Consider the following 72,089-nt stretch of genomic DNA (forward strand, 5'->3'; position numbering starts at 1 on the left):
TTTCAAAATACTTTCATCAATACGATAAACACACCCATGATGCTGCAACAGCGGCATATATAATTTAAACTTGGCTTAGCAAGTAAAGTAAACATTTCAACTGTTAAAAATACTCATAATGAAAATTTTACCTGAAAAGCAATGAACATAGCTTTCTGTGCATGTTCAACTGAACATGCTCCACATGCCATGGTCTGCACTTCAGAGAGACCAGGTGGTGCAACCTATGTAAACATTTGAATGCATAAGTACCATGCTTACACTGCTATATAAAAGCACTTTTACATAATTATTTTATATCAAACTTCCTACAATACTATATATTACATACTACATTATTACAGAGTGTTGACTGCTGTACCCCTTATTTTTGACTTTTTAACCTATTACGTCTGTTTGTTTTGTTCACCCATCGTTGTCAATATAATAGAATTATATACGACTGTTATACAAGTGAGAGGTTAAGTTAGCTAAACCGAAGGTGTAATGAACATAATTCACGAACAGACAAGATCACCACTCTTTATCATGTGAAAGTATATATGGAAGAGTAGTTTAACGTAACATCTTAAGTGTGCAAAACCGACGATTACGTATAAATCATTAAGTGAACGATGGATTTATTTATACAGTTCAAATGATCTGAAACAGAGCTACCAAGTAATTTGTGTTAAGTGTTTCATACGCTTCATACTCTATACAGTTACTTTTGTGCCCGTTGATTTTGACATTTTCACTGTGTTCTTGTTCCCGTTCTGTTATTTGTATGATTTATGTATATATTGGTTGAGAGTAAATTCCTACCGCTAACAGTGATGTTTGTAATCTAGTTATCCAATCTCGGGGTGGGTAACATCCTAGTGCCGGTCGGTTTACAAAAGTCGACTGAAAAAATAAACAATCATGTGCATGCAGTGGAATTCGAAGAATTGCGGGGAAAAAAAGATTTTTTTATCAAAATATATTTCGGTTATTTGTAAGTAAGTTATCAATGTCTGCAAAAGGAAAGTTACGAAAAAACATACAACGTCAATCATTGACCCGTTCATAACTTAAAATTTTCAAACAAGAAAAGATATTTTTTTCGAACATGACGCCGAAAGTCCTTGACAATTGATTGAATTCATAGTCTATACATGAAATTAGCGAAAGGACATTTATTGCCAGGTGTACATGTTATTAAATTTTTTAAAAGAATCTTATACGTTTTCAATAAGAAAGTTACAGACAGTGATGAACATAACTGCTGTTCTGTGTATTCTCAATTATGTAGAGCCAACTGTATTGGAATACGATAACTCTGTCATTTCACAAATATATTCTATTGAGTTAAAGTTTTCTTTTTTTCTCTTGTTTTTTATTGGTACTATAAGCTGTGAAAAAAATGTTTCTTTGTCTAATAAATTTACTAAGTAACACGAAAATTAACTTTTTGATAAACTCGTATATTTTTTGGAGAATATAATACTATTCCAATTTTATAAAACTGCATTAGTAGCTGATATTTTAGAATTGACCTCATAAAATGTTTCATCTTTTTTTTAAATTATACAGTGAATGATATCCAATTACATGAAAATACACACAAAAAAAAATATCGAGAAATTTTACAGATTCCAAACTAAATTATTTATTTTTGTGAGTTGCACATATTCCTTAGACTGACATTATGCAACAGAGAATCAGTGAAGTAAAACAAAACAATCACCGATCATACCAAAAAATAAAATCTCTCCGATGTATGTTATTTAAATTATAGACCCTCATCATAAGATGAAGGTTTCAACATGGGACAATGCAAGATGCACAACCATTATTTATTTCCGTAAACTGGAGAGATAGAAGAAAGCAACAACCATTAAATTAAATAATCATGAATTTGGACTGAAACATTAAAATAAAGTGAAGTTAATAATTGAGAGGAAACAGAAAGCAGTTAACTGGTGTTCGATTTTGCTTAATAAAACAGAATATACAAACCGAGAGGGGAAACAACTGAAGGAATCACATGGAATACTAAAGGAGTACAACCGAGTACAACAACAGGAAAAGCGTCTTTTGCTACGTATGCATCATCGTTCACCATATAACACGAAAATTCCTTGTATTACCTTTATAAAGTACAGCATAAAACAAGTAATAAAAAGCAGTTCGAGTCTGAAGTGCACTGTTTTATAATACAAACATACCACATACCAAATTGTTTTCGTTCTTCACCGCATCAATTAAACTCTGATGGTTATAGCCTGCGAAAAAAAAGAAAATACAAATTGATGCCTAGGTTTCATGATTTATGATAAAACTAATTGTATATGGTTTATATGACTTAAAAAGAAGAGAAAGATACTAAAAATGTTTAGGCTGACGTCTGACTTACTGTCACCGTCAGACGTTAAGCAATTTAGAACTACTCCTTGTGGAGAATAGTGGCATATCTATTGAAATAGATTGAAACATGGATGTATTATATTGTCAATATAATACTTTATGATTGCACATAGTCATTCATAAAAATTTCAAATTATACATGAAAATAAAGATTGATTCTTAAATTTTCACATTATGATAGAGAAAGAATAAAAATATAATATTCATAGGCTTAGGAAGACACAGATTATCCGAAAAAACGTTTACTTAGCGTTGTCCCATGTAACAAACTCGAAACATAAAACTCGAACAATTCGCGAAATGTTCACGCAACTCTTCGAAATTTTGCATGAACATTCTATGACGTGATATATTTCAGTATTGGTTAACATGGCTGTCACCATTTGAATTTTGCATACATATTTTCAAAAGAAAATGATGTACGGAAATGTCCCATCGGAAATTTAATTTGGAAACTTGAAACATTTCAGTTCAAAAATAAAATTTTGACAGATAATTCATTAAATTGTAAGCACGATCGTTTTGTACTAAGTGTTAGCTCCCAAAATTCGAATTGAAAAATAAATTGAGTAACATATTCAATTCAAAACAATAGATTTGCAATGTCTTGCGGAAATGTCCGAGTTAAACTGTCATGCCTTCGCAAAACTTTTACGGCCAAAAAAACAGAGATTTGATTTCGTGAAGATTATTTTTCGGCTTTGATATCTATATCAATAAAAAGTACTTTAAAAGTTGAAGTTGGTACACCAAATAGCATTAAGATTACAGGGTTATCTATAAAAAAAATACGGATTAATGAAAATGTCTTGCAAGTTTGTCCGTTATCATAATTTGACGTCGCCAAAAGCGTAATATGCTAGGGACGGCATGAACTGCATTCGCGTGTTCCTTCCTCCACTAAATATAAATGTACTGCTTTCAACAAAACGAATTGATGCACACATTACAAAAATACACATCTATAAGACGATCAAAAAGTAAGAAAACTTCAGTATTATAAGTATAAGCTATTCTATATCACTGCTTGAATAAAATCATACTCGGGCTGAATATATAATGCAGCAATATTCCTCCAAAAACACATAATTACTTGCAGTAAAATTGAATATCCTATGCTGATTATAAATCATATTGGATTGGATTCTCACGGCATTAATACTTGTGTGTTATACTTTACATTTACCCAAAAAGGAAAGCAGGAAGAATTAGATAAAGCGCGTTTCCAATTTAACGTCATTTTTCTGTTACACTAAATGGTAGCAATATCTGACTTTGCGTCTCCCCTTTTGTGTAGAATAGTACTTACCTATGGGGATAGAAGCAATCTGTGTGTATAGATCCAACATACAGTTATCATCTACGTCAACAAGGTAGTTCCCATAACTCTTATCATAGTCAGCAAAGAACTGAACCGCTCCTGTATTCTGTAATGGTAATTATTCACAAGTCTAAATAATATAAAAATCTGTGAAATTTAATATGATAATATCTATGTGCCTATTTTTGTTCACGTGTATTGCAAGGTTGGTGTCTCAAACGACCTTTTTTTATTTTCTGTCAGCCGTTTACTTAGAAATGATGTTATATATATATTCCCCAACTTTTTGAAATAGAACATTAAAAAATATATCATATTCTAATTATGTTAAGCACACTTTCTTAGCTGCTGAGACAGCGCCTCATTGGTACCTTTTGTTATCTATTTGTGTGTTTCTATGTCCTATATGTTCCCCCATTTATTTGTATCGTAGTGCTGTCATGTAATGTTGTCATTTTAATGTTATACTAGAACACACCCGTGATATCGCGGGTCCGTGACTGATATATAACTATGCGTATGCCTTATTTTAGTATTGGTATTGTCATCTGATAAAGTCATGCCGATTATAACATGTATAAGGTGCACAGTTTTCTTTGCTTTCAAAATCTTTCTGTTTGAACCCGTCGACCTGGAACCTATCAATTATTGGTAATATTAATAATTTGGAAAACAAAAGGGCCTGGAATGGAATATTTTTTACTCAACAGTATACAGCAAAATTCTAAATACACTATTTGGTGGTGCGCCTGTCTGATGCGGAACGTACTGATAAGGTAATAGGTAACAGGTGAATATACTATTGGTATCGGTGTCGGACTCGATCCGGAACTTCATAATTATCGGCAATATTAATTACGTGGAAAACAATCGGGCCTAGAGTGGTGTAATTTTTAATCAACACCATTGTACTATATTAGTTATATATAAAGTTGAATTCTTTGATTCATCGTTTTTATGTAATGACGGCTGACAAATTGGATCTCGTAATTTTAGTATTATAGATTTAACATTGCCTAAAAAGCGGGAGGTTTGGCTAGCCACAAATCCAGGTTCAACCCACCATTTTTTTTCTATCAAAATGTCCTGTGCCAAGTCAGAAAAAAATGCGATTGTTATCGTATAGTTTTTTTCTGTGTGTGTTCCAATGTCGTTTGTTTTTTGTTCACTTCAATGTTTCTGTTGTTTCGTTCCGAAATGTACTATATTGTATTGTTTATTTGCGTAATTCTGTGTCTTGAATGATCTTGCATTTATTTGTGCTGTATTCCTGTCATGTACTGGTGTCATTTTAGTGTTATATTTAACATTGCCATAAAAGTGCGAACTTTGGCTAGCCACAAAACCAGGTTCAACCCACCATTTTTTCTTAAAATGTCCTGTACTAAGTCAGGCAAACGGCTATTGTTATATTATAGTTCGTTTCTGTGTTGTTACATTTTAATGTTGTGTTTCTGTTGTGTCGTAGTTCTCCTCTTATATTTGATGTTTCCCTCAGTTTTAGTTTGTAATTTGTTTTTTTTTTCTGAATCGATTTATGAATTTCGAACAGCGGTATACTACTGTTGTATTTATTTAATGTCATGAACGCATGCTTATTCGTTGACAAAGGCTTATAAATATGACCTTTCTTTGGACAACGTTCGTTTGGCAGTAAAGCCATCGATCAAGTCAGGTGTCCGTTCGGCTAAGCGGGATGTATCTTCGTCCGCTCAGAATAAAAAACGTTGTATGGAGACAGTGTCAAAATGTCTGCGTGCACGTTAAAGAGCCCTTGCAAGACCACTGTTTGGTCTATAGGTAGCCTGATACAGGCATAATTTAAGCCAAAATCTAATACACCATAATTTTCAGTGTCAGTCAAAAAATAGCAATGCAGCCATATAGAATAGTCTCATTTTGTCTTCTTGTGTGTTGGAAGCAACGGATTGGATTGTCCCCTTATCGGATTAGTGATTTTTCACCATATAAGATCTTACATCCATGTTTTACATAATTTCATTAAAATCATATCTCCGTGTTTGCTCTTATGCTTCGTCAAAGTACGCTTCCACACAGCGATCAAGTATAAAGATGACTAATTCGGTGATATTTTTTTCTTCTTATTATATTGCATATTTAACAAGAGATTGTAGAACATGATGCAGTGTAAATATTTATCTAATTGGTGAGGTTTTATTAACAAATCTTGACTTGAAACAAATTATAAAACAAGTAGTTTATTTACATGAGGTTTTAAAATTTGAAAATGCTATTCGAGGCACCAAAACCTGTTACGGAGAATAACGGACCATATTTTGAAGCCAAGAAATATAAATCCTAGAACAAACCTGAATACGGTCCAGTTCTTTTAACAGCTGTCGAGACTTTGGTCCAGGAATTTCCGTTCGAACATTAGGAGAAGATGGCTCAGTTGTTGCAATTTTCTGTGAACAATAGGCTAGTCTATGAAATGCTGAAAAAAGGTTTGTACGAAGATCATGGTTTACACTCCAACATATATAGTATATACGTACAACTCTTCTGTGATACTTATGCACTATCACGAAAAAGTACCGTGCAGCGAATGCCATGCCATAATGTCTCTGATAGGGTCACTGTTAAGAGTATGACTGTGTACTTTCTGTTTTTAGTAACTGTTGTATGTAAGCTTTTCGGACGAAAGAGATTACTATGTTATTCTCGTTTTAAAACGAAGCTATTGTATAATTATATCATTAAGGAGATGTCTCACACGGTTTATTGTAGTTTTCCCCGCATTCAATGTGAAGTGAAGATAATGCGACCGAAATTACATATATTATACATGTACATGTAAAATGTGTACTTTTAATCGTAAGAGTGTTTTTGAAAAGGAACTTAATTTCTTTCACATTCCATGCCAAAAGTGATTATACATTTTACATTGATTGAAAATAATATCTTCAAGATTGACGGAACACATTATCATATAATACTGTTTACACAGTAGCCATTTGTTTTCTTCTCTACGGGTCGACATCGATCAACGATGAATCAATAAACGAATGAATATAAATTGAAAATATCACTCACCTCGTGAATTTTTAAGTGCATCTTTCCAAACGAGCGAAAGGCATTGTTTACTACAGCAATGCATCTTTTAAAATGATTTCAGTTTATGTGTACACATCAATGCCTGTTTAAGCAGTACACGTATCCTTTTATCAGGTCATTTACACGAATAGATAGTTGATAAAATATTTCTTACGTTTTAGTCGCGCAGAACTAAGATATAGCTTTGATTGATTGATTTAATGTTTGCCTAACGTACAGTGGCAAATATGTCATGCATGTTCAGATAGAGAACAAATAAACAATGAGTACGATACCGGTATATAGTTCATCATGTTCATATATAGATGCAGTCGGGGATAAAAGTTGGAGAAATTAGATTGCAAAAGGAATTTGATGGCATATTGGATATGAACAGAAATTTTACCTTGCAACAGGCTACCTAGGGACCCAAAGAGTTGTTGCAAGGGTTCTCAACGTGAAGCTATCACTGTGGTACTCTCTCTACAAACACGATACTTCGGGTTTAAGGTCTCCATTATGACTGGACGTGGCTGTGTACTTATACCATCCAGACTGAGTACGTTCATTATATCTATCATATATCTATAATTCCCAGTCCCCCTTGGGATAAAATAGCTTAGAAGCAAAACACTTTAAGGGTTACATTCCTGTATTTGTTACATATAAGTAATAAAAAACCTTAGGTATTTTATTGGTGTTTTACAGAATAAACTTCTTAATAATATAAGATCAATCATTTCTTTCGTCGTTTATCTATTTTTCGAGTGTGGAAGACGCGAGTTTGGTCCCCTGTCGGCACAAACCAGACATGAAAATTGTGCTTTATAAATTGGCACTGCCTCTCAATTGAGCATACGCTATTGTAGAGTAAGAGCAAAAACATCGGCTCGGAGTTACAAATATGTATCAAGGTAGGATGACATATCTTCCTGCGAACTGCATTTTACCTCGTGAACTATCACGTTTAAAATCCTTTTTTCACAACCAAATCCTGAATATCATACAGCAATTATAAGATGAAAAATGAGATTATTTTTTTTCAAGTAGCAATAGTTGAAACATATTTTGTATTTGTCACTTTTTTCGGGAATGGCAGTATATTATATTGCTATGAATATAGCGTTGATGAAAAGTACTGTAATATCTTATCTTACTAACTTGTAAAAAATGAGAACGACTTCCGATGGCAAATGCAATCGTTTGAATCGCTATCCTGAAAAACTCAAGCTAATTGAGTTCTGAAAAACTCAAGCTAATTTTGTTTTAATTTCATTATGGTTGAGTGTGTCTTTAATAACTGTTAGTATGATACTGGGCGATTCATTATAATCTGTAACCGCATTGAAGACGTATTTACAAAATAAGATTTACATTAAAAAGCATGTGTTTGAAATAAATAAAAAATGGTCTTGCTCGCGAGTATTATGCACGCATGATATAACTGCATTACACGTCTTTTGGCGTAGTTTGTATCAAATACATGTATATCAAATATATTGTACGTGCTTATCCTTATTTTAGCTTTTTTGTAATGAAAGAATGTAGAAGTACAATCCTATGCGTGTATTTAACAACGTGAACAATATCCGATATATGTCGTAGTTTTTCCGGCTTTCCTCCTGTTTTGAAAATATATTGATAATATCTAATCGCCAAACACTTGAGTATTATATCCGATCAACTTGGTTTGACAGATTTTCATTTAATATGTTACTTGCGAATAGGATGTGTACCAACTAGTTGGGTTAAAATGGATAGGCTGTGTTTTGTTTTGGTTGTAACGGGTCTTTTGTTATACTGCGCAGAAGAGAGCGTCAGCGGTAAGCTTTTCGATTTTGCATGTCCTTTAACGAACTTAATTCATATTTTAAAAAAAAAACATGATTGTGCAGTTTTTAAAAGTCCTTTAATATAAGAATTCGAAGGATCATATGATTTACATTCAACGTTTTTATCGGATATTTTTTTAAAGGACACTTTTTAAATGAAATTTTTGATTACTCTTCTGCCAATATACATTTCTCGTGCGCCAATCTACATATTTCTTACGCCAATCTACATTTCTCTTACGCCAGGCAACATTTCTGCAATATGCCAATCTTGAATCATTCGTCTTCTACAGTGAACATCAAAAATTTAACTGTAAATTATTTCAAAGTATAAACGTAAACTGAAAAGCTTTCCGTAAGAATGCATATGAGAATTGTTTATTCTGAATTTTCCAGTATGCAGCAAACAGATAAACTCGTCAGTTGGAACGATACAGCCACCAAAAGGCCGGAGGAATGTTAACTGTACATATGTGATCAATAATCCTTCTGGAGATCCAGTTATATTAAGGTTTCTTAATATCAACATTCAAAATTCATCAGGCTGTGTAAAGGGTTATATAGAGGTAAACTATCTCAGTTTGTTTTTATGTTTTAGTGACTCGTTATTAGAAAGAGATTATGTAAAAACAAACATATTACAAGGACAACTATACTACGTACAGGATACTACTATAAGTATATTACGTCATTGTGAACGAAGAATTACAGCAATGTCGCTAGTTTGAACAATGCATCAAATAAAATAGAATTACAAAAGAGAAACTATTTAAGAGGCTGCATGACAGTTTGCACACTTTTGCAAACATATAGAAATGAATAAGACCTAATGGTTTACAAACTAGCTCTTATCAATCTTTATAACATAATTTATTATACTTTTATGGGAAATTTAAGATAATTTAAGTCAAGATGTTTCCAAAGTCGTACTCGTTTGATAATTCTACATATAGCTTGCTTCTCCACATTACGCTGTATGTATACGTTAAGGAACCATTGCAACAACTTTCTTGCACTTTCAGTCATCGGAAACTTCATCCTTTACCTAAATGAGTAGATTTTAAGTGTAATTGTTCATGCCATAAAACATCTCGGTGACTGGGAAATAGAAATATGGTTACTTCAGTCACCCGACCGACAGGAAAACCATGGCCAATCTGGGGATTCCGTTTGACTGTGAGGTGGGTGTACAAGTATATAGACACGCCCCGTCATAATGGGGAGGTTTAATCCGATCCCACGTATTCAGAGAGTGATATGTTCTTTGTACATCAAACAATCCTGGCAACTGCTTGAACTCTTTCACGGATCCGAAGGTGGTCTGTTCCAAGCCAAAATGTCTATTCCTATCCAATATACTCTCATTTTCAAGTGGCAGTCCAAACTTCTCCGACCTTCATCCCTGATGGCCTGTTTTACTGTAACAGGACCTGCCTATTGGATATTGTTTGTTTTCGTCCTTAACATGTTTGAAATACTTGCCACTGGAGGTTAAGCAGCCAACACTCAATCACATAACTAACCTAATAAGAACAATCGTAGAAACATTTCGACATATCATTTTTGTACATTTCCAATGAAAAATATAGAAATGACAAAGCATTATTAGAAAAACGCGATTTAAAAATTTAGACAATAAGCAACTTCAACCTCACTGAAACGGGTCTGGAAATGAGTAAATAAAACATTTCAGACAACTCATAAAATGAGGACAGAAAAAGTAGTTGGGTTAACGACAAATTGAACAAAAAAGGCAACTGCATTGATGTAAACCACTCATCGAATGTGTTCAATCGGTTGACACTGGAATTGTTGAATGTTGTGATAATAATCCCGTTCACACGTGTGTATTCTAGTATGCCATGGCAAGGAATATAATCACAGTGATATTTTATTGTATTGACATGCATCTATGTGTTAATTTGACATGCATCTATGTGTTAATTTGACACGCATCTATGTGTTAATTGACACGTATCTATGTGTTAATTTGACACATATCTATGTGTTAATTTGACACGTGCCTATGTGTTAATTTGACATGCATCTATGTGTTAATTTGACATGCATCTATGTGTTAATTTGACATGCATCTATGTGTTAATTTGACACGCATCTATGTGTTAATTTGACACGTATCTATGTGTTAATTTGACATGCATCTATGTGTTAATTTGACACGCATCTATGTGTTAATTTGACATGCATCTATGTGTTAATTTGACATGTATCTATGTGTTAATTTGACACACATCTATGTGTAACTTTGACATGCATCTATGTGTTAATTTGACATGCATCTATGTGTTAATTTGACACGCATCTATGTTTTAATTTGACACGTATCTATGTGTTAATTTGACATGTATCTATATGTTAATTTGACATGTATCTATGTGTTAATTTGACATTGACATGCATCCATGTGTTAATTTGACATTAACATGCATCTATGTGTTAATTTGACATGCATCTGTGTGTTAATTTGACATGTATCTATGTGTTAATTTGACATGTATCTATGTTTTAACTTGACATGCATCTATGTGTTAATTTGACATGCATCTATGTGTTATTTTGACATGCATCTATGTGTTAATTTGACACGCATCTATGTTTTAATTTGACACGTATCTATGTGTTAATTTGACATGTATCTATGTGTTAATTTGACATGTATCTATGTGTTATTTTGACATGTATCTGTGTTAATTTGACATGTATCTATGTGTTATTTTGACATGTATCTGTGTTAATTTGACATTTATGTTCTTCTTCGCTATACTCATACGAACATAAAAATTGTCTTAATAATACGTAAATAAAACAAAAAGCAATTTGGGATGAGAAATTGTACTGATCAGTTTAATAAATAATAGAAATAAATTGTGACAACTCTGGTCATGTAAATCATGTAAATCGTGGTCTCTGGGTCTCCGAACATTGGAAGGAATTCTACAAATATAAAAATGTTCAATCAGAAAAAGATATAACTGCAATTACATATCGTGAATGCAAAATATACGTGTCGAACTGATCAGTAATTTTTTCTCGACAAGAGAAAAGGCGCGAAATCTAGATATATATGTGTGAAAACCGAATTACTGATTTAAGCGTATGCGAATATTTATACGCCAAATTAAGAAATGAATGTATCTATGTGTTATTTTGACATGTATCTGTGTTAATTTGACATGTATCTATGGTATTTATGTGACCTATGTCTATTATTATTTGTTTACTTTTCTCCTAGTTTAAAGATGGTACAGAAGACACAGATAAGCCAGTTAGATTTTGTGGAAGTTCCATTCCTAGACCTATTTTTGCTGTCTCTGGTGTTTTGACACTGACCTTAGTATCCGAAGCTCCTGTCGATTCCAATACCTTCAAGGCCGAATTTTACAGTGCGTATAAAAAAATAACCTACGTATTCATAATAATCAATAATGGAGTATTTACTCATCACGTAAATATAATTATGAGGGTCTGGATGGGGTTTATAGAATAGAGAAAAGTGGCCAAATAAAACAAAGAATAGAGAAAAGTCAGCAAAAGTATAAAGAATAATAGGGAGCAAAAGTATAAAGAATAATAGGGAGCAAAAGTATAAAGAAGTATAAAGAATAATAGGGAGCAAAAGTATAAAGAATAATAGGGAGCAAAAGTATAAAGAATAATAGGGAGTAAAAGTATAAAGAATAATAGGGAGTAAAAGTATAAAGAATAATAGGGAGCAAAAGTATAAAGAATAATAGGGAGCAAAAGTATAAAGAATAATAGGGAGCAAAAGTATAAAGAATAATAGGGAGCAAAAGTATAAAGAATAATAGGGAGCAAAAGTATAAAGAATAATAGGGAGCAAAAGTATAAAGAATAATAGGGAGCAAAAGTATAAAGAATAATAGGGAGCAAAAGTATAAAGAATAATAGGGAGTAAAAGTATAAAGAATAAAGAATAATAGGGAGTAAAAGTATAAAGAATAATAGGGAGTAAAAGTATAAAGAATAATAGGGAGCAAAAGTATAAAGAATAATAGGGAGCAAAAGTATAAAGAATAATAGGGAGCAAAAGTATAAAGAATAATAGGGAGCAAAAGTATAAAGAATAACTGTGGAATATAAAAGAATAAGTTTATAGGATAATGATCTGAGAAATGAAGGATGTACAGAATAAAGAAACCAGCTTATTACTGTACAGAAAATGTTAACTGAAAAATCTTATTCTCGAGAATTTTACAGAATAAATATTATTATTTAAAGATATAAGAAAAAGCGTTTGGATAAGAACTTATCTCTGTGATCTTATGACAAAAAGGTGAACGTTCACTTTCCCTTTGTTAATATTCATGGTTGCGATGATGATTTTCAATATGCATTTGTTTTGTGGAGTATATTTCTAAACAGGTGCGATTTTAAATGTTTGGCAGCGAGATCTAAGTTTCCAATGAGCTCTTAATGAATTTATCTCAAATATGTATACATGAATGTTTTTTGTGGAATTATGATAAACTTCTCATACACAAGAATTGTATTTCATCGTCGTATTAAATGCATCCGGCGTCTCCTATATTAACCATATTTAAGATATTTTGGATTGGTCATGCTTTAGTTTCTAATTAATCAGAAAAAAACCATATCTACTTTTTTTTTAAATTGTTATTTGGATGGAGAGTTGTCTCATTGGCACTCACACCACATCTTCCTATATCTATCTACTGACTTTTCAACAACTTATTTCTGAAGTGATCATGCTAGCTTATCTTGTTTACCATTGTAAAAATATTTATTGATGTTGAAATTTTAATTGACTGTGTCGTGGTTTTGAAATTTCAAGTTGAAGCCTATTGATTTTTAATATAAAAGGATTTTTTCTCGGTTGATTCTTATTTTCAATAACCACATTGATATCCTTTCTACAGACTGTTCAGATTGTATAAAGAGGATCAACAGTACAGACCAATCATTAGATTATATCTCTGATCCCAATAGGGACCCATTGGTCACAGACTTGGTTTATCTTATTGAGAACGATCGTCCAGTAATACTGAAGTTTACATCTATTAATTTGGATAAAAGTAAAGGATGTACATTTGAATATATTCAGGTAACTTTATGTTTCATTCTTCTGTTACAATTACATGTATTTAACTAAGTACAAAAGATTATCAAACAGAAATTAAAATAGCTTTCATTGACTAAATTATACTAGTGAATCTAGCTTGGTCAATTTTAATTCGGAAGCGGATATCCATGCATAACGATAGAGCTACCTACTTTCTTACCCGATACATTACGATTTTCAAGCAGAAATGGCGTATCGCTAGTGTCATACATTTATAATCCGTTTATAGATACATTAATAAATTTCGTCATCCTGTTTACCCGAATATAGAAAGTCCCTGGTTACCCGAATATAAAGTCCCTTGTTACCCGAATATAGAAAGTCCCTGGTTACCCGAATATAAAGTCCCTTGTTACCCGAATATAGAAAGTCCCTGCTGAATGAGAGGTACCAAAGCGAAGAAACATCACCTTTCGAATCAGCCTAAAAAGAACTACAACATGTAAAACTATGAAAAATAATTGATCATAATTCCGACGCGCAAATCAAGAATGATTCCTTGTAACGGCCAGCATATTAGGTTTCATAGACTCTGAAATTATCATCGATCTTAAGGCCTTGCGGTCATAAAACTTTCGAGTACGATTTTTGTACTCAGACTCAAGAATCAACCAATCAAAATGCTGGATTTCATGTTTCGATCATGATTTTTGTGCTCCGAGCACTGAGCAAAGTTTTATGACTTCAACCCAACTACCGTTTTCCCCTTATTGGTTGATAAATCTTTTGCTTTAACAATTATTTTTTTCTATCCCTTTTTGAAACAGATTAAACAGGGAACTACCTACAACTCTCCAGAAATAGGCACTTACTGTGGGAAAGACATACCAAAGCCAATTAGTGTACCTCCAGGACAATTTTCTATAATATATCATACAGAAGAACCTTTCGGAAATCATGGATTTACTGCTTATATCTACGAAGGTATTATATATATTTTGTCCATTTGGTCGTAATGCTCTTGTCCTTTATAACACCGAAGGTTGAAATCTTTATGATTTAAAGCTTGTCAAGACTCTGGCCGGACAATTTGAAATATAAAATATGGTAAAAACAGGTCTATTTTTTTTCTCTTTGGATGTTAGTTATGTTAGTTCTGAGCTAATTGTATTTAACGGTAGCGTTCTGACTGAACACAGATATATTCAAATGTCTTTATTATAAGATAATGTTGTTGTAAATTTTGCGTTTTGTTTTTGTAAATTAAGGTATATTTAAAAAATAATAGGGAATTGTATAACCGTGATAACTACTCTTTTTGGTGTCTTTTGTCTGAAATTCATCACTGTATGTTATTTATATAGATAATAGTACGCAATTCTTACCAATTCCTAGTCAAGTTCTGGAAGGAAAAGGAAAATATGTCGAAGATAGAACATCAAAGACAGGTATATAAACTATCACATAACTGTACAATAAAAATTGATGATACATGTACCTAAATAACACAAAAAAAAACGTATGATACCGATGTTACAGTTAAAATGTATAGCTAACTATGCGGTATGGGCTTTGCTGATTGTTGATGATACATAAAAAAAATGTATGATAGCGAAGTTACATTATACAACATATGACCCCAAAGTTACAGTAAAACACGTAATTTGATACTGATGTAATAATAAGCAGATGCTCCGCAGAACGCAGCTCTATACGACCGCAGAGGTAGAACCCTGAACGGTTGGAGCAAGTATGGACACAACATTCAAGCTCTAAATTTTGATTGTGATTAAATAGTTGACACAGCATAGGTTTCTGACACAGAATGAATGAGGTCTTATGAACTTTTTTTTTTTACTTTTGAGCAGAACACTATGCTGTTGAATATTAATCATCTAAAAAAAAAACACTTTTTATTTTCTGAAATCTGAAATGAGAAAAATTGACCCCCCCCCCCCCCCAAATTATTTTTCACCGCCACTTTTCCCTTATTTCAAAAATAATCTCAATCCAAATTTCTAATGGAGTTTGCAACAATAACTACTCATTTAAATACTTCATAAAATATTAAAATATAAAATGTCATGGTTAAAATTAATTTTAATTAATACGTATTAACTTCTAAAAAAACAAATGCATTGGGAATGTGTCAAAAGGGACACAGATGATGCCCTCGCTAGCATATAACGTTATAAAGGGACATAACCCAAAACCTGTAAAAGTGAAGCTGCCAAAAAATGAGCTTAATAAACTGAGTTTAGAGGTAATAAGCATTATATACACATTTAATTAAATTTAGTTGAGACAAACTTAAGTTAAGAGAACAGAAACTAAAAAAATCGTAAATTTTACCAGTTGTAAAGGGGCACAACCCTAGAATGGTAATCAAAGTGCTTGTACTCACTGAATGGTAAAGATTGCTTTAATTTATCAGTTGATAGTAAAGTGAATACATGTATTACATTGTATATTGTATATAGCATTGATTTAAGTTGATTCAACTACTATTCTGGACAAAGAAAGATAACTCCAATTTTCAAAGAAGATTTCATAAAGCATTGGTTTTAGGTGATTCAACAACCATTCTGGACAAAGAAACTCCAATTTATTGTCTGGAAACTACAAAAATGCTTGGTTTTGGTCCCTTTTTGGCCTTTTATTCCTAGACGGTTTGTCCCATAACCCTTTAAATATATCCCAACCTTCTTCTTATGGTATTAAACATTGTGGTACAATTTCAGAACAATTGTAAAACTTATACACAACTTATTGTCCTGACACTAGATAAATGCTTGTTTTGGGCCCCTTTGGGCCCCTAATTCCTAAACCGTAGGGACCATAACCCCCAAAATCAATCTGTGGTTATAAACATTGTGTTAAAGTTTTATTGATTTTATATTTACTTATACTAAAGTTATTATCCGGAAACCATCCGTCTTCGGACGACGCTGACGACGACGACGACGAAAACGTGATACCAATATACGACCGCAAAAATGTTTGCGGTCGTATAAAAATTGTATGATTACGGATGTTACAGTGAAAACATATGATATTGATGTTACAGTGAAAACATATGATATTGATGTTACTGTGAAAACATATGACACCGATGTTACAGTTAAAAAAAACGTATGATATCGTGCGCACCACATCAGTTTCTATGATAGCCTTTTAGTTTTAATTGTACAATTATTCTTATTGTTGTCTTAAATAGCTTGCTATGCTGTATGAGTTTTGATCATTGTTGAAGGTTGTTATATATTATAAATACTTTCTATTGCATAAGAAATCTGTAAATGGGACTTAATGATTTTATACTATTTATAGCTATCTATGTGATCAGTACAGTTGGGTTTTGTATTGCAACTGTCTTCGCAGTCAACGGATTAATCATTTGGAAAAGGTATTTACTGCTATTACAAATACAGTCGAAACATTTACTAAATTTTATCATCGGTATTTGGAAATAATTCGTAAATATAACTCAACATGCAGACATCTTATACGTTCAGGTATTTCACATCCACTCTTTTATGGTAATATTCTTTACAAAGCACAAAAATGTCAGTATTCACCTCAAAAGCTTACAAAACCTTTAAACAGACTTATTAAGAAGGGTTATAGTTACGATACTGTTATCAGGTCATTAAAGATTGCATATTTTGGTTTTAATATTGATTCACTTATAGGGTCTTTGCATCGGAACTAAACACATTTATTTAAAAAAAAGTTGTTGGCATGACACGGGTTATGTTCTTCTCATATATTTTATGAAAGTATGATATTAAACCCCTAACGGGAGGTATTGTGACTGATATTCATATAATGAAGACATAATCTTTCAATCAGTTTAATTGAGGTCTGGAGCTGGCATGTCAGTTAACTGCTAGTAGTCTGTTGTTATTTATGTATTATTGTCATTTTCTTTTTCTTTTGTTACACCTTCTTCGGACTCGGACTTCTCTTGAACTTTTTAATGTGTGTATTGTTATACGTTTACTTTTCTACATTGGCTAGAGGTATAGGGGAGGGTTGAGATCTCATAAACATGTTTAACCCCGCCGCAATTTTGCGCCTGTCCCAAGTCAGGAGCCTCTGGCCTTTGTTAGTCTTGTATGATTTTTAATTTTAGTTTCTTGTGTATAATTCGGAGTTTAGAATGACGTCCATTGTCACTGTACTAATATACATATTTTAAGGGGCCAGCTGAAGGACGCCTACGGGGCGGAAATTTCTCGCTACATTGAAGACCCATTGGTGGCCTTCGGCTGTTGTCTGCTCTATGGTCGGGTTGTTATCGCTTTGACACATTCCCCATTTCCTTTCTCAATTTTTTGTATCTACTAACACGAATACACATTTATATAACAAACATACAAAAACTATGAACATATTTTGTTCACTTAAACTTTAAAATTTATTTTTGTCTGTGTTAATTGACCTTTAAGGTCTTATCTTTCTTTTAAGACTTGTTTTACAGCAGAATGCATTGACTGTGTGGGTAAAGGTAATATCTTTGGCGCTTGCTTGCTAGCTTGACCGTGAAGTCATTATTAGGTTAGGTAAACTACCTCCTTTAAAAGTAGACTTGACCGACAGATAACCAATCTATCTGTCTGTATGACTAGACTTCTCCGAAAGGAGGGTAGTATACCTTACCTAATAATGACTTCATGGTTCAACTAAGAAGCAAGCTAACCAAGTTTCTGCCTATACCTATACACACTCAATGCATTCTGCTGTAATCTTATTTTAGTAAAGGCATGCCATAACTTATTTAAACACATCATTTTTGTTCTTGTACAATGCTTATATGATGTCTTTTTATTCAACAGAAGAAGCAGGCAAAAGAGAAATAAAGTCGAAACCGGTCTTGACAAGTATGCCACGCTACAGAAAAAAGAACAAAACCCACCAGCCGATTATGAGAACGAAAATATAAACATAATATACAACCCAAACTATGTCGTATCTGGCAGTCCGGACCCTTGTGTTATAACAAAAATTGAAAACGTTCACAGTTCTACCCCTAGTATCCTTGACGACGACAGTGAATCACCTTCTAACCTTCAATCAGTGAAGAGCAGTGGGGATACAGACACCGACTATGCTTTAGAAGAAGGCTCGTACTATGTTTTAAATATCGCGTCCAAAAATAAAGCTTTAGTGTCTGGCAAAATGGATGACAAAAAGGAGCGCAAAAAATCCCAAGAATATGCAGATGTTGGATTTGAGGAAGATTCCCGTTTGCATTCGACGGATACACCTGATAAAATGTTTGAAGGAGTAACATTGAAGATAAGTGATGTTCATCACAACCTATAGGATACAGCAATGAACACTAGTCTTTTCGTGTAAATTTATGTGTGCTTACGCTTCAAAGCTTTGCAATCTCTGTACTGTTAGTTTCATTAAGAAGTAGTCGCAGTATATAAAACAATTTGTCTTTTGACAATTTTCTAAACAAAGATAATTAAATACAAAATAAGTAGACAGTGAATAAAATATTGATAGGAATAATTTATGGATACGACAAAACTTAGAATCTGCCATGTCTTGATTCTGAAAAGAAATATGTTGTGGTCATAGTGATTGTGCTGACTATGTGCAATACTCGGATATACTAGTAACATTGCTTAATGTTGCGCAAGTTTCTGCAAGGTCTGCCAGAGTCTTTATTGTAATCCATGAAATGATATGATTTTGTTAGAAATGTGTCATTAGCATGACTTTGATTAAGAAGGTTAAATTTATGCCATTTAAATTTTTTTCTAAATTAAGCAATGCAGAAATACAAGTATACAAGTCAATAGTTATCAAAGGTACCAGGAATATAATTTAGTACGCCAGACGCGCGTTTCGTCTACATAAGACTCATCAGTGACGTTCATATCAAAATATTTATAAAGCCAAACAAGTACAAAGTTGAATAGCATTGAGGAACCAAAAATTCCAAAAAGTTCACTCTCAGATACAACTACACCAACCAATTCAAATGCCCTCTCCGATACGGCGGGGATATAACAACTGTCCGTTGCAAGCGCCTATTCTTTTTGAAGTAGTTTAGTTCTACAGACAGATATATTGTTTATCTGTCGGACTAGTCCACCCTTAAAAGAGAGTACCTAACCTTATAATGACTTAACGGTTCGGCTAGCATCAAGCTAACCAAAAAAAAAATACCTTTACGTACACACTCAATGCAATCGGCTATAACTCACTTGCTGATTAACTCTAACTCGAACAATTCTGCGCTCTCTAGGCATTCGAAGATTAGACGGAGATCGGCGGAATAAAACGACTGACATTATTCTCGTTAGATTAACTCTGTTCAATTTCATGCAATCTTCAACATGCAGATACAAGTTCGGGACATCGGATCATTTCAGCGTCACATATTGCTGTTTAGAAAATTTGGCAACATTGTGAAATCCTCTCTTTCTTTTCTTTTTTTATTTAACTTTGAATGCTCAATATTACCTAGTCAAAAAACGTTGTCAATAGATTTAGCGAGCTAACTAATCTTAACCTATAGCTGTACAATGTAACCTATGGGAATGCAACAAGTGTATAAATCTCAATAACCGAAAATTATACCATAGGTATCTATGGTATAATATTCACAATTATACCATGGTTTTGTTGTGCATGATTTTCGAAAAGAAAAACACAGATGGCAAGACCTAAAGGAGGCCGCCTGAATTTTTAAATTGACATGAACAACAGAGTCAATGTGGGGCCACTAAGCTAAACTGCCCGCTTTGCACCAGCCGATATAAACGAATGCCTAGGGTGGGAATCGAACCCACGTACACCAACTCCGTTGTCCCTATATTTTCAAATAAACAAAAAATTGTCAAGAACAAATTTAAAAAAAGGTATAAATGTGTTAAAATTTAATTATCAAATTATACATGAAAATATAAGTTGTTTTTCGATGATTCAGAATCTGATGTCTACTTAGATTGTAGTCCCATAGCCTCCATTGTACAGCTACACGACTGAATAAATTTGGTAAAAGGGTTTAAAATTGCCGAGGCACATTTTTATGGGGAGGAAGGAGCGGAAGGCACGCCCTTTTCAAGGAGCTTCATGTATGGTAGATGCGTAGTCCTTTTTTTAAATATAGTTTTACCTTAAATGTTGACTTGCTAGATCCCTCCCCCTTTAAAAATCCTGGATTCCCATCCGATTTGATATAAATCCAAACTGTTAACGAGGTTGCTTAAGTAATAACAATTATGTTTAAGAATTAAAATAGAAAGGTTCCTTAAAATGAAGCTGAACATTTTGTTTAAATTATCTAGAATATACATCGCATGCAATTTTAATCGTGGACATTTTGAATTCCGTGTTAATTAATGCGTCGACCTGGGGTTCTGGTACAAATAAAAACGTGGAATTATTCATCCAAACTCACCAAAAGATTCTTGAGATTCAAATTTCCACAGAATTATAAAATTAATCAACAATAAAAATTCAAACATTTCGAACATTTAAGGATTATGTACCCTTCTGTTGATTCAATGCTAAACATATGGAAATTTTATAGAAAATCCACAGCCTTTATCCTTGTTCTATCATATTTGGCAAGTTGATGTGATAGATATAGGTCATTGCATGCAGTGCTAGCATTGATTTCCTTACAACAAGTTTATTAATGTCGTTATTGGTTAAAACAAATAAAAATATGGACCAAATCAAGTACACCTTTTAGGGTGCGCTCGACTTTAGTGACTAAGCACGAGGTATTTTGGAATTTACAGGTTGGTTAGAACTTTTTGTAAAAAATAAACACTAGAACAGCATAGAAAAGCAAGTGAGTAATATGTGTTTCAAATCTTATTACAAAACGCTGTGTATTAAAGGCTGTGAATTTTCTATAAAAATCTTTGATTATTTGCCACAAAGTACTCTTTTTCTTTTAAATGCAATGAAACAGTAAATTATAATGCTTTCCATCAAGTTCCCCCCTTGTATATGTACAAAATGGCCTGTCTCTATTATTCATTATAACTGTAGTTTTGATACAATTGATGTTTAAAAAATTCGTACAAAAATGGCTACAGAAGGGGTCATAAACCTTAACATTTTGATAAAATAAAAAAAAAATCACTAACCCTTTGCAGTTCAACTTTTAATCTGGGGTTCCGGAAATCTTTTAAAATATCTCTTGCAGCCATATGCAGAACATCCAATTTATTTCGACTGTAACGTTACCCGTCACCAATGTAGATGAGCATCCATCGGTGTCGAAAAATCTTGTCTAACTGATGTTCCCGCTGTTTCAGAAGCCCGTGCTTATTTCAGAAAGTAGGCGGAGCTTAATGTGTAAGGTCCAAAAAGGGTAATTTGACTGATTCTTATTAAAGTATTTTTAAAGTAAAAACTAACAAAAATATATGAAATACACATTTTTAAACAGCAATATATGCGATAGGTTAAAACAGATATTTCATATATTTTGGATAGTTTTGTGGTGTTTCATAAATTATACCATAGCTTTTGTTGAAACCCCTCGGCAACCTCACTCGACTTCGTCTCGTGAGGTTATTGCCGGGAGTTTCAACAAAAGCTATGGTATAATTTACGATACACCACAAAACTATCCAAAAGATATGAAATATCTATAACTAAGATCTGCACTCCAAGTGTTAACTGGTGTATTAAAATATGGTAATTTATTGATTCTTGGATCAAGCTGTTAATCCCACAGTTTGGAGGAAGTCTGTTTGTCTATGATTGGATGAGCTTCACGTTCCTTGTAGGTTAAAGAATCCTTGCATATAATATCGGAGATATGCGTGTGTGATTTGTTTGACACCTTTATAATATACCCTCATTTTCAAGTGGGATTTGAAATTTCTGTCTTCATTTTGTCCACCTTAACTTTTGATTGTTATGTTAATTTGTTCTTGTTTTGAATACACAGGAAATTCCTGCTGCTAGACGTTCAAAAGTATGACTCAATTATCTAAGATCTGGCATCAAAAGAAAATTATCAAAAAAAACCAACAACATTAGAGCTAATTTCCTAATGCATGTAGACTGAGACTTTGGTTGTCTAGTTTGCTTTGTGTTGTATAAATGTTTGTTCAAGCATTGTCATTAAGATTATCATCTGTAAACAATATGAATAGGCGGAGTTAGACCTTATACTTCAATTTGATTGGATGTTATCCTGGAGGTTAGGAATCAAAGTATACATGTGTACAGGTTTTACTCGAATCTATGACATAAGATAACCAGCTAGTATATCAGATGGTTCAAAAAAAAAGTCTAGACAGAAAATTGTCACAGGACAACACAGAAAATGAACTGGTGTCACAAAAAAGCCAGGTGTGATTAACCTTCAGGAACACATGAGATCATCTCAGGTTTTTAGTTTTTATTGCACTCTTTAGATTTTCTATGTTTTGTTACTTTTGTATAAACTTGCTTATCTTTTGACCGTTTTGGGATTTTTGTCATGCCGTTGTTAGTTTGTTTTCGACTCATGAGTTTGAATAAGTTTTTGATATCTTTTGAAGCTAAACAAAACATACAGCATTAAAATAACACAGTGACACTGGCAAAACAAGAATGTGTCCACAGTACACGGATGCCCCACTCACACTATCATTTTCTATGTTTAAAGGACTGTGAAATTGGAATAAATTCTCTAATTTGGCATTAAAATTAGAATGATCTTATCAAAGGGAACATGTATACTAAGTTTCAAGTTGATTGGACTTCTACTTTATCAAAAACTACCTTGACCAAAAACTTTAACCTGAAATTTGCACTATCATTTTCTATGTTCAGTGAACCGTAAAATTGGGGTCAAAACTCTAATTTGGCATTTAAATTAGAAAGATCATATCATAGGGCACATGTATACTAAGTTTCAAGTTGATTGGACTTCAACTTCATCAAAAACTACCTTGACCAAAAACTTTAACCTGAAATTTGCACTATCATTTTCTATGTTCAGTGAACCGTAAAATTGGGGTCAAAACTCTAATTTGGCATTTAAATTAGAAAGATCATATCATAGGGCACATGTATACTAAGTTTCAAGTTGATTGGACTTCAACTTCATCAAAAACTACCTTGACCAAAAACTTTAACCTGAAGCCAAAAACTTTAACCTGAAATTTGCACTATCATTTTCTATGTTCAGTGAACCGTAAAATTGGGGTCAAAACTCTAATTTGGCATTTAAATTAGAAAGATCATATCATAGGGCACATGTATACTAAGTTTCAAGTTGATTGGACTTCAACTTCATCAAAAACTACCTTGACCAAAAACTTTAACCTGAAGCCAAAAACTTTAACCTGAAATTTGCACTATCATTTTCTATCAGTGAACCGTAAAATTGGGGTCAAAACTCTAATTTGGCATTTAAATTAGAAAGATCATATCATAGGGAACATGTGTACTAAGTTTCAAGTTGATTGGACTTCAACTTCATCAAAAACTACCTTGACCAAAAACTTTAACCTGAAGCGGGACAGACGGACGAACGAACAGACGAACGAACGAACGAACAGACGGACGAACGGACGCACAGACCAGAAAACATAATGCCCCTCTACTATCGTAGGTGGGGCATAAAAACTAAATTTGAGGTACTTTTTAGAAATTCCCTATCATAATGACTATGTATGTAAAGTTACAAATGGATGCAACTATAACTTCATCATAAACTACCTCGACCAAAAACTTTAACCTGGCAAAGAGCTGTTTCACACAATCTCATTTTCATGTTCAATGAACCATGAAATGAGGACCAAAAAACTAAATTTGAGGTACTTTTTAGAAATTCCCTATCATAATGACTATGTATGTAAAGTTACAAATGGATGCAACTATAACTTCATCATAAACTACCTCGACCAAAAACTTTAACCTGGCAAAGAGCTGTTTCACACAATCTCATTTTCATGTTCAATGAACCATGAAATGAGGACCAAAACCTAAACTTGAGGTACTTTTTAGAAATTCCCTATTATAATGACTATGTATGTAAAGTTACAAATGGATGCAACTATAACTTCATCATAAACTACCTCGACCAAAAACTTTAACCTGACATGGGACAGACGGACGAACGGACGAACGAACAGACGAACAGACGAACGAACAGACGGACGAACGGACGCACAGACCAGAAAACATAATGCCCCTACTACTATCGTAGACGGGGCATAAAAAAAATAACAGGTACTAGGAAAATACTATTTATTCAAGTGTAGAAAATTAGGTGAATTTCTAAAGCTATGTAACAATAAGAAGTATATCTTTAAGCATTTGTAAAGGAATGAAGAAAACAGATAAAATATATAAGTGGAATGTTATTTCCCTTGGTGAAGCAAGTAAATTCAGACTGAATATCAATACGAAAAATCAACCTTTGTTTGTGGAACTCTGAATCTTCTCCTTTCAGTTTGAAGTATTTATAACACACCAGCGATACAAACCCTGTTAGGATTGTATAAGTCCTGTTTCTTACATCCTTGTTTATGGAATTTAGAATTGTAATATTATAACTTTGGTTATCATTTTGTTTTTATTAAATGGGAAAACAATGAGAATATTAAATCTAATATTTTAACTACGTAAATTTTTTCAAAATCTATTACTGAATAATTCTTCTTTCTTGCTTTTTTCAAAACATTGCATCTTTCAAATTTGGACCTCATGGTTTTAAAGTGTTACTAAGTAAATGAATGAGATCCTAAATCATTAAGCAGCTCATTATTGTAATTCTAATAAAGCTTTACATGCTCTAAAACTCAGACATATATAACCAAACCCCTAAAACAGAAGGTTTTTACATGAATCCCTTGTTCACTTCAAGTTCCTCAATAATTTTGACAATTTTACAAAACAATCTTTCACCCAGAATACTTTGCTGATGAAGAAGGTTCAGTGTTCAACAAACAAATAGTTGTAAACTCTAAAATCAAGAATTTTTCTATCAAGCCAATACTACTATCGTTCTACCATTTTTTACACATCTAAAATGATTTCCTTGATAATATTACAGATATAAAAACAAAATGTTTGATTCGTGAACTAAGTATACAACAAATACATATTTAATATGGTATATGATACATGATAAATGTACAATTTGTAAAAAAAATCATCACAACGACTCATGTGGGACAATGAACAATACAAACTATGGGTAGTAATTATAAAATATTTGTCCTTCTATGGCGTAAATCATAGTAATTATAAAATTTCCTCCTACTATGGCAAAAATCATAGTAATTTTACAATATTATTTCTACTATGGCATAAATCATAACTATACAATTGTGTTCCTACTATGGCAGAAAATCAGGCTGTATAAATAACTTTTTCAAAGATAAATAAAAGTAATTTCATATGATTATGCTGTACATTTTCTGAGATTATTATTGTAGACATTTCTTCTTGCTCCTATAATGGAGTACCGTGGATGCAATTATTTTCATGGGTATCAATTTTCATGGATTGAGGAAATCCAGTATTTTCGTGGGTATTTGATTTCGTGGTTGAGCCAATGACTATAGATACTGTGTGTTCATTGAACATTTGAATTCATGGTTCACCTGTACCCATGAAAACCACACAAATTTGTATCCAACGAAAATAATAATGAATCTACAGTATACTACTTTAATACACATACTGAAAAAGCGTAACAACCAGTTCAACTTGTTATCAACCAATTGTTCGCTTAATTTACAGTCAATTTAAAGCAAATTTTATTACAATCAATTCCGTTTAACAAATTTGAAAGACCTGTATTTGATGGCATTAATCATTAATTTTCTCACTATGAATTGAGATTTTGGTAAAGTATTTGTTGTAAGATTTCATGCACAGTTTAATGTTTAAAAATAGGGTTGTTACTTTGATTTTTTTAAATTTTGCCCTATAATGTTCCAGGACTATACAATTTCTTCGCTTCGAACAAAAACATATAATTCCCTGGAAAGACTCAATATAAATTAAGAAATGAGAAACATCTTAAGTAGAATCTAGTGTTTTGTGGCATCAGGCTACTTTAGACATGCTTTACCTCCCTTATAATATTTTTCATTAATTTTATATGAATATGAAGAAAGCAGTGATGTATTTCCATCTATGTATCAATCTTTAATTTGATGTATCCTAAAAACCATAATAACCTACTCTGCTTTTGTTCCTAGCAATAAATCTTTAACATATGACAATATGCATCACAAAATATTGCCCTTATAAACTTAATTATCAAATCTAATAAAAAAATGAGTTTCCCGAATGCCCTAAAAAAAAAACTTATCTTGACTCAGAATAAAAAAAAAATCTGTAAAAGCAGAATAGCATGGACTCAATAAGTCTTTCAAAACATTTCTATTAAATCACTGCAATTTCCCAGTTATTAAGTGTATTTAAAAATTTCCGATGATAATGGAGATAACTCAATCAAATGGGAGATAACTCCATCAAATGGGAGATAAATCCATCAAATGGGAGACAACTCTATCAACTGAAACTTTATGGGTTAAATGATATTTTATAACATTCATTGAAAGTAATTTTAATACCACTGAAATAACACAAATTTGATCGTGGAATTTAATGCAAACATCAAACACTATATGTTTATTTACAATGGAAATGATGATGAAAATAATGATATTGTTATCCATAAATGTTTATTAAACAATAAAGGTGACATTTGGAATAACTAGTGATAAAATGAAATGTCAATGTTGAAGCTCTGTATATTTGTGTAGAAATGACTAAATGCAAAGTAACATAAACAGAACTATCAGATCTAGACTAGCAGATCATATACATATATCTATTGCAAACTAACCTCAAAAAAATTCCCTGTACTTTCTTACATCTATTTGTTTCCCACTAAATAAATGATCTAAAATAGAACAAACTAAAATGAAAGTTGACTCATAATATTTCATACAATTATTTTGAGCCAATATTGTTCCTTGTTTAGTATTTTCTTCTAAACAGAGTTTTCCTCTTAAAAACTAATGGTCAAATTATGTTACACCAACCAACGTCTCTCCATGTTTAATTGAAGAAGTAACCAATATTTCTAATTATAACATACTAAGGTGTAACAGTTAGGATTTTTTTTACAAAAAGATTGTAGCTGTAAAAGAACAAGAAGTTGGTCCTAATAAACATTCATAATATAAAAAAATTACATCTTAAGATCATAACATTATCTAAAACGATGAAAACATGTCCCTATAATATAGCTATCTGTGATTCATAACGAGGCTTGACGTCATTTTGTTATACTGCTCTTGTGTAAAGATTTAATTTGCCTCTAAGGTAAGGCAAAAATGAATGACTGTGCTTTCCTGTTTACATTATTTTCTCTCAGTTTGATTTTTTGCATTTAAACCCGTATCTCACTTGTTTTAATCAATGTTTAAAGATATTTCGTCGCTCTAACAATCACATTTAGTGCTTTAAATATAACTTTCAAATGGTTTGTTTTACATAAAAAGCCCTTTTTTCACTACTTTTAAATTTTGAGTGTTTTTCTGTGGGTTTTGACAGTCAGGATATCTGTCTATAGAATAATTAAACAACCATAGGTCATTCATTGTATGAACAAACCCCATACCATATAGTCAGCTAGGCATTACATGGGCAACATATTTCGGTAGAAGTAGTTTCAAACCAAATCAGAGCCTTTGAAAATTTAACTGTTTATTTCAAAGATTTGTTTGCCCTCCTTAGAAAAGCCTCAACTAAAAGTTTGGGTTAGATGAGAAATCATTGTTTTTCAAATGCAATTTGAATACTCCTTTGTAATGTTTCTTAGAGGCTGTACTTTAAATATAACAGACACATGAATCCAGGGGAGACAACCTGATTTCTATAAACACCCCACTCTTATATCTTTTGTTTGCAGGTGAAATATATAAGTTTCATAAAAACTATATTAAAGTGAATAATTAATGTTAAAAAAGATTATAATACACAATCTATATTATAAAAGGTCTGTATAGGTAAAGTTAATATGTGATTATGTATAGTCATGGAAATTATAAATGATAATAGCATAACACCCTTCCTGTGTTTCAGACTATTAGAAACTAATTAGTAACAAGATATGATAACTAAGACCTTCAGACATGTTTTAATTTGTTTAATTTCTAATAAGAACTTTAAAAAAAAAAAAAATGACTCAAGAAAATTGTTCTTATTGGAACAGTTAGTGAATCAACAAAACAGTAAACACAATCAATTACCTGTAAATGTGCTTCTCTAATTTAAACTAGCAACCATCAAAGGTAGCCTCTAAAAATTCTATTATTAAACCTCTAAGTAATTTTACAGTCCTTATTTAAGTTTCCAGAAGCATGGCATTTATCTGTACTGAACTCAACAATAATCAATTCTATAGATATAGCACTACAGCGGGCATAACATGTAACGGAAATAAATCTTTCAAAGCCAACGTAACGTTTTAACAGCATTGTTTAATGTAAAAGTAAAACATTTTATTTACATGGAGTGAAGTTTATAAATCAAAATGATGTCTAATGATATCGCTATTTTATTGGAAACAAAGGATCGTATCTAGTGGTTAAATTAAATTGTTATCTGTTAACTTACCATTAAACGAGATATTTTGTGTTATATGAGACAAAACTTAAGTGTATATATAAACTGTAATCCCCGTTTAATAAAATATGAGAAAAAAATATGTCAACGCAGAATAGATAAATCCCTGATCATCTTTTTTTAACTAACTTAACTGCCCTAACAAATGAATGAAACATCAGACAAAACTTTTATCTTAATGACATAACTTTCATAAAGCTTCTACAAAGTCAAATATGTAAAATCAAACACTTTATAAGGGTTAACCTGGAAATCTGATATAGTCTATATTGTCTTAGGAGTTATTTCCCTTTTGTCATAAAATTTTCAATCTGCAAGAATTTGTCCTGATATTCACTGTTTTCATGTTATGAATTTCCATCTGTTCCCACTTAAAAAAAACCACAATACATGGATGGCAATTGTACAACCTTTTTTAAAATAAACATAGAATTTTCATTTGAAAATCTGTCTTAAAAATTGAGATTTGGATTTGTTCTAACATATTAAAAATTGGATTACATGAATTTACATCTGTAGCATTTAAACTTTTTAAATAGATAGGGTTATTAAATTCAGGTTCAATTAATTTTCATGGATTCATTATTAAATGTTTATGTCTTAACATGTTAAAGGGTAAACAAATATCTATTTTGAAATGTAATAAAATGAAAATTCAGCATTTTACGTAAAGTAAGTAAAGTAAAAAAATTCTAAGTATTGGAGTAATTAGTCAATTTTTCTCAGTATAAAAAAATTATATATTTGCTTCTTAACAACTTTCTAAAATTATATTTAATTGCATAATTATGTTTTTTCATTCGTCATAAATAAGATGTCAATCTATAATATAATTTGAAGCTAAAATTTAGTACAAGATTAAATTCAAAATTATACTTTTCATTTAAACGTGTAAGATTGCAGGAATATACTTTTTTTAACATTATTGATGGATACATTAACAAATTCATTAATAAAAAAATACAATTTATAATATTTACAAGTATACTATAAACAATATCTACCACTTAATTATACTATCAATGTGCACACTTTCTGTGGTGTAAAAATAATTCTATTTACAAAATAATTTGCAGTAAACAAGATATACATATAATTTGTGCAACAATTTAGTATAAATCATGTATACACTGTATATATTTGCATAATATATAGAAACAAAAATAAAACAAACTCATTTCAATAAGGTCATTCAAAACAAATTTTCCCTTTAAATTTTCAATATTTTTTTAGTCATCATCTTATCTATAATACATTGAATGTTTACATAAGGCAACTAAAACACAGCTTTCAAACCCTACCATGATTTCAATAATAAAGTTATAAATCATTATTTTTTTTCACTTTTTACGGATGATACATTAATATTGTGATTATCTTAAAGTTGAGTGACTTTAATTATTTGTTTTACCTTTAAAAAGAAGGCATGGCTACCATTATTGATTATTGTTTTGTTTTACCTTTAAAAAGAAGGCATGGTTACCATTATTGATTATTGTTTTGTTTTACCTTTAAAAAGAAGGCATGGCTACCATTATTGATTATTGTTTTGTTTTACCTTTAAAAAGAAGGCATGGCTACCATTATTGATTATTGTTTTGTTTTACCTTTAAAAAGAAGGCATGGCTACCATTATTGATTATTGTTACCTTTAAAAAGAAGGCATGGCTACCATTATTGATTATTGTTTTGTTTTACCTTTAAAAAGAAGGCATGGCTACCATTATTGATTATTGTTTTGTTTCAATACAAAGCTACTAAGGACTATTCCAGAAAAAAATGTATGGGGGGGGGGGGGGGTTGGAAGGCACATTATATTAATAATACATGGGTGATGGGTATCAGAGCAACTTTTCACACTATAATGCAATATAATTCTCAATTACAATTGTCTGGGTGGCGGGTGCTGACAAAAACTGCCTTCCAACCCCCCCATACATTTTTTTCTGGAATAGCCCTAATACAAAACTACAAAAATCAACCATTTACAAAAAGATATATAAATTTGTAGATCAACAATTCTCAAATCACCCTTGGTAAAAAAAATCAAAAATGTCATCTTAACGTCAGGTTCAAAGGTCACAATACATTGAACTCATTTCTCAGGAATTTTGTAAATACTTTAAAAAATAACCCCCCAAAAAATATTTGCACAATCTGTTATAAACAAATTCTTATTTTGCACTACAAGATAGCTATACAAGTTTATCAAACTTATGAAATAAAATCTTTAAAATGAGGCATGTTTAAACATAAGAAACAATTTATAAAACTATATACAGACATCGGTTTGATTATAACTATCAATAATTAATGATCGAACTATCTTCATCTATTAATAGCGTATTTGACACATTTGTTCATGAAGTTCATCACAACCATTTCTAAAATAACAACAACATAAGAATTCATTTGAGTATATGTATACAGATCTATTTTATGGCTGTTCCTAAAATTATACATTGTTCTCAAGGACGGCACATTGAAATTTCAAATATGGGCGGGTGTCAAGTATAATGAAAATGTAAGTGCAATTTTTAAATTTCACACCATACCCCATTTTGAAAGAGCCTTCCTTGAGTACCATGTATGGTTAAATGGAACAGCTCTTAAATGATTGTAAAAACCCTCTAATTTAAGAAATCATCAGGTTTTATTCAAAATATTCTTGATTTTTGGTTTTCTTAAAAGTGTAGTTACATATATTTCTTTTATGGAACATAATTTTTGTGATTTGAATAGAAACAAGTAAAATTCACAATGATTTCTTTGCATTACACTTTGAAAGATGTCTTATTTTAACATAATGTTAACACCATTTTTCAATTATTGAATTCTCTTAACAATTTCAAGGTAGATAGAAACTTTTATATTGTCGCAGCAACTATGAATGCTTTGTATTTTACTTATTTTATTAATCAGTATCATGTTTATTTTATTAATCAGTATCATGTTTATTTTATTAATCAGTATCATGTTTATTTTATTAATCAGTATCATGTTTATTTTATTAATCAGTATCATGTTTATTTTAATTTAGAAATCGTGAGACATAACAAAGATTCCATCGTTACTTTCTTGAATATTTAATCTATTTTTTAAACCTTTGTTTTAAACAAGAGGCTCTCAAGAGCCTGAATCGCTCACCTGGTAAACAATGCCTTATTGAACATATTGAACCATGCCAGGCAAACATGTACAGCTAACAATTCTTCAATATTACAAATATATATGACTTACTGTTTATAAATAAAGAAAATGAGACCAAAACACAAACACTTAAAACTTAGCAATGGACTGTGAAAATGAGGTCAAGTTCAAATAAAACCTGCGTAACCGACATATAGATCATAAAATATTTTCATACACCAAATATAGTTGACCTAATGCATAAAGTATTAAAAAAATAGACCAAAACTAAAAAAGTTAACTTTGACCACTGAATTATGAAAATGAGGTCAAGGTTAGATGACACCTGTCAGCTAGACATGTACACCTTACAATCATTCTATACACCAATTTTAGTAGACCTATTGCATATAGTATAAGAAAAACAGACCAAAACACAAAAACTTACCCCTATGTTCTATTTAAAGTAAGGGCGGCCATGTTTTTTGACGGATCAAAAATCAAAGCACACACCTTGTGCAGGATAATCTAAGGAACTATCATGCTAAGTTTCATCCAAATCCATTCAGTAGTTTCAGAGGAGAAGATTTTTTAAAGTTAGCAAATATGAGGAACAAATTGTGAAAAATTGTCATTAAAGGACATTTACCCCTTAAGGGGTCAATTGACAATTTTGGTCATATTAACCTATTTGTAGATCTTACTTTGCTGATCATTTTTGCTGTTTACAGTTTATCTTTATCTATAATGATATTCAAGATAATGACCAAAAACTGCAAAATTTCCTTAAAATTACCAATTAAGTGGCAGCAACCCAACAATGGTTTGTCTGATTCGTCTGAAAATTTCAGGGCTGATAGATCTTGACCTAATGAACATTTTTACCCCCATGTCAGATTTGCTCTAAATGCTTTCGTTTTTGAGATATAAGCCAAAAACTGCATTTGACCCCTATGTTCTATTTAAAGTAAGGGCGGCCATGTTTTTTGACGGATCAAAAATCGAAGCACACACTTTGTGCAGGATAATCTAAGGAACTATCATGCTAAGTTTCATCCAAATCCATTCAGTAGTTTCAGAGGAGAAGATTTTTTAAAGTTAGCAAATATGATGAACAAATTGTGAAAAATTGTCATTAAAGGACATTTACCCCTTAAGGGGTCAATTGACAATTTTGGTCATATTAACCTATTTGTAGATCTTACTTTGCTGATCATTTTTGCTGTTTACAGTTTATCTTCATCTATAATAATATTCAAGATAATGACCAAAAACTGCAAAATTTCCTTAAAATTACCAATTAAGTGGCAACAACCCAACAATGGTTTGTTTGATTCATCTGAAAATTTCTGGGCTGATAGATCTTGACCTAATGAACATTTTTACCCCCATGTCAGATTTGCTCTAAATGCTTCCGTTTTTGAGATATAAGCCAAAAACTGCATTTGACCCCTATGTTCTATTTTAAGTAACGGCGGCCATGTTTTTTGACGGATCAAAAATCGAAGAACACACTTTGTGCAGGATAATCTAAGGAACAATCATGCTAAGTTTCATTCAAATCCATTCAGTAGTTTCAGAGGAGATGTTTGAAAAATTGTTAATGACGTCGACGACGACGATGACGACGGACGCCAAGTGATGAGAAAAGCTCACATGGCCTTTTAGGCCAGGTGAGCTAAAAATTGAAGAGTCATTAACAAGTGAAAAAAAAAATGCAAAGGGAGGTGCCAAACTTATTAAATTAAGGGGAGACAATTTAACTATATCTTGCAACAAATAACTGAGTTTTTAAACTATTTTTTTTAATGTATCAAGAAAACAAGAACTGAAACCCAAAATTAACTTTAAACTTTCTAAATGATATCTCCTCAAATCATCTTAATCCAAAAACGTGACTGAATAGATTTTTGAAAGTGTTGTTAGCTAAATAAAGTTTCAAAAAAAATATGGACAATAATATCATTCAAGATTAGTTTTTCAATAAAGCACAAATCCCAGATATATTTCCATGACAATGTCTTTGATGTTTTACACTATGGTCCAACAAGTGTTGATTGTGTAGCAATTTTTCCAAATAATTAAGTTGAAATATTTAATTTAACTTTTAGATTTCTACTTTTTCATCTATGAAATGTTGATAAAAACCTACATGTTTTTTGTTTTGAATTTTCTCAGGAGAAACAAGCATTAAATCTTAGTATGAAGTCATTGTGCTTACATATTTCATATTAAATGTGCCACTTTCAACACATGTATCCACAACTGAAATTACAAAAAGATCTACATGTATTACATATTCAAGACAACATACATTTGTTTTGTGCTCTTGATAGTGGTAACATTGACATCCAGGTAAAAGGTGTATATACAGGCAAGAAATTATAATCCTAGTAGACAGAAAAAAACTAGGACAACATAACATTGCAATTTTGAGATCATTTACTTAAGAAACATCAACATGTCAAAAATCATGTACAAATACACTGCATTTAAAGATACCAGTGAACTTTCATTATCTTATTACAAATAAGAATTTGTTTTATTTATCAATCGTAACCATGGTAATAATAACTAGTTTCTATAGTGATTGACATAATGTCCTATTAACCTATATAGCTACAACTCACATAAAAAACAAATTCTTGTTAATTATATGGATTATAAAATTCTTCAAATCTGAATATGAAAATGAGAGTTCAAAATTTGACCTAGGATCAGTCAAAGAATTTTCAATGTATTTCTCAATCCTTTTATAATTTCAATACACAACAACTGAAATTAGATGTATGTAAATAAATAAAGTTCAGGAAAAATAGGAACATCTTTGAAACTATTTTCAACATTTGTGAACGTGCACAAAAAGTTATAACAATATAAAAACAAACATATAACAAACAATAAGATATATATCTAGGAATGTACAAAAAATGCATGGTTTTGTACTGTCTATGATGTCACCAAGTGTCAACTATGATGTCACCAAGTGTCAGCTATGATGTCATCAAGTGTCAACTATGATGTCATCAAGTGTCAGCTATGATGTCATCAAGTGTCAACTATGATGTCACCAAGTGTCAGCTATGATGTCATCAAGTGTCAGCTATGATGTCATCAAATGTCAACTATGATGTCATAGTGAATCCACTACTGGTTGTTGATGTCTTGTCTTGCAATGATTCCGTGTGGTTAGCTGTGGAGAGCTGGTCGGCTACTTGACAATAATGTTTGTTCCTAATGTGTTCCACTAAGGCATTGGTATTGGCACATTCCTCCTGACAAAGAACACATTGGATGTTACTTATTGGGAAAGGTAACTTAGACTGGTTCATTGTGGCTTGGCTAACAGGTAAAATGGCTGAAAAATAGCAAATAATTCATAATTAAAGAAATTTCATGTTCATGTTGTTGACATTTCAGGAGGTAAGATGATTAACAAAAATATCTTTTTTCAATAGATGGTCTTTTTCTTTTTAATTCAACTTTTTGAACAAACGCTTGAACTGTAATTTAAACACAAGCATTCAGTTTTTGATATTGAAGTTAAACAAATATCACTCATTTAAGAATTGAATGCTTCTTTTTGTAACTTCATTGGGGTGTAAAAGTGTTGACAGAAGTACATTCTAAAAATGTGCGCACGGTCAACGCTTTTACAACCCTATGAAGTTACAAAAAGAAGCATTCAATACTTATAATTACATTTTTTTAGCTATGATTCATGAAAACACGAATTTTATAAAAAAAAATTATTTAATTCACCTGTGCACTTTATTGTGGGGCCACGTGTTATCATGAATGAAATTTTTATTGAGTAATGCAATTGCTGAAGGAATAACATGTGATGTGCAGTTAGCCAATCAGAATAAAGTATTATAATGAAACATACATCTAATGAAATTATAAACAATTGAAACAAATCAAATATTAACAATTACAAAAAAATATACATGTATACATATATGCATGTAAGTGAAAATCTTGGGGATATTCCAGAAAAAATGTAGGGGGGGGGGGGTTGGAAGGCAGTTTTTGTCAGCACCTGCCACCCAGACAATTGTAATTGAGAATTATAGTGCATTATAGTGTGAAAAGATGCTCTGATGCCCATCACCCATGTATTATTAATATAATGTGCCTTCCAACCCCCCCCCCCCCATACATATTTTTCTGGAATAGCCCTTAACTAAAACTTCTAGTTCTACTTGTATTCTAGTTCTCCATTCAAGACATAACCAGACATATGAATTCAGAAGGTGTATTTGTGTTAGAGTACTCTATTCAAGACATAACCAGACATATGAATTCAGAAGGTGTATTTGTGTTAAGAAAGCAATATACATGATATAACAGATGAAATTGATTCAATCATTCAGGTATTAAACAAAAAGGACAAGGTTCACTAATGGCACAAAATGGCCTAAAATATCAACTTTATCACAAAACACCAAAAAGGTCTCAATTTGGTTCGTAAATGGGTCTATTTCAAAAGTATAAATGCTAAATGTATCAGTTCTTTTCAAAAGATTACATGATATTCGCCAAAGTAAGCCCATTTTGGACATTTTGTCAAAATATGAAGATTTTGTGCATTTTTCAGACCTAAAAGCTTTTGAAACACCTTGGCCGCCACCTACGATCCAGAATGTGTTGTAACAAAAAGATTCCAATTTTGATATAGATTTCATCAATATAAAAACTATTTGGATTGTAGATGGAGGCCAAGGTTAATTATGCCAAAAACAATTAAAATTATGGACAAAAAGTACCAAACTTGACCTTTTAATACAAATTATGCTCATTTAAGGGGTCATTGCTCCATAAATAGTAAAGGAAAGTGCCAGAAAAAATATTTTTGTCTTAGTAGTATTATCACAAGTATTTCTATGCGACATTTGTAATTTTTTGCCCCAATTTAAAAAACATAAAAAAATCAGGGCCAATTTTAGCCCTTCGTGAACCTTCTCCTTTGTCTCATATTTTCCTCAAATGATTTTGCCCACTATCATGGGTAATGGCTATTCCTGAAACTATCAAGAATAGAACTAACACAGTTCAACAGATCATACAAAATCAGAGTGCTTGAAAGCACTGAACAGTTAAGATTGCTTCAATTTATCAGTGGGAAGTCAAATTAATTATTGCATTGATTGTTGTTGCTTTAACAGCTATTCTAGACTAAGGAAGATAACTCCAATTTTTAAAGATGAGGTTAACAATGACATACATTTGTAATTCATATTTTTAGAACATATATTAGATTCCTGCACCTTGCAAAAGTTATGTAATTTCATGACAAGTATTGCATCATTTTGTGCCTTGAATGTCTGAGCATATATTACATTGATAAATTTCTGGAAATGTTCATGGATAGGATGAATAGAATGTTATGATCAATGCATTATATTTTGTGTATCAAATAGTTAGTGATAAGCCTTGGAACAATTAGATATCAAGTCAGTCCCATAAGGTTTTGATTGCATTTGCAGATGTAGTTTAATTTATACAAACGAAATTCTGATAAAGAAAAGAAAATTTAGCACAATGAGGATGGTTTTTTTCAATAGCTTCATTTCAATTTAAATGGCCTTCTTCATTGTTATATGTATTGAATTGGCCTTCCTTATGAAAATGAAATAAGACATGTAAGATAATGCTATGAAATGTGCAAATTCTAGTACTATGTTTAATGTATTACTAATAATACCTGGAATAAACTGTTTAGTATCTTCACTGGTAAGTGGTTCGGTTTTGATGGGGACATTGTACTGGATTCTGATTCCATCTTCTTTTTTAACAGCTTCATCATAAGTAGGTAACTTGGTTGTAGCACCATCTTCAGTTTTAATCTCACCTACCATATTATCTCCTACAGATTGCTGTTCTTCATGTAGACGTGCATTGTTTTCTATGGCAGCAGCATATTCTAGTAGATTGTTGACTGCTGTTGATGATTCTAAGGCCCCAGCTTCCATTGCAGCTTTTTCTGCATCATTTTTACGTTGTACGTTAAAAACACTGAAATCCTCAGCATTGGCAGGCTTTACCTCCCCCTCTTTTTTAATAGTTTCACTTTCAGATCTTGGTTGTACATTGAAAATATTGAAGCAGTCATAGGCAGACTGGCTTCCATCACCACTGAGTGTTCCTTTCTCCCCTTCCTGGCCTTCATTCTGAGCCTCGACAACTTTGTTAACATAAGGAATGCCTGAGAGACAGTATGTAGTTTGATCTCCTGGTACTTGATACAAATATTGCACGTTTGAACTTCCTCCCGCTTGTTCTTGTTGTTCGGCCACACTGCTTAAATGAATGTCTAACATGTTAGCAGCATTATCAACAAGCCAAGCTGAAGCAGACTGTGCGAATTCTGGTGGTATCTGAACACCATTTTCTCCTTGTAACAATTTAGCTATCTGTTGATGATAAGACAGGTCTTTTGTTTCAATGGCGGCTTGCTGATAAGATTGTTCAACAGATGTGTTTGGAACTTGGTAGGACTGTTCACTTGTCGTGCTTGGTACATGATGGTATGCTTGTTGTGAAAGCTGACTGTTTAAAATGGGGTATGTCTGTTTAGTTGATGGTTCTATTTTGATGGTTTCTGTAGTAACAATTTGAGGATGGGGATGATTAACAATTGTCTGCTCTGTCGGTCTTGCAGTTAAAACTACAAAATAGAAAAATAGAATTAAAGCATGTCCTGGGTTTTATATTTTACAAAGATAAGATAAACCTTATCACTATTTAGAAATCTGTGACAGTCACACTTAATCTATTGATGTCATACAACAATTACTTTTCCTATTTTAGTATTTATACTTGAACGCACCCTCGAAATCGCGGGCATATACAGCTTGAGAACTGTTGTGGGAAGATTTTTTGTAACAGATATTATGTATGGAAAATTTCATAAAAGGTATCAAAAGCCCTCTCCCTTTTTCCAAAGTCCGATATTTGTTTCCTTTCTGTTAAATTCAATTATTTTCGTGTTTCTGGCCTCAGACCACAATTATTCTTCTCCTTTGCTACAATGCTTCTTTTGGTAAAAGTCAAATCAAATTAAAAATTTGCACCGTTTCAAACATGAAATAAATGTAACTGCTTATATAAAGACCATTATTAGTCTAATAAAATATGCTTCTAGGACAATCCATCAGTGCCTTTTCTTTTGAGAGCCTTATTAACATACCAATGGTAGGATATGAATAATGTATAAATGACTAAGACCGACTTAGGCTAATTTGAGGGGTGGTCCGAGGGGTCCTGATCCTGAAATCCCGGGCTTAAAATCATGAAATCCCGAGATGCAGAATTTAAAGAAATTCATATCCCGAAATCAAAAAATATATTCCCGGATTCCGTAAGGATCAATCCCCAAATCCCGAGCTTAAAAACACCCGATCCCGACGCCCCGAAAAAGGACCTGCCTCCCTCTTAAATCTACCTTACTTTCATTTTTGCCAAATCACTATTTTCCCTTTCAACCATAAATCTTTATGCCCCATTTATGGGCATTATGTTTTCTAGTCTGTGCATCTGTACGTTTGTTCGGTCGTCCGTACGTATGTCCTGCTTCAGGTTGAAGTTTTTGGTCGAAGTAGTTTTAGATGAAGTTGAGCATATTTTACTTATTAACTTAAATATATATGCAAGTGGTATGACCCCTTAAATAGTAAACATTTCAAAGAAAACAGTAGACAGAATCAGGGACTTTCTATACTTACATCCCTGACAGAATACAGAGAGTCTCTAGCTATATATTAAAGTAGTATAATCGTAGTTTACATGTAGATATTCTCCTCTCTATGGAGGTATAATAATTGTGGTTCTTGTGATCTAAACACCATGATATGGAGAATGCTCGGAATGGCTTATTTATTTTTCATTTTTGTTATCTATCATACGATTGGTTGTACTTGTGTCACATGTTTTACTTATTTTAATATATATGCAACTGGTATGGCCCCTTAGAGTTATAAACGTTAACATTTCAAAGAAAACAGTAGACAGATTACAGAGAGTCTCTATATATTGAAGTAGTATAATCGTAGTTACCATGTAGATAAACGCGAAAAATAATTGTCCTCTATAAGGAGGTATAATAGTTGTGGTTCTTGCGATCTAAACACCATGATATTGAGAACGTTCTGATTGGCTTATTTATTTTTCTTTTTTTTGTTATCTATCATATTATTGGTTGTTTCAAACCGGAAGTCTTATCTATGACTAAAATTCAGTCTAATGACGGAATCATATCCGAACTCCTTTTTTGTCGTTTTTCTCCCAAAATAACTCTATCTGAATAATCATAAGAATGGATGACAAATGTGACTATGCATGTTACCTATAGGACACAGAGACATGATGATTGATTTATTGTGGAAGGAAGAGAAGCGACACAGAAAATGAGGTCTTCTTGTTTAATAGTATAGATAAGGCGTCAGACATTATGATTTTCTCTTGTGATGTCAAAATTTTACGGGAACCTTAATGAAGTAATGGCAAACAAGTATGATGTCATTCTATCAATATTTTCTTCATCTCTGTTCATCATGTATAACTTCTTTTCAAAATTCATCTTTATTTCCCCTAATGGCAACAACTATTCCAATGAAATTTTTCTTTCAAAATACCTTTACATGTACATGTATATACAAATGTACATTACCTAGCATATTAATCTATTGTAATAATTATACAAAAATTCATAATATCTAATAAAACTTGTAGATTTATCTAACAAAGTCCTTATATTTGTATAAAGTAACATGAAATTATATTCGTACATCAATGTTTTTGATACACCAATAACAAAAACTGAAATATATTGAATTGATACATTTTGTAAGTATTCAAAATTATATCAGAAACCTATAGTTAATTATAAAATAATAAACCTGTTTGAGGGAGGCAATACTCGCTTAACTTTTTTTCGAATCGGCACATAATACAAAGGAATGTCACTCTTGCATACAAATGGCACATCAATATAATTAATTAACTGTGCATTCGTGCTCCACCTTCAATGAAGATTCTAAATTATAAATATAACCAAAAGTTGTTAATCTATAGAATTAGTGAAGACTAATGAAAGCTAACCCACTGTAAAAAATATTTCTTTGAAATTTTTTAAAACTTCCTCAGAAAAATGCTCGATGGACTTGACTTTCATAATTAATAATTGACGTTTTTACACAATATTTTAATAAAGTAGTAAACAGTCAGAGCTCAGACATAAATAAGTCTGAATCTTTTTTTGACTCATAAAGGTCCAAAGTTGTAAGTTTTGAGATTTGTCTCCCTTTAATGCAAGACAAAATACGACTTTAATAAGTCAAATATTGTTAAGCAAGAAATAATTGACCAGAATCAAAGAGTTGCAAATAATGACTTCTACAAGTCGAAAAGTTCTCAACATTGGTTAACTTCAAGACTCACGCATGTTTATAAAAAGGTCATGCATCTAAATCAAATAATGACAACACTGAAAGACAATGCTTTGTTTTCTAAAGAAAAATATGAATGAGAATCTAAAAATTCGGAGATAATATTAAATAACCTTACAATGCAACCACCTGGAACCACACTTAATGAGGTAAAACATCTTTGTTTAGTAAGGATGTTCAATTAGATAATTAAATATATAGCTCAAGTTCTTGTGAACTCTCAGACAGGTTTTTGTTGTCATAGGTGGTGTATTTTGGCCACCAAGTACAATTAAGTTGTTTCATCAACAGAAATAGACCTTAACAAGTCTGTCATTTTCTGACAAAGATCAGTCTAAAATTGAAAACACATTTTTATAATAAATACATGTTTTGACTTCTTTAAGTCAAAAACAAAAATCAACTTGTTTATGTCTGAACACTGACTGGTAAAAGATTATTTGCATCTCAAATGTAAGACGCAATAAAAATCTTTTGCTTGCTTCATCTTACCCAAATACCGATTTAATTATAATAATCATATTGTCCTAGGTTTCCAAAGGGAAGGTTGATTTATGTAGAAACTGAGGGTAAACAATATAGGATTTAGCTAGTACAAAAGGGAAGGTTGATTTATGTAGAAACTGAGGGTAAACAATATAGGACTTAGCTAGTACAAATGTAGCAGCAATCAACAACTTAAACACGGTCACAAACCATACCTTCAGTATCATGTTTATTTTTTACTTTGATTTGCTTAAAAGTTTCATTTCTTGACGATAAGCATAACAGTGTTCTCCCCATGCCAGGGCCTTAAAGCACTGGGGTATCCTGATGCTATATTTTCTACCATGGTGCTACCTTTGATGGTTTTAAAATTGAATTTATTGGGGCTATGGTGCTATTTTTTTTTTGGAAAACCAGTGCTACATTTGTACATGTGCTATGTTCATTTCCATGATGCTATTTTAAAATTCTGGGGATTACATTACTGAAATGAACATGAAAATATACCTTTCTTTTACCTTGCAGAAAACTACTACTTGTTTTTTAACTTAAATGTACCTTTAGCATTCGGCTTTTTCTTTTCTGCTTCCACACTCTTACTTCTGCTCTTTTTCTTGTCTCTATCTCTACCTTCAGCATTTTTACACCATGCTTGGTTTCTATGCTGACTGAAGGAGCCAGAATGGGCAAATCTTTTCCCACACCATTCACAATGGTAAGGTTTCTCACCAGTATGTAGTCTTTCATGTTCAGTTCGATGATGTTTGTGTTTAAATGCCTTGCCACAGGTACTGCAGGCAAACTTTCTGTCAACTGTAAAATGTTATTATTGTTATGATAATATAAGTAATTCAGGCGAACTTTTTGCCAACTATGAATTTAAATATTGTATAACTACTTCAGGCAAACACTTTGCCAACTTTAAGTGTATTTTTTGTAAACTACTTCAGGCAAATATTTTCCAACTTTAAATGAAATTATACTATTGTAAACTACTTCAGGCAAACTTTTTGCCAACTTTAAGTGTTTAATAGTAGTGTGTAAGTACTTTAGGCAAACATTCTGTCAACAGTTAATGTAATACATGTAATAAATTAATTGTATAAAAAGTTATAATCAATTGTTGCAAATTAATTGATTTGTAATCAGATTATATTTATTTATACTTTAGATTTGACATATTGTGTGGGCTATTGTTTAGACTGTTTGCTGACCTGTAGATGTGTAGGCTATTGTTTAGACTGTTTGCTGACCTGTAGATGTGTAGGCTATTGTTTAGACTGTTTGCTGACCTGTAGATGTGTGGGCTATTGTTTAGACTGTTTGCTCACCTGTAGATGTCTTTTATTTATTTGTGTTGTTGTTTTTATGATGCTTACCCTTTTTTGTTTGTACATCTCCTCATTGCTCCTTGTATTCAGTTTTAAATTTACATCTTGAACTTTATAACATGACTGGAGGTTGCTTTTCTCTAAAGAGTTCATGCATTTATTTATACCCCACATCCTTTAAAATTTCCTATTACTGTTTCTACATGTACATGTAGCCTTACACTTGTTCATTTGAAATTCTGACCCCAATTCTTTCTGTTCATGCCAAATCATTCAAAACATTTCAGGGGAAAACTGAGTGTACATGTATATATTATTTGCCTTCATTAAATGGGTCAATATCCCTTATGCTCCTTGAGATAAGAAACTCAAAAATTGTGTGTAAACAAAAAATCTATGTGAAGTGATATTTGACACGTTTCTATGATAAACATGCGACTGAGCTTAACCATTTGTGTTGATTAGAAAGTAGGGGAACATAGAATAAATGTGTTAAAACTATGGAGCTATTAAATGTGTTCAAAGTATTAAATTTTCAAAGAACATATTTTGCTAGAAAAGGGATTCTTTACCACGAGGAGCCGCATCACGAAAGGATTCTTGGGGTTTGCTAAGTTATGGAAAAAGTAATCTCACTTCATGCCCAAAAATTTAACCACATACAGTGTATGTGAAAATGTCACAGCTTCGAAACAGGCTATCATACATGTCCAAGTTTACGATATTGACCGAGCTACAGGAAAAAATGTTACCATAACCACCTTTGTAAAACAATTAAAGATATTGACCAAAATACAAAAATGAAATACTTACTAATATCTTCTTTACTACTTTTTCTCCTTTTGACCACTCTTTGCATGCTCTGGATTTGAACTTCTTGTTCCATTTTATTGTTTTTTAAACAGTCATATCAATTGACCTGGTCACAAAGAGAAAGTTGAAGTCTTGTCTCTGTTGACTATATGCCGTACATTTATAGCATCATGATTCTTTTTATCTGTAATGTATATAAAATGATATACATGTAAGATTATATTCAATTTCTATTTGAGATATGTTTGAACATATACATGTACATGTATCATGTATAAAAGATAAGAATAGCAGTCAGAAAGACAGCAATTTCTACATGCACACCTCACAAATTGATTATACATGTATGCTCATTTCTTCTGATTTTTTTCTAAGTCAGGTGAACCAACACTTTCATTGACTTTCCATGCTTTCTGCCTTAGAAGCTGGTAGAGTAATCAAGATGGATAGCAAAGTATGATATTAAACACTTTAAAATGAAAACATCATCATAGTCTGATAGTAACGGGTACTGCATGAAATTCTTTTGTTGTATTTGCCACTTAAAGTGGTATATCTTCAAGACAATTTAAAGATTGGAAAAACATTTAGGTTCACAAAATAAGAGGTAAAATGTAACAGAAAAGTTAACAGAGTGAAAAATGTTAAGTGTACATTGTACAAGTAAACTTAAACTGCTATGTATTAATATCAAAATCTGGAGAAAACTGAAGATGATAATAGAATGTTATTGCTTAGTAAACAACATAAACCCTTTTTATAATTAAATGTCAGAGCCTCGGGTGAATTGGTTAACATGAGCACAATGTCTTCCAACTCATTTTTTTTTTTTTGGCTTATTGTTTGGTGTAGTTTGATTTGTTCTTTTCAATCTTTTGTTATGACAGTTTTCTGTTTTACCAACTAAGGGGGATAGAAGCCTGAGTAGGGCATCCACTCAGATAATGTGACATACTATGTGTGCCGGTCCCATGATTCAGTGGTTGCTGTTAATTTCTGAATAATGTGCAAATGTATATAAAGTATATTTTTTGTTTCTTGTACATTAAAGTCATATGAAACCTCAAATGAAAAAAAGTATGCAAACATGTATGTTTTTTATAACTCAATTATAGATAGTTTTCATTATACAACTTATGTACACATACTTTTTTCTGAGGAAAATTCTTTAATTTGCCCACATTTAGAAAAAGTTTACTGATTTTTAATTGCTTGCTTCCAGGAAGGACTTCGCCGACATATTTTCCGTATTCATAGTGACCTGAGTGTGACCCTCCTCGTAAAAATCCGGTTATCGCAATATGCATGGATATTATCTGTCATTAAAATAAGCAATTATCTGATTGTACATGTTAAACACGTGGTCAATACCCATGCTTTTTGTTATTTATTTACTATAAGGTGGCAATCGGTAAACTTCAGCTTCAAAACACGGCATTTAATGAGCAGCCATATTTGTTAAATCATAATAGACAGAGAAAATAAAATGACGATTATACGATATATTTGCGTAAAAAATGATAAAATCGTGCACAGAGGTCTACGTTTACAGTCAAGGGTCTAACTTAAATAAGTTATTAGAGAAAAATAATATACATGTCGTTATTGTGGGCTTAAATATGAAAAAAACTTTGATAACATACATTGTATGTACATGTATGTTACATATTTCAAAGGGACAATATACAACCTTTATTTTGTTAAATTTTTCACAAGTTCTATTGATATTATAATTTTCTTTATGTATACTAAACTTTGCAAAGATATAACAGTTCATAGTTTGCCAATCATGCATCCCACTTATGTTATTACAGAAAATATATTCCTGCAATAACCAAAGGGTGTTATTACAGGAAAAAAGAGTAGACAACTCATGAAAATGTCTGTAATAACACATGCATGTTATTTTTCTCTGATAACTTGTTTAAGTTACACCTTTGACTGGTTTATGATATATACCATGTATACATGCATCGGTTCAAGAATTTGATAAACTTTTTTTTTCCCCACTCACTCGTTTCTTATGACTTTAATCAGGCCTTGTCTTTTGTCTCCTTGTTTGTATTTATCTTTCTTGGGACATTCATACATTTGTCATAGGAATGGGTTTTGTTTTTTGCTGTCATAAATGTAGGCAGTAGGATTACCTACATGTATAATGGCTAACTTCTACTTGAACATCACTTGCTCACCCATGGATTGTCTAATTAGAAATTACATAGCTACTTTATCTTCGTATTAACATGTAGAAAGAGGTATGAGCTAGAACTGCAGAGAAGTCTTTGAGTTGATAAGGGAAAACATACCTCTAATTCTAAAACAACCTACCAAATGTTAGATTTAATTGCAAAATGAAATGATCATGAAGGCTTCCCAATTTTATTTTAAAACGTGAAGCTTCAGTCACCAATTTGCAAGAATTGATAATACACGTTGGTATCAAGTCCGTTTGGGTCCTAGATCTGTTGGCACTCTACACATTTGCACCCAATTTTTATTCCAATTCCAGAAGAATTTAAATGAAAAATAAGAAAGATAGTTGCTTTTAACCATGTTAACAGCCTAGCCCCTTTGATCTCACTTTATTTTAGAACAATGATTTTTTTCTAATATCAATACACTAACCAAAACATGATTGAGATTTATTCATTGGTGGATCCAGAAATGTTCATAAGTGGGGCCCGCTTCAGTCATGTTTTAATGATTCCCTATATAAGCAACCAAATTTTTTCCCAAAAAGGGGGGGCCTGGGCCCCCTCCCCCTAAATCCGACTCTGTTATAAAACACATTAAAACGTTGTCAGAATCTCACTTTACCATATTTACTTTGAAACTTGGAAAAAAATATTTATCATGTGTTTATAGCAATACACTTATCAAAACTCAATTACCAAATCACAAACACCATGGCTCGAACATGTGTTACGGTGAACAGACCCAGATTCATACAGGTCAATGCACAAAACATGGACTTAATTATTTTTGTAGACATCAATTCAGCTTAACGAAAAGTCAAACACATGGCTAGTCTAGAGTTTCACACTCAACATACTTATTTACACTATTGATCTACAAGGCAAGTTCATCTATGAATGAGCTTCCCACCCCCATAAATAGGTCAACAAAATACACTTCTTGTATAAATAAAGATGTTGACGGTTTTTTTCTGAATGCAAAGCACGAAAATATATAATGCAACATCAAATATGAATACAAGTTACATATATTTCAACAAATGTACCAGAAAACAAAATAAACAATATGAAATCTAAGTGAATTTGTCATTCAAACCATCAAAGAAAAAGAAAATTCAACCAAATTTAAAATAGTTTAGACTTAGACAATATGTCACATATCACATTCATAATATATGTTGTTACTACTTTTATCACAGCAGTTTATTATGATTTTATCAAAGAAATTCAAACTTTCATTTATAAATGTGTTCAAGTAAAGTTTTGGCTTCGAAAACTCAGTAAATATTTTTAAAATTTAGTAGCAGATTCTTGATTTTAAACAAACAAATGGCTTCGTGTGTAAGAACACAATTTCGTATTGCATTAGCTTAAAATATTCCAAAAATAGCCGTTCAATATGTCAAAGAGTATTTCATTGTTGTTTATACTATGTTTTCATACCTGTACATAGGTATTTAATGCAATTTTACCTGTAACACAGGTGAAAATTTACAAAGCGAAGCTTTGGTCGCCAATTCACCGGAAGTGATTAAATTTGTCTAAACACAAACCAAACCCGGACATCTGTGTTTTATTTTCCGGAAATGGACACACCTTAATCGATTGCAACACATGACTCATTTTAATTAATTATATGCAATGAAAAATACATATTAATAATTAAAAGGTTTGTCAAAAAACGAGATATTAAGTGGGAGATGCGAGAGAGTCTCAGACACACTGAAAGAGATTTCAAACTCAATAGGACTAGTGAACGACCATTTTAACTTAAACCAAGGATTTGTATAGTGAGACCTACTATACAAATCCTTGAACAAAAGTATGGGGTTTTCCCCCTAAAAGAATATTATGATCTCCAATTTGATAAAGAAACAAAATATTGTTGTCGAGCAGATGAAAAATAAATATTCAGAAACAAGAATTTCCCCATACACTATAGTGTTTTAGTTTTGCCGGAAAAAAGATAGATGGATAGCGTCGAAAAACTAAACTATGGTCAGACTCTGCCAAAAAAAACCATAACCCCCTTGAGGTTAAATGGTTGCTCCATAAAAATCTATAACAAATTTGGCAACGCAATGACAACTTCGATCGAAGACTGGCAAACAACATTAATGTACACAAAACATAACATGGAAACTAATTACTAAGCAACACGAACCCCACTAAAAACAGGTTGACTACACACATTTATTTCTAATTTTGAAATTAAACAAAAAAAAAAAGCAAAGAAAAAGACAAAGAACATGTACACCATATAAAGATCTATAAGTCATTCTAGATAACCATTAATGTTAAAGTCGGAAAACCTTATGGATCATAGCAGATTTTTGGTTTATGGGTGTTCAAACCCTTTCCGGTATTTCATGAAACAGTTTGTTTAGCAATACATAGGCGGACCCTTTGATGTGGAAAATGTAGTTGATAATATAGGAAATCACCGAAGCTTGACGGGAGCCCCCTCCCCTTTTTAGGTCAGTGAGCGAGCCCCCTTGTGAAAAGTTCTGAATCCGCCACTGTAATATATTCCACTATGCTACTATGCGCGGATAAACTGAATTATTCATGATAGCTTGTTGCCCAATATTTTTTGTATTTGCCTAAATTAGTGTGAAATTATTATATCGTTCTTTATTGCCAAATGGGATGTACGAACTGCAACGGTTTCGTGGATAGTTTTTTTAGTGATATTATTTGTCTTATTTCAAGTGGATACAAGTTTAGGTCTGCCAGCATATCAGTTCCTAAGCTGGTGGACGCTGTTGTATGTCAGTGTAGGTTTTCGTGTTTTCCGCTTGTTGCTCAGAGTATGGCATTTATCAGGGTGAAAATGATTGAGCCATGACAGCTCTAATTAGACTATATACCGGATTTGTTATAACATAAGCAACACGACGGGTGTCACATGTGGAGCAGGATCTGTTACCCTTTCGGAGCACCGGAGATCCCCCATAGTTTTTTGTGGTGGGGTTCGTGTTGTTTGTTCTTTAGTTTTCTGTGTTGTGTGACTGTCATTTGTTCTATTGTTTGTCTTCTTTCAGTTTTAGCCAGGCGTTGTCAGTTTACTTTCGATTTATGAGTTTGACTGTCCCCTTGGTATCTTTCGTCCCTCTTCTCTAATCTGCTGGTATCTTCTAAATCAGACTGTAATTGATGAATGTCTACCGCTTCTATAAAAAATAATGATGGCCTTAACTAAGGCTATCGTCTTAAATAATCACAGTGCGCCTCGCACACACATATATATACAGTATATGGTATGGTATATTATATTATATCAAATAATTTATATTTGTTTCTCGTTTCTCGTTTTTTATATAGATTAGACCGTTGGTTTTCCCGTTTGGGTGGTTTTACACTTAGTAATTTTTGGGGCTCTTTAAAACTTGATAAGGAATTCAACCTCGCTGTAATAACTATTATAAAGTAGTGATACAAAACAGTATACATACTGTAGTTTGTTGTTATATTCAATATTAATTTATATTAATATATGTATATATATAACAGTTACATGTAAATATTTGTTTTCTTCCATTTATGTATCGTTCTTTTCTACTATTCTATTAATGGTATATTTTAAGTGCATGGTGGACACTCTTCAGTAATATTTCGATTTTTCTAATAGATTGGATTTGAGAAGGCAAAATGGTCCTGAGATATTCTTCCGCATCCGTTTTCTGAACGTGTGCATATATATTAATGATTTTGTTTACTTTAGAAATAATTAATGGAAAAGGGGGGGGGGGCGGGGGGGGGGGGGGTGAATGTATATCTATTTTACCACGGGTTAATATGCTAATATTTTACCACCGCGTATTTATACAATTTGTTACCAGTCAAAAACGAAAGTCAACTGAATAATACTCTCTGTGGCAACAATACATTGGAACGGCCTCACGGGCATCCCGATGTAAAAAATAATTATATGACCCTGATGGTGTAATGCAAGCACGCTTGTTTTAACCCGCCTCATTTATAATCGATATGATTTTAACTGTACATTATTCCGATTAGGAGTTACCTCCCGTCTGTCAAATTTTACGAAACAAAATAGGACAGACATGAACGAATACAGGTATACACGAATTTATAATCTTTAATTATTTCAATAAATATCAAAATCTTTGAGCATGGTTGACAATACAAAGCGATAAATGAGCAATTATATAAGAACCCATGAACAAGTCAGAGACAAGTTATGAAAGAATTAGATCGATATTTCTTCAACATGTTTGAATTGTGTTTTAATATTTTCTTTTTTTAGCTTGTGTTTCTTATCAATCCATAGTTCAAATCTAAACACATGCCTTATATTGTGTCTATTGTCTATTTAAGATACATTAATATTCAACAAAATATAAAATATGTAACAGGGATATATACTCAAATTTCAATTTAATATAACAATATTTCCACACTTTCTTTCATTCTTTTCAATTTAGCACAGTCCCGACAAGGTACATATATTCCTCCTTAGAATAATGTTCTTGTACTAAGCACATTTTTTCACATCACCGTTTAAGTGCGTTTGATTGGTGGAATCACTGAACTCAAAATCCTTTGGTATATATAGTTGTGTCGTCTTTTTATATGTCCAGTACGGTGTCAACAAAAAAGTAAGCAACACCACATATGTAAAAGCTAGTATATACGCTGGTACTGGAAGCACCGAGAGTAGATCATTTCGGAATTTGAAAAATGCTAAATAGCACATGTTGAATTCTACAAAAGACCGAAAATGGTAAACGTGTACTAATAAACATTGGTTTAATTTCCAGATAGTCGTGTTTCCTTTCCCAAGTTTCAGCAATACCCAGCATGTAAAGGTACAAGGCGCACTCGATTCCAAAAGTAAACACCTCACAACGAACAAGTGGCCAACGTCAGATACTACTACTTGTAATAAGACAAACATACCTATCCAATGATGTAGTTGTAAAAGGCAACTAAACTTTTTATAACTTATGTCAGAAAATGTTAAAGCAGTACACTCAAAGGCAAAAAACCCAAGTGCTGAGGTACACAGGATAAAACTGGTCGGTGTTGTATCGTATACTGTATTTTCTTTGTAATCTTTATCGACAAATAAACACAACAAACACCCCCCTACACAAAATATTGAATAGCATGTACGAACAAATCCTGAATTCCAAAATATTTTTTCTTTTTTCGACATATTAACATACGTTGTTGATGATTCCGAAAGTAGTGCAGAAATAACAAAACCGATGACGTATGTAACAAAGAACAGGAAAACTAGTATAAGTTTTGTTGAGGGTTGGCTATAGTCGATATCTTCTAGAGCAGAATGGATGTGACGTAGCCATCCCATGGTGATACGATCCTGAAAAAAAAAATAATAACATACTCAACAAACGGGTAACGGATTATAAATAATAATGGGGACGTTAACAACCATTCAATGATTACTGTCTTGAGCTGATTTGAAAATAACAGATTTTACTGTTTTGAGGAAATTTAATTTAAAATAGAAAGGAGTATGTTTACGAGGCGTCAAAAATGACTCTAAAATTGGAGGAAAGTTATCAAAAATATTTAGTGAAATCATAATCAACCAGCTTTTATCATGTTCCATCAGTGATTTCATTATACAACTTGTACATTTCAGATCGTAAAAAATAAAGTGCAATACAAACATGAATGTTTTAAAAAAAAGTTTTTGTGACAACTTCGTGTGCTCTCTATACAAATGCACATCTATCTCGGAAAATTATAAAAGTCAATTATATTTCCGAAAATTAAATAGTGCATGTACAATGTCTTATTTTTCCGATTTTTATTTCAAGCTTAATATCATGCAGTTTGGTGTCTTCCCGATTGTCCCACTTTTTGAAATTACAGGTAAAAAAACAAATAAATTTTGTGGGACAATCAGGAATATGTTAGTGGGACAATTGGGAACTTTAAATGTGGGACAATTGGGAATTGTTTTGATATGCGGTATGGGTTTTGCTAATTGTTGAAGACCGTACGGTGACCTATAGATTTGTCTCATCTTAATTCTAATGGAAGTCTTGTTCTTCATAATTGGTGACAATTCCTGTTAACTGCTCTTTATTGCAAAGACACTGGGAATATTCGGGAAAACAACCTTCAATAGCGATTCTTGGAAAGGCAGATATGGCAGAATTCTAGACAGCAACTTCGTTGTCAAAAAAGAAAGTTGTTGGGTTCAGATGAATCTGACATAATAGCACAGAGAATGGTGTATTAATGTCCTCTGACTTCCCTAGTAAAATTGCAAAGACAAATGGAAACATATCGGCTTCATCAACTAGTTCGTGTTAAGTGTAAAATGTAAATGAGTTTATGCATTATTTATTCTTAAACTGTATGCATTATTTCTAAATTTATTTACCAAGTTTATAGAGAAAATGAAATTAAATTTACGGTATAATTGACATTTGTTTTAAAAATAACGTATATTTCACAAATCAGAAATATAAAATTGTTTTTAATTAAAAGTAAAAATGAATGAAACTTATGATTTAAAAAACATTTTTGTTTATACTTTTCATGTGGGACAATCAGAACTTTTCATGTGGGACAATCAGAACTCTAAAATTTTAAAAAGTGTGACAATCGGGAATGAACATGCAGTTTAATGCATTGGTTGTTTTAAACCTGTGACACGACCCATTTATTGGAACTTGCGCTTTACTAGTATGTAGATGTCAGCACTAATCTAAATCTAAATATCAAAGAAAAGTCAAAAAGTTTTCATTTAGTACTTTAAAAATTTCCAATTGGTTTCAATCGATATCCAATTTGCTTACTGATTTATTCAAATGAATGCTTACATTTGTTTCGAGCCTTTTTGGACACTGATTTGATATTATTTTATAGAAATTGTTGTCAATCAAAAAGGAAAATAGGCAAATAAAAAATTGTTCAAATTTTTATACTTATTCTATTTGAATGGTTTATCTTTTATAACCATATTGTTATTATTTTTCTTCGTGCGTATATTTATGGAAATATATAATTACAATAACAGAGATTTTAAGAATAATGCAAATAAATAAATAAAAACAAATAAAACTAGATATAACTCACCCTTTTCAAGATATTATTATTATTCTAATAAATGTCTCTCCGAAATAAAATTAAAAGATTGCCAAAAAAAAAAAGACGACAATTTAACGTCCTGGAGGCTTTATTAAATAATATGCACAAATGTTACATGTACAACAGGGAAGCTACCGTGTACATCCAGGTATATGTGTTATTACAGGTGGACAGGATGGAAATTGTCAATCATTATGATGCAATTATCATATGATATATATGTTTTGGATTAACGGTGGAATGATAGACGTATATAAAAGATATAAAATTGAGAATGGAAATGGGGAATGTGTCAAAGAGACAACAACCCGACCATAGAGCAGACAACAGCAGAAGAACTACCAAAAAATATTAAGACAACATACAACCGGACATACTGGTCAACCATTAACACCAAAGAAAATAGACGAATGTTGCTGGACTCTTACACTAGATTTTTTGTGTTCTTGTATATTTTTTTCTTTCCAAAAAAACAACAAAAAACAATTACATTATCTACTAGATTTATTAAAAAAATCAACAGAGCAAACGAAAGTTATAATTTTTCTTAGATTATTATAATTCCATGTTTCATAAGAATGAAATTTGCCATTTATAAATCTCATGTGCCCGAAACGCTTTTCTTGATTTGACTTGATCAGGATCGATCAATTTTTTTTAATTAACCAAATCATTTGAAAGTTAGGATTGTATACGGGAGAAAGGAAGAAAGACCATTCACAATTTGTCTTATATTTGTTTTTCTCTTTTTTAATTAAATAAAAAAAATAATAAACCTTTCAAATGTACAGTTCATAAGATAAAAAATATTCCCTGTGGAACACCTCCCCCCTTTTTTTGTGCTCTCTATGTTTAACCCTCGAATTAAGCTTTCCAATCTAATAAAAAATTAAAACCTTGCTTTCTAACCAATCTATTCATGTACCGGACCGGCAACTTTCTTTATTTAATACGAAAATCTACAGTGCCGTTATACATGTTATACACATGCATGTTGTTTGCTTGGAGTCCCTTCCCGAAAAGAAAGAAATAGCCTAACTCCAAGATACTATATTCCTGCATCACGGGATTTTTACCACGTGGAGCTTAGATTTGAATAAATACCGAATATGGAAAGTGAAACTACAATTCAAAACATAAAGTCCAAAGGCACAAATAAGAAAAAAGAAAGGTTTTTTTTTTTGGCAAAGGGTGCCGGGGTAATTCTCTCGGTGTTCAAAATATACATAAAATATTTGCCACTGCCCCTTTTCTGTTCTATGAATTTTGACCCTGAGTTTTCTATCTGTTACATGCCAAGAATCCTCGCTAAAAATTCCGGTCGACCCCCTACGGCAGTCATTAGTAGCTAAAGATTTGATTTCATTCAAGAAATTAATGTATGACCTTCATGTACGTGTCGCTTAGAACACGGCCATATACCAAATGGTCAAAATTAATCATCCATGTAATTTGCTCTATGGGGTGTTTGCAGAATTTCAACGGAGGCAATTTCTTGGCATGCATACGAAGAACATTTGAAAGTCATGAAGGTATAAATACGAAGAATGGTAAGGATCTTTAATTATGACAACAAAACGACTAAGATAAAATCTAAATTCAGCTTAAATAAATTACGTTACTTTGCCTAACAGATTTAAAACCATATATAATTTCCTGACGCTGACATATAATTTTCATTAAATGTTTGGAAACGTATGAACAGTCTTGTTTTTCAGTATTGGTGATTACTAAACGGCCATTAGAAGTGGGACATTTAAAGACGTATCGTATCTGTATCTGATACGTTGACGTATCTGAACGTATCTATTGATTATTGTTAAAATACATATAGCAATGGAGAGAATAGGTATATTAGATGGATTTACGTTATTGCTTCTTGTAAACCAAAATCCTTATTTTTTAAATCTATTTTTACATGTATGGCCCTAAAAGTTATGTTTCTACGATACATATTCACACTTCCTATAACACAATTTTGATTGATTGATTGTTAGTTGCTTAACGCCCAGTAGTAACACAATTATGAAAGCAGAAGCTAACATTTACACACATTTAACAATTACGTGTTTTTCGTGTCAATCCATATACTTGTATATGTTTTTTATCACCCGATATTTATATCAGTAGAATTACCTAGGCGTGAAGTTGAATTATAAAACAAATAAAGTTAACGTTAACAAAATTTGTACGACTTTGCCCCCCGCAAAGCTATAGTAAAATAGTACATTAACGGGTGTTACACGGACTCTTTTTAGACGATACACGGACTCTTTTTAGTTGTTACACGGACACTTTTTATGAATAGAATCACTCGTGCATGAACAATGAGTTCATGGGCACTCTAACTTTCAATTAGATTTGAACTTTTTGGTTCACCGATATATTTCCTGTCTTTTTTTTTTAATAAAATATTTACGTTATCATCAATATTTTTTTAAAAACATTTCCAGTAAAATACTATTCATATCAGTATACTAAGAGATTCGTACATTTAACTTTAAAGGGGGGGTATGTTTTTCTCCTAATAAAAAAGATATTTTGATCCCAAATTTTATGAGAAAAAAATTACTATGGTCAAGCAGATAAAAAATTTATGATCTACATGATTCCTGATTTTTCGAATACCGTATATATAAAATAGTGAAAATTAAAAAAAAAAATATATATATACATATATGTATTGGGTGATGGTGTTGTAAAGGTACATAGTTAATATATTCAGACTGAAAGTACATACCCTCCCCCTTTTTATGGAGCATGGAAATGAATAGTAATTTTGGATAATGCTGAAATTGAAGAAATGATGATACCGACATTTATATTTCAATTAAAAAAGACAGGAAATATGTAAATAAAAATCAAATCAAATCAAAAGATAAAATCCCTATCAACTCACCAATGCACGATTGATCCTATAAATAAAAAGTGTTCGTGTAATACATGTCCAAATAGGCAATGAAGCAGCAACTCTTGAAGAAAATCTCAAAACTTATGTCAGGCCTCAATTTTGGACGGTTGGCTGCGATTGGTCATATAGTAACACGTGTTTAATTAATCGCGATCAGGACTTGCAGAGACCGAGCATGATTTTTTTTTTAAGTATTTGTCTTAATATATACAATAACAGAACAAAATCTTTTGATACATTTATATTGTTATTGAATTTAATTATAAGTTGAATTCAAATCTATCAGGGGCGGATCTAGCCATTTTAAGAAAGGGGTTCCCAACCCAGGAAAAAACGGGGTTTCAACTATTTGTCCACCGATTCAAATGCATTGATCGTCCAAAAAAAGGGATTCCAACCCCCGGCACCCCTTCCCCCACTGAATATTAAATTCATGTATTTGACAGGAAACGTGCGATTTTCACGAAATGTTTAAAGGGGGAATGGGAAAATGAAATGGCACATCCTGCATTTTTTCATCAAAGTAAAGATCAAAGCCTGTTTATTTCAAATCAAATAAGGCCCCCTCCCGCTTTCCGTTTCACCCATAAAATTAAACGTTAGCTTACTTACCACTAAGATATTTCTTTAATATATTACTATTACATTTCAACGAAGTTGCATTTTAAAAAAAGTCTCAAACTTGATAACATTAATCTTATACTTGAAATGGTTCTTTTGTTTTTTTCAAATTATTAGATTCCTGATTTTTTTTCTAGAAAAAACTCCGTTGAAGGAAAATGAAAAAAAAATGTGTTTACTCTATAACTTACATTTACTGATTTGAGGCCGTTTAAGTTTCTCAAATGTTCAGTCTTGCAAAATGTAATACTTCTTCCTTGAAACGTCGTACAAGTCAGATACAAAACAAAATTAACAAAAAAAACAGACCGGAAACAACCTTCCGTATAGTTTTTCTGCACTTGTAGTCAGGTCAAGGTCCTCGGCTAACGCCTCGGACCTTGATCTGACTACTCGTGCAGAAAAACTATCCGGCAACGGTTGTTACCGGCCTGTTTCTTTGTTACCTTTGTATTGTATCTAATACTTGGTGATAAATGGGGACTGAACCATTCAACATCAGCAGAGTCGGATTGATGACTGATACCAATAATAATACATTTATGAATTAGCAGGCAATAGTTTTTTTTTCAAACTAAAAATGAGAGAGAACAAAAATTGTCATCACCCTTTCCCTGATCTAGCATTTTTTATCACAGTTTTACTCAATTATTAGCATTTTCAAGGTTTTTATTTAAATTTATGTCTGAAAAGTGATGATTAAAGGTTTAAATATCGAGTGTTAAATTATAAACGAGTAAACATAAATTGATTGAAAACTATCGTGTAATAAAAAAAAAAAAAAAAAAATATATATAAACATGTTCTATCTAAACTCCTAAATAATCAATTATAAGCAATAACCCATAATTTATTAACTAACTACACTGTTATTGGACTTAATATGATGGAAACTGCCAATGCAATATAATGTGTAAACTGGGCCAATACAGAATAACTAGGCCTATATAGATTTTTTTCTGTATTCTATATTGGCCGAGTTGACTTCTTCTTCTTGGTATAAGCCTCCTTTAATTAGGAGCACCTCCAAATATATATGGAGTTTTCCCTTAACTTAAAATTTTTTAAAATGATAAAACAAAATTTCCAACATATGTACAGCACATATAAATAAACAATAAACAATAGAAATGTCATGCAAGGCATATTTACATGGACCTTTTTATAACAAACCATACAAGTATATTCACTTAAGTATGTGACTTAGTTTTATTTATATTTAAAATTTAAAATTATGTTTCATTTGAATTTGCTTTTTAATATGCATAAAATGTACATTAAAAGGAGGTTTCATTTAATAAGATCTATGTATTAAAATAATAATAGTTTAAGATGTAAGAATTTAGTAAAATCTAAAAAGGCAGATTTTCTCAGTGGAATGTTATATGTACTTCATGACCAATTGTATATTAAAATTTTTTAAAAAGTTATTAAAACTTGTTTTGTCACCATCAATAGATTTTAAAAGGTTATATAAATGATAAGCACCATATAATAGATGTATAAGGCTGTTGAGGATAGGAGTGATCTTTAAATATTTAAGATTCTTACAATTATTATTAAATTAAATGACAGACTCTGTGTTGGTACTATATATATGTTACTTATGATAGTCATTGTTCTCATTTGGTTGTCAGTTCTTCCACTCTATGATATATGTATCTTTATATAACTATATATATATATGCACATTATGTGTTTCTATTTGTTGTCTAAAATTTTCAGTCTCTCTATGTGCATTTGAAATAGCATGTTTCTAGTTTTGTTTTCAATGTTTTCCATGAATTTTTCACAGCTATCAAACACCTCCTTGTATTTTGAACAGTCTATTAGCAATTGTACTATTGCAGTTTTGCTCATGAAGATGCAGTTCCATTTTGCTGGAGTGATTTTATCAGTGATCTCTTTTCTTATATCAAGGAAATATTTTTCTCTCATAGTACTGAGTATGGGACATGTTGTCAGGAAATGAGTTATGTCTTCATTGGCAGTTTTACATAATTGGCAAGTTGGATCTACTGTATATGGAGTGAATTTATGTTGATCTGCCTGAAGTATGTATGTTCCAGTTATCATTCTAGTCTTGATTATTGCTTTTCTAAGTTCAAAACGAGGCAAATTTTTTATTTTCCAGACTTGGTGATGTTTATTGATCTCGAAGTTTTCCGTATTCATGAATTTTAAGCTAGATTTTCTTTCAGATTCTATTAAGGTCTTGTCCTTCCAAAATTTGTCTACTTTCAGTTTGATAGTTCTTTTCCATTGTTCTTTCTTTGGAACATTGCTTTTAAGTTGTATAATGGTTGGAAGTTCATACAGATCTAAGATATCCATAACTCTAGAAAAGAAGCTATTTTTGTTATCAAAATTTGTTGTTATTTGTCTTTCTATAAGCTGATGTATTTTTTCATTTTCACATGTTAGTAGCGCAAGTAGGAGAGACAATACTCTTTTATGAATTTCTGCTTCTATTGGTAGTGCTCCTAACAGTAGTAACACTGCAGAATTGGCAGTTCTTTCTGGAAGAGATTGTAACTGGCGAAGATTTTTTCTATGAAATCTTTCCAACTGTTCAATATCAGATCTGGTTAGAGGTAACACTTCCAATCCATAAATTAACCTTGGAATGACATAAGTTTTGTAGATTTGAAATGAGGTTGGGGGATCTAGACCATTTGTACCATGACACCCTGATCCCATAAGAGCATATTTAGTTCTTCTTGCTAATTTTATTCTCTCTTGTACATTTATATGGCTTTCGTTGTTTTCAGCTCTTGTTAATCCAAGGTGTACCCCTGATTTAGCAATTGTTACGTCATTTCCATCAAGTGTCCATTTGTAATCACTTTTTGTTTTTGAACAATCTATGATTTGGGTTTTTGTTCGATGTATGCTGTAGTGGTGTTCATTTGCATATCTTCCAAGCACATTTAGCATTAGTTGTAGTTCATGCTTGTCATTCGATATAAAGGCTATATCGTCGGCGCAAGTTGGTGATCCTACATATATATTTCCTAATTGGTATCCTATTGAATTTTGTTCTAATTCTACTAGGAGATCTTGGACAAAGATTTTGTATAGATGGGTTGATAATATTCCTCCCTGTCTTACACCTTGTTTAATTTGGAAGGGTTTACTTATACCATCAAGCCATTTAACTTTTGTAGTTAGATCAGAATATAATTCTGTTAATATTTTCCAATATATTGGGTGGATTTCTTGATTGAGCATTTTATCCATCAGTATAGTGTGTTGGACTACATCAAATGCTGATTTTACATCCAGAATATTTATATAAAAATTGTCATTCCCCTTTTTCTTCTCATATCTAGCTTCTGAAATAATTAAGCTTGCCATGATTGGCGATAGACCTTTGGTGAATCCAAATTGGAGGTCTGTTTTTGGCTCTATCATCAGTTTGTTTAGAAATGAGTATTCAAAGGTTTTCCCAGTTATTGGTGTTACTGTTATGCCTCTATAGTTACTGGTCTCTGTTGGGTCTTTTTCTTTCTTAAGTACTGGTGTGAGTATACCAGATTTGAAAAATAATGGTACCTTTCTGTGTATCAGAATGTTGTTAAATATTGTCTTCATCGCTGGTGCTATTGTGCTCTTGGCATATTTAAGATGCTCAGCTGTAAGTCCAAATTCATCCGGACTTTTTTTGGTGTTGAGACAATCTATTGCTTTCTCTATGTCTGTGTCTGTAAAGAGTTCAGGATTGTGTTCGTACTCTTCTAAGGCCTCTTGTACATAGTTTTGTCGAATTTTGCATAGATTTAGGTAGGAATTGTCATATATTTCTTCTTTTGGGACACTGAGGTCTTCATAATATTGTGCAAATCTTTTCCTTTGATCTTCATGACAAAATATATACTCTCCATCTATTTTCAGACAATTGGTTGTAGTTCGGCTGTTGCTTCTGCCTCTATTTATCAGTCTGTAAAAAAGCTGAGTATTAGGGTTATCCATTATTTGTTGGTAAAATGTTTGTCTATCTATTGCATGTTCTGCTCTTTGCTTACTTCTTAATTTCTTTTTCTCATTTCTTAATTCAATTGCTAGGTGGTGTTCTTTTGGTTTCCCTATGTCTTGCCATTTCTTATATATTTCCCTACATGATTTCAGAATTATAAGTACTTCTGGCGAGGCTTTCCATTTTGGTCCCTTGGTTTGTAATAGCTTAGTTGGAACTGATCTTTTTCCTGCCTTATTTAGTGTTTCCATTAATACTTTTAATTGAATATTGACATCTTTTTCCTGTTCAATTAAATTGATATCCTGCTGTATAGCGTTGTTATAGCTTTCTTTGTCTATTTGCTCCCAAAGCATTTTGAATTTTGCTTTATTGTTTTTCTTACTAGAATATCTGGTATTTGTCATCTGGCAGGTTATTTCCATCTTTACAATTGTATGTGCGGATGTATTTGCACTTGATTTGTCCTCAATTTTATACTCTGCAACTAAGTTTTTGTCTTGTACAAGTATATAATCTATTTGTGAGGATGAATTTCCAGCATGATGAAAAAAGGTATGGGTATTTTCTATTTCAACACCAGTAGTTAAGTTTACATCTCCAGTAAATTGTCTTAGTATTTTATCATGCTTGTTTGCTCTGGAAGTTTGTAATGTACCGTTCAGGTCTCCTGCTAGCACTATTTTGTGTGTATTTTCATACTTTTGTATTATGTCAGAAATAATGTCTAGACACTCCATATATTCATGTTGTGAATTCGTCGTATGAGTTGGCATATAAGCATTGATAAGGCATATATCATTGGTTGCTGTAATATTAACTGCAATAACCCTTTCATTTCCATCTTTTAGTTTTTTAATTTTGCTGGACCATTTTGATGGCCAGAGTATAGCGTTGTTATAGCTTTCTTTGTCTATTTGCTCCCAAAGCATTTTGAATTTTGCTTTATTGTTTTTCTTACTAGAATATCTGGTATTTGTCATCTGGCACAAGTGCAGGATTTCGGAACGTCTCTAGATTTTACATCGAAAGACACGATAAACACAAACTGAAAGTAAACAGTTGTTTTGAAGACGCAGTTGTCATTTAGTTATCTTAAACATGCTGAAAATGTCAGTATGGCATACATTTCAGGCGAAAGACGGTCACATTCATTTAAAAGGTACTTTGAAAGCAGACGATAGAACTATTTCAAGCTTGGGGAACGAGTAGATTATCACAAAGTTCATTTCTTTACGACCTCATAATTTCACATCGATTTTAAATTAGTTTCTGCAAAAACACATGCAATTGCAGTACCTTTCCAATGACTATTTATGTGTTGCGTCTAAATTTAAGTTGTAACACTTTATAGTGACTGAAAAGGGTAGAAAAATTCATCAGATGAGAAAATGCTGAAGACACCTGGAAACAGCACGAGATCATGTATTGCATCGAATAAAAAGAAACAAACTGAGATTTGGATAGTTCCACTTCAAGGTAAAACTATTTATCTCTTTTGAAATGAAATTAAACAAATATTGTAACACTGTAGATAATAAATAAAGATATTATTACGTGTATTTCTGTATTGGCCTTGTTATTGGTCCTCGGCCAGCTGTATTGGCCTTCGGCTTCGCCTCAGGCCAATACAGCAAGCCTCGGACCAATAACAAGGCCAATACAGAAATACTTACGCAATAATATCATAGATACGTTCATATACGTCGACGTATCAGATACGGATACGATACATCTTTAAATGTCCCACCTCTATTAGAAATTATGTGTATTTCATGCATATTCAAGACTTTAAAAAAAAACTCGACCAGTTGATGCATATTCAAGACTTTAAAAAAAACTCGACCAGTTGATGCATATTCAAGACTTTAAAAAAACTAGACCAGTTGATGTATAAATTCAAAACAGTGTGGCTGTGGCCATTGATTGACTCATTAAATTCATCCATTGACTGGGACAATTTACGTGAACGTTTGTCTGTAAAGACCACTGTTAACGACGTACCTACAATAGACATTTAAACTGTGGGGTCACCAAAGGTTTCTTAGCGCCTTTAATTATAAAATAATTCGAAAAATTAATCAAGAATAACCTTTATGTTTTGATTTATATAATTGATATAAATCAAAACATCGTGTTATTATACCCCACGCAACGGGTTGCGGAGGGTATAATGTTTTTGACCCGTCCGTCTGTCCGTCCGTCCGTCCGTCAGTCCGTCCGTCAGTCCTGTTTCTTGTCATCGCAACTCCTCTCAAACCACACAACAGAATTTCACGAAACCTTTTCAGATAATAAGGACATACTATGTAGTTGTGCATATCGACGGGAAATTGCGATTCAATTTTTTTTCTAGGAGTTACACCCCTTTGAACTTATTTACTTTAATGTACTACTGCAACAGTTTGTCATCGCAACTCCTCTCAAACCACACAACAGAATTTCTTGAAACCTTTTCAGATAATAAGGACATACTATGTAGTTGTGCATATCGACGGGAAATTGCGATTCAATTTTTTTTCTAGGAGTTACGCCCCTTTGAACTTATTTACTTTAATGTACTACTGCAACAGTTTGTCATCGCAACTCCTCTGAAACCACACAACAGAATTTCACGAAACCTTTTCAGATAATAAGGACATACTATGTAGTTGTGCATATCGACGGGAAATTGCAATTCAATTTTTTTTTCTAGGAGTTACGCCCCTTTGAACTTATTTACTTTAATGTACTACTGCAACAGTTTGTCATCGCAACTCCTTTGAAACCACACAACAGAATTTCATGAAACTTTGTAGATAATAAGGACATACTATGTAGATGTGCATATTGACAGAAAATTATGATTCAATTTTTTTTTCTTATACAATTTTCTTTTCTTACACTTATTTCATTTCTCCAATGACAATGTGGGGACGGTGGGGTATGTGAGCGCGCTCACTAAGGTTCTTTAATTTCTGATTAATTTTTCGAATTACTTTATTAAGGTGTTGAGAACCTTTGGTGACCCCATAGTTTATGTGTCTTTAAAAAGTACATAGTGAGCAGTGATCGTTACATACAAACGTTCACCTAAATTGTCCCAGTCAATGGATGAATTTAATGTGTCAATCAATGGCCACAGCCACACTGTTTTGAATTTCATTCTATATATTTCTCTACCAAGAAGCTAACGTGTTCTTATTGCGACCGTGCGAGGACTTTATAGCCAGTCAAGGTCGTTAAAAACTTCCATCATCATAACTCATTTTTAAATAACAAGTGCACGTTTACACTTTTCTTGATTTTAAACAGACAGATATTCGGAATAAAACATAACTGACATGACACATGCACCTACTGAGTTGTGTGAAGTGAAAATCTTGTAAGTGCAGTTTTGCAAAACCAGAGTCGACACGTGACCTCTTCGTCCTCTTTATTAGTACTCTTCTTGGTGATAACTTATTCACCGAATTTATTTCTCAGTGAAGATAATTTTCAGCTTCATGGGACGTAAAAATCAAATGTGTAGGAAATTTTATCATAGAAAAGAATATATAACAAGTCACAGTTTAGGTGTAATTGAATTCTTGTTAAGTCTTTTTGCAGTAAATGTATTCGTGATTTTCTATTTCACAGATGACATCATAGGTTGAACGTCTTGGGAAAAGATTTAACATGTTCAATATATGTTTTATTGCTATTTGATAGAATTTTATGGAAAATCAAAAAACTCCTATTCATATTTCCATTAGACAGTAAAATTTATTCATCGATCATGTTTTTCATCAGAAAATTAGAAATTGTCAATTTTCAATCCTGTTTTGTCTGAAAATTGAATTCATAGCTATTCATTTTTCATGTTTATAAGGAATGGTATGACACCGTACGCACTTTAAGTCTTTTAAAGTTCTGGTTTTATTTGCCTTAATAAGAAGTTATTTTCACAACTTCGAATAGAAGAATTGAATATAGTAAGATCTGACGTATTTTCGCATGCTAGGGTATAGCAGAGAGAAAAATGGATCAAATAATAAGGAAAATGTACAAACTAAAATAAAAAATAGAGAAACACAGGTTAAAATATATGGATTAGAGAATAATCGGGTGCTCCTGCTTTGGAGCGAATATAAAAATGTACATATACCGTTTTTATCCTTCAATTCTAACCCGACATAGTAATCTCTGACCTTTCAAAGAAATGGACATAGTTTAAACGAGGACCACAAAGAGAACCACAAAAATGAACAGTAACACAAAAAGAAATATTTACATAACCGTTTGCTCAAGATGGAGGCGGAGTAACACGGGGCTTTATTTCACTGTGTATAGAATGGTAGCGGATCGATATAGACTTATCGGGATTCTTCAGCGTATCCGCACTAATCGAGTATTTGGGAATAATGCATAACTTTTACTTGTTTACCTGTTAATAGTACTGCTAGGTAAAAAAAAATCATTGCTATTAACATAAAATGGTTTTGGAAAACCGTTACTCCAAGGATTTGACTGGACCGTCCTAATCTGACGGCAATTCTTTTTTATGGCTAGCATCGATACAATTTTATGGCTAGCATCGGTACAATTTTATGGCTAACATCGGTACTATTTTATAGTTAGCATCGGTACTATTTTATAGTTAGCATCGGTACTATTTTGGTTGTATGTGTATGTATTTCAAGTGAGAACGCCCAACTTCATCGTCAACTCTAATATCTTGTTTTTAGATACCGTCATCATAGTTGATTGTCTATCACCTGTTAATTTAACCAATTATTTGAGAAATAATGCTCTTTGATCTTTAGTCGCAGTAAAACTATCCGGCAACGGTTGTTACCGGCCTGTTTCTTTGTTACCTTTGTATAGTATCTAATACTTGTTTTACTACCATATCAAGTGACAACAAATCAATAATACATACATAAGTTATGTCCTGTAATAAAGTTCAGGAAACCTGGACTACAACTAGAAAATACGGGTAAATTCAGGAAACCTGGACTACAACTAGAAAATGCGGGTAAAGTTCAGGAAACCTGGACTACAACTAGAAAATGCGGGTAAATTCAGGAAACCTGGACTATAACTAGAAAATGCGGGTAAAGTTCAGGAAACCTGGACTACAACTAGAAAATGCGGGTAAATTCAGGAAACCTGGACTACAACTAGAAAATGCGGGTAAATTGAATAGGGACATATATTTTGCATTGCAGCGGGCCACCTATAGCCCTCCTTAAAGAGTTGTTACAATGGTTATTTACGTTCAGAGAGCGTGGAATTTTTCTTCTATAGGCATCATATTTAACGTCCCGTTTGCTACCGAACGTGGCTATACGTACTTGTACATCGTCACAGCAAAACGGACGCCTTACTTTGCAAGGATTAACTGTCAGTAAAAAGAAGACCAAGAATTACCACATTTCGATTCCCTTAGTCACCATTGGGGTTTCACGTCTTTTAAAGACACGACAGACTAATTTAATATTGTATGTTTGACCCTTTATTGAATCTGCATGGAATATTACCACTTGACGTAAAGAAATCAACAACCATTCGATTAATTAACATCAAAATAAGAGTGACCAAAAAGAATAATTATACAGATCTTCTCCTCTGAAGACGTTTTCACTTGCCAAATCAATTCTTTATGTCAACACTATAACACTGATAATTCAATCAAGTTCAAACTCTATGTTTCAATTGTAAATGTATATATAGAAGTAATGAAATTATTGTCTGCTTACAATCGCAAGGGACGAATATTATACCACATGAGAGCCTCAATCTGACGTTGATAAGACTTATCAAATTGAAAAATAAATTCAATGAGAACGGTTCTTCGTTAGAATAGAGAATCTCCGTCTGCATGTGGAAAACGAAACAAACGAAAAGGAAGAGAAAATTTAATTTCAGACTGTCGGAAAATTTTATAATTTATTTACGAGTTTCTATTTTCTTGTATTACTAGTATAAGAAGCATAACCAGAATGGAAATTTAATCAACAACATATCATATAATCTTTATAAAAATCTTTGGATTTGAAATTTGAGACTTTATGATTTTAAGACAATTTTTTAAATGGTTATCTTCCATTTAATGTGCTTTCTTTACTTTTAATCAACCCTGTTGAAAGAATTCAATCAGTTAAATTTCTGAAAATATAGTTAGAGAAAGTGCAATAATTTTGTCAATTTTTATCAATTACAGTCATAGTTTAATGTCTTTACCAGAATCTATGACATTACCTTTACACTGTACAATTTAGTAAGTTGAAGAATCGGCACTTTTTTTATGCGTCTAACATCTCATGTTGTGCATGTGTGTTCCATTTTAGGTCGTACGATATTCGATGGGCTTCAAGTATATGTCAGATAATGTTGTAGAATTGGCTGAATGGCTCGTTTGTGTGTATGTTTTTTTTTTTGTTTTTTTGTTTTTTTTTTTTTTTTGGAGTTGAAACTCATTTCTAAGTTTTGACCAATTCTTCTAGGTTTGATAAAAGTTAATGAAAATTGTTAAAGTCATGCTGTTCATATGACATATATATTATATGGGTCTGCATACTGTGTCTTACGATTGTCCAGTAGGTATAGTGACTAGTCTTGAACCTCCTCATCTAGTACAACTCGTTTGTAAGTTAGGAAGTTCGTCGTTCATTGATGAAGCTTGTTTCTGTTCTATTTTTTGTGAGGTTCCGTGTCAAAAGCATTTGAAAAGAATAAAACACTAAAGACAAAGACTTAAATTTTGACTAGAATACGAGTCTTTTTATGCTGTTAATTTAATAATAATAAAAAAAGATATTGTACAATTGCCAATGAGACATTATTTCATAATTATAAGAGACCAAATTACTTATATATTAACAACTATCGATAAGTCACTGTACGGCCTTCAACAATGGACAAAGCCCGTTCCGTATAGTCAGCTATAAAAGGCCCCGAAATCACACATGTAAAAACAACTCAACTACGACATCTTTCTTTTTTTCTATACTATATCAAATTCAGTTATTGACATATATCTTATATTCTTCAAACATAAATAATATTCTGTATTAATCTGGTATACTTGGACAATTCAGTATACTTGTATATGTGATTAGGAATATAACCAAATTTTGTTCAACACGTAGAGGCGACAATATGGTTACAAATCCCTGTCAAATATTCAAATTCTGTTATACGATTGTCTGTTTCAATGTAATGATTTCATTCAATATGTCACAAAAAGGAAAGTAACAACAGCGTTTCATGAATATTCAAAGAATAGTTATCAGTCAGTCTTGATGTTTTGTTTTGACTTTTAGTCATATTTGTCTTCGGTGCCATTTTATTAATTTCCGTCTAGAGAGAAAAGTTATTGGAAAATTCAATTTATATTACATAAAAAGAAAACTAATAGTTTTATTTCTGAGAGAAGCAAATCACAAACCAGGGATATGTCAAAGAACGTCTCGTCCTTTTTCTAAAAAAGTTCATCGGAAGATACCCAGAACTTGTTGATAAATATTCCGTATCAACTTCACAAATAATACAAGATGGTCTTGAAGTATAGATTTTGCGTACTGACGTTTGTTATCATCTTAATTACGTATTATAGTATTCTTTTATATGTCTTTTTTAGATATTCATTTGAAGTGACTCTGTGGTTATGTAAAACCACATACTTTGAACGGCAAAATTATTTCATTTATTGATATTACTTTTACTTAAGGATCTTGACATACTATGAATGACAAAACTATTTTATTCAATAAGACTACTTTTTCTGTTTAGTCTGTTTTTTATGATATACATTTGACGTGAAACTGTACTTATGTATCCCGTCATACTTTGAACCACACCATTGTTTTATTTATTATTATTACTTTTACTGTTAAATCTGGTTTTTGTTATATCTACTTTACGTGAGTCTGCATTTATGTATGCCGTCATACGACAAAATTATTTTTATGTCTACCTGTACGAATTTCAAACGCGCAATTTTACACCAGTAATGAAAACCTTCTATCATTTATGGGTAGACTTTACATAGATAAATTCAGCCGTATTTGACGTGAAACTGTACTTATGTATCCCGTCATACTTTGAACCACACCATTATTTTATTTATTATTTTAACTGTAAGTCTGTTTTTTGTTATATCTACTTTACGTGAGTCTGCATTTATGTATGCCGTCATACGACAAAATTATTTTTATGTCTACCTGTGCGAATTTCAAACGCGCAATTTTACACCAGTAATGAAAACCTTCTTTCATTTATGGGTAGACTTTACATAGATAAATTCAGCCGTATAGGAAAAGCAAAATGAGAATGTTGAATTTGATGTATGCCTTTTTGTGCTACTTTGTTACATTTGTTGTTTATGTAGTGATATTAAGATGATAACACAATATTGACTGTTGTACCCCTATTTTTGACATTTTTACTCTTTGAGTATGTTTGTTTTGTTCATGCATCGTTGACAATGTAATGGAATTTGATGCGACTGTCATACAAGTGAGAGGTTTAGCTAGCTATAAAACCAGGTTCAATCCACCATTTTCTACATTAGAAAATGCCTGTACCAAGTCAGGAATATGACAGTTGCTATCCATTCGTTTGATGTGCTTGGACTTTTGATTTTGCCTTTTGATTTTTGATTTTCCTTTTTGAATTTTCCTCGGAGTTCAGTATTTTTGTGTTTTTACTTTTTACAAATAACTTTGACGAATGTCATATAATCGTCATATTGAAAAAGCTTTGTGTCAAGTTTGTAAAGTTAATAATTAACAGACTTCATTTTATTGCTATATAACATACAAATAAATCATTGCTTAGAAACTATCAACAAATCACTTTTTTTTCTCTAAAAATCGTCAGCGTCTCAGTTATACATGTGATATAAGTAATGTCATATGCTAGTTTATATTTCGATGTCTACTGTCTTAACAGGTAAATGTTAGGGTAAAAACATTTTACATATACAAATGTGTTATTTAAATTTATTGATGTCTTGAGTAAATAATCTATATTCACCAATCATGTATTCAATGTGTCATAGAGAAGTGATTCAGTTGATACTACTATATGAGTAGAAGTTGTTAACATTTCCAGAGCACAAGAGTCCACCCAAAGTTAATGTTGGGTTAGTGTTGCTAATTCTTTAGTTTTCTGCGTAGTGACCGTTTAATATTGTAATTTAGCTATTTTCGCGTTGGCCATAAACGTTCTGTTTTTTTTTCAGCATACGATTTTTATGTTCCTAAAAATTCTAAGTTCCTGAGCCTAAAGTGTTTACCCTTGTAAAATACTCGAGTCAATCTCCCATTTTTATTGCTGGCTATAGTTTGTCATATGAGGAGAGATCCGTGTGCGCCAAAAATGCGTCCTTTTGCGCCGCGGAAAAAACAGGCGGAAAAGGACTGCTGCTGACATATATCATTTCTCTCTTTTTCCAATGTGTCAGCCGTCATTTTTCAACTGATGCATTTTTCGTTGGTTTCTTCAAACTCAGTTAATAAAGAAAAAGCAAACAGAAATTAAAATTTAAAAAACTTTTAATACTATTTATCATAATGTTACTTTTTATCAGATTTTCAAGTATTTGTTGCGAAAATGGCAAGGCCGTAGCGCATGTTTATTTGAAATGAGGCCAAAAAAAATTGTGTGGGGGGGGGTTCGGGTTGCTGAAACAGGAAAAGCTTATATCAGCATTACTATTTTTAATAAAAAACAAAAAAAATGAGGGTTTTTTATTAGCTAGCCTAGTAAATAACAAAACAAGTTTCAATATTAAAGTTAATCTCTATTGGTCAACCAAAACTTTCCGATTCTCCTGTGACCTGTACTTTCGAAAAGCTTCAACACAAATGAGGTTTTTTTTATTAGCTAGCCTAGCAAATAACAAAACAAGTTTCAATATTAAAGTTAATCTCTATTGGTCAACCAAAACTTTCCGATTCTCCTGTGACCTGTACTTTCGAAAAGCTTCAACACAAATGAGGGTTTTTTATTAGCTAGCCTAGCAAATAACAAAACAAGTTTCAATATTAAAGTTAATCTCTATTGGTCAACCAAAACTTTCCGATTCTCCTGTGACCTGTACTATCGAAAAGCTTCAACACACGTTCTTATGTATATATATAATTTTAACGTCCACAATTTTGTCCATATATTTATGTTCAACAGCAAGTTATAAGCTTATAAAAGACGAGAACATGTTATAATCAGCAATTAGGATATATGTATTATACGTAATCATTAACCATAAGAATAGGTACAGAGAAGATTAGACCAACATTGTTACTTACCGGATTTTTGACGTTCGAATGTCACAAGTGATCACAAGTTATCTGTAAACATTCCACTGGAAGACATGTCAACCTACCTGGACACATTATTCTACCAATTTTTTAGTCATTGGTTTGACCTACCGGGGTTCGAACCCACGACCTACCGCACTAGAATCAACGAAACACGCTAGCATACAACCAGACAATGCTGATCATAATCAGAAAAAGAAACACGAAAAAAATATTTTTAAACAATACCAAAAATATATTTCATACTTGTTCAAAGATAAATAAAAATCATGAATTGCTTTATACATTAAAGACTTCCATAGAAAGGCGCTTCATGATTTTGTTTAAATTAATTATAAATAATTATTATATTTTTGGTCAATGAATTATTTTATCGATTAGCATTTGTTTCAATGAGTTGATAGTGTAAACATTGGTAACGTTATCGATTCAAAAATAAACCAAGGAAAGTAATAAGCCAGAATACTTATAGGGGGTGTATATACTCATGAGTTACCTTTTTCATCT

General features: G+C 32.0%; 3 protein-coding genes and 2 long non-coding RNA genes across 6 annotated transcripts in view; 1 reads left to right on the forward strand and 4 right to left on the reverse strand.

Annotated features, from left to right (window-relative positions):
- The window catches only part of LOC143044463 (4-aminobutyrate aminotransferase, mitochondrial-like), a 12,481-nt gene extending 5,562 nt beyond the window's left edge, over nt 1-6,919 (reverse strand). The window contains exons 1-6 of the mRNA XM_076216500.1: nt 6,764-6,919; nt 6,040-6,164; nt 3,698-3,815; nt 2,197-2,246; nt 805-885; nt 132-224 (exon numbers count right to left, since the gene is read on the reverse strand). Coding sequence (XP_076072615.1) covers nt 132-224; nt 805-885; nt 2,197-2,246; nt 3,698-3,815; nt 6,040-6,164; nt 6,764-6,827 — 531 coding nt within the window. The 5' untranslated portion in view covers nt 6,828-6,919. The remainder of the gene's footprint in view (nt 1-131; nt 225-804; nt 886-2,196; nt 2,247-3,697; nt 3,816-6,039; nt 6,165-6,763) is intronic.
- Nucleotides 6,920-8,368: 1,449 nt separating this feature from the next.
- LOC143044464 (uncharacterized) lies at nt 8,369-19,413 on the forward strand. The gene is made up of 8 exons (XM_076216501.1): nt 8,369-8,586; nt 8,992-9,161; nt 11,849-11,999; nt 13,515-13,699; nt 14,485-14,641; nt 15,022-15,105; nt 16,988-17,063; nt 18,496-19,413. Exons 1-8 carry the CDS (start codon nt 8,517-8,519, stop codon nt 18,983-18,985), a joined length of 1,383 nt encoding a protein of 460 aa, XP_076072616.1. The 5' UTR covers nt 8,369-8,516; the 3' UTR covers nt 18,986-19,413.
- A 5,459-nt stretch (nt 19,414-24,872) lies between these two features.
- LOC143044466 (uncharacterized) lies at nt 24,873-32,403 on the reverse strand. Its single transcript, XR_012968682.1, has 2 exons — nt 30,898-32,403; nt 24,873-30,701 (listed from the first exon to the last, which is right to left on the reverse strand). It is a non-coding gene; the product is annotated as an uncharacterized LOC143044466 (long non-coding RNA).
- A 1,683-nt stretch (nt 32,404-34,086) lies between these two features.
- Nucleotides 34,087-48,258, reverse strand: LOC143044465 (uncharacterized). 2 transcript variants are annotated; one of them, XM_076216502.1, is made up of 5 exons: nt 48,166-48,258; nt 44,499-44,682; nt 42,913-43,167; nt 38,127-39,089; nt 34,087-35,777 (listed from the first exon to the last, which is right to left on the reverse strand). In XM_076216502.1, the coding sequence occupies exons 2-5, from the start codon at nt 44,569-44,571 to the stop codon at nt 35,545-35,547; spliced, it is 1,524 nt and encodes a 507-aa protein (XP_076072617.1). In that variant the 5' UTR covers nt 44,572-44,682; nt 48,166-48,258; the 3' UTR covers nt 34,087-35,544. The 2 variants fall into 2 exon arrangements, with proteins under 2 accessions (XP_076072617.1, XP_076072618.1); XM_076216503.1 differs by having other exon boundaries at nt 48,137-48,238.
- A 2,519-nt stretch (nt 48,259-50,777) lies between these two features.
- LOC143046647 (uncharacterized) lies at nt 50,778-53,846 on the reverse strand. The gene is made up of 2 exons (XR_012969203.1): nt 53,777-53,846; nt 50,778-52,043 (listed from the first exon to the last, which is right to left on the reverse strand). It is a non-coding gene; the product is annotated as an uncharacterized LOC143046647 (long non-coding RNA).
- Between the last annotated feature and the right edge of the window lie 18,243 nt (nt 53,847-72,089).

Source organism: Mytilus galloprovincialis, chromosome 9 (genome assembly GCF_965363235.1).
Source record: "Mytilus galloprovincialis chromosome 9, xbMytGall1.hap1.1, whole genome shotgun sequence".
Lineage (NCBI taxonomy): Eukaryota > Metazoa > Mollusca > Bivalvia > Mytilida > Mytilidae > Mytilus > Mytilus galloprovincialis.

Excerpts from the sequence above, each read along its gene's own strand:
- LOC143044464 (XM_076216501.1), top strand. The coding sequence starts at position 8,517 with ATGGATAGGCTGTGTTTTGTTTTGGTTGTAACGGGTCTTTTGTTATAC. Across the intron at positions 13,700-14,484 it reads GTACATTTGAATATATTCAG|ATTAAACAGGGAACTACCTA; the intron begins GTAACTTTATGT and ends TTTTTGAAACAG. Across the intron at positions 17,064-18,495 it reads GGATTAATCATTTGGAAAAG|AAGAAGCAGGCAAAAGAGAA; the intron begins GTATTTACTGCT and ends TTTATTCAACAG.
- LOC143044465 (XM_076216502.1), bottom strand. The coding sequence starts at position 44,571 with ATGGAACAAGAAGTTCAAATCCAGAGCATGCAAAGAGTGGTCAAAAGG. Across the intron at positions 43,168-44,498 it reads AAGTAGTAAAGAAGATATTA|TTGACAGAAAGTTTGCCTGC; the intron begins GTAAGTATTTCA and ends AACATTTTACAG. Across the intron at positions 39,090-42,912 it reads GAAAAAGCCGAATGCTAAAG|TTTTAACTGCAAGACCGACA; the intron begins GTACATTTAAGT and ends TCTATTTTGTAG.